The sequence below is a fragment of the Vigna unguiculata genome, chromosome 3, assembly GCF_004118075.2.
Source record: "Vigna unguiculata cultivar IT97K-499-35 chromosome 3, ASM411807v1, whole genome shotgun sequence".
Taxonomy (NCBI): domain Eukaryota; kingdom Viridiplantae; phylum Streptophyta; class Magnoliopsida; order Fabales; family Fabaceae; genus Vigna; species Vigna unguiculata.
Genome location: NC_040281.1, coordinates 11385646 through 11445254, shown reverse-complemented (window position 1 = coordinate 11445254; position 59609 = coordinate 11385646). Strand labels below are relative to the sequence as shown.

At 34.0% G+C, this 59609-nt stretch overlaps 7 protein-coding genes across 11 annotated transcripts; 6 read left to right on the top strand and 1 right to left on the bottom strand.

The window, feature by feature from the left end:
- Positions 1 to 7970: 7970 nt before the first annotated feature.
- LOC114175981 (probable sphingolipid transporter spinster homolog 2) lies at positions 7971 to 17556 on the top strand. The gene is made up of 16 exons (XM_028060854.1): positions 7971 to 8373; positions 8737 to 8865; positions 9103 to 9204; positions 10242 to 10346; positions 10458 to 10533; positions 11063 to 11137; positions 11600 to 11702; positions 11778 to 11840; positions 13913 to 13994; positions 14255 to 14352; positions 14560 to 14636; positions 14836 to 14949; positions 15545 to 15664; positions 16104 to 16232; positions 16376 to 16454; positions 17144 to 17556. Exons 1-16 carry the CDS (start codon positions 8252 to 8254, stop codon positions 17281 to 17283), a joined length of 1614 nt encoding a protein of 537 aa, XP_027916655.1. The 5' UTR covers positions 7971 to 8251; the 3' UTR covers positions 17284 to 17556.
- Positions 17557 to 18451: 895 nt separating this feature from the next.
- On the top strand, positions 18452 to 23593 carry LOC114176579. 4 transcript variants are annotated; one of them, XM_028061660.1, is made up of 3 exons: positions 18452 to 19009; positions 19362 to 19463; positions 19981 to 21287. In XM_028061660.1, the coding sequence occupies exon 3, from the start codon at positions 20671 to 20673 to the stop codon at positions 21232 to 21234; it is 564 nt and encodes a 187-aa protein (XP_027917461.1). In that variant the 5' UTR covers positions 18452 to 19009; positions 19362 to 19463; positions 19981 to 20670; the 3' UTR covers positions 21235 to 21287. The 4 variants fall into 4 exon arrangements, 3 of the variants coding, with proteins under 3 accessions (XP_027917461.1, XP_027917462.1, XP_027917463.1); XR_003603029.1 differs by lacking the exon at positions 19981 to 21287 and adding an exon at positions 23379 to 23593 and having other exon boundaries at positions 18485 to 19009; XM_028061661.1 differs by lacking the exon at positions 19362 to 19463 and having other exon boundaries at positions 18453 to 19009.
- Positions 23594 to 23604: 11 nt separating this feature from the next.
- Positions 23605 to 25213, top strand: LOC114176580. Its single transcript, XM_028061663.1, has 2 exons — positions 23605 to 24498; positions 24585 to 25213. The coding sequence occupies exons 1-2, from the start codon at positions 23980 to 23982 to the stop codon at positions 24600 to 24602; spliced, it is 537 nt and encodes a 178-aa protein (XP_027917464.1). The 5' UTR covers positions 23605 to 23979; the 3' UTR covers positions 24603 to 25213.
- On the top strand, positions 25208 to 26442 carry LOC114176578. The gene is made up of 2 exons (XM_028061659.1): positions 25208 to 25428; positions 25509 to 26442. Exon 2 carries the CDS (start codon positions 25585 to 25587, stop codon positions 26224 to 26226), a length of 642 nt encoding a protein of 213 aa, XP_027917460.1. The 5' UTR covers positions 25208 to 25428; positions 25509 to 25584; the 3' UTR covers positions 26227 to 26442.
- A 6280-nt stretch (positions 26443 to 32722) lies between these two features.
- Positions 32723 to 45731, top strand: LOC114176639 (probable protein S-acyltransferase 23). Its single transcript, XM_028061749.1, has 13 exons — positions 32723 to 33103; positions 33336 to 33476; positions 34163 to 34275; positions 34682 to 34761; positions 35414 to 35577; positions 38201 to 38339; positions 38459 to 38558; positions 43008 to 43065; positions 43499 to 43576; positions 43724 to 43822; positions 44081 to 44159; positions 44265 to 44413; positions 45143 to 45731. The coding sequence occupies exons 1-13, from the start codon at positions 32870 to 32872 to the stop codon at positions 45329 to 45331; spliced, it is 1623 nt and encodes a 540-aa protein (XP_027917550.1). The 5' UTR covers positions 32723 to 32869; the 3' UTR covers positions 45332 to 45731.
- A 1478-nt stretch (positions 45732 to 47209) lies between these two features.
- Positions 47210 to 49945, bottom strand: LOC114176640 (L-galactose dehydrogenase). The gene is made up of 5 exons (XM_028061750.1): positions 49681 to 49945; positions 49368 to 49596; positions 48963 to 49262; positions 48173 to 48301; positions 47210 to 47634 (listed from the first exon to the last, which is right to left on the bottom strand). Exons 1-5 carry the CDS (start codon positions 49839 to 49841, stop codon positions 47503 to 47505), a joined length of 951 nt encoding a protein of 316 aa, XP_027917551.1. The 5' UTR covers positions 49842 to 49945; the 3' UTR covers positions 47210 to 47502.
- A 4051-nt stretch (positions 49946 to 53996) lies between these two features.
- LOC114179595 (transcription factor bHLH25-like) lies at positions 53997 to 56993 on the top strand. Of its 2 annotated transcripts, XM_028065999.1 has the most exons (5): positions 53998 to 54852; positions 54944 to 54992; positions 55075 to 55632; positions 55945 to 56313; positions 56546 to 56993. In XM_028065999.1, exons 2-5 carry the CDS (start codon positions 54957 to 54959, stop codon positions 56618 to 56620), a joined length of 1038 nt encoding a protein of 345 aa, XP_027921800.1. In that variant the 5' UTR covers positions 53998 to 54852; positions 54944 to 54956; the 3' UTR covers positions 56621 to 56993. The 2 variants fall into 2 exon arrangements, with proteins under 2 accessions (XP_027921798.1, XP_027921800.1); XM_028065997.1 differs by having other exon boundaries at positions 53997 to 54992.
- Positions 56994 to 59609: the final 2616 nt, after the last annotated feature.

Genomic DNA, 59609 nt, shown 5'->3' with positions numbered 1-59609 from the left:
CAAAAGATATAAACATTCATATTTAGTACAGTGTTTCTCAAAACAGAAGGTGGTTTTCAAAATTTTCAAATGTATATAAGACTAATACAAAATATTTCTCTAATGTCTATGCTTATATCTATGGCGGTCCTTTGGCAACTTCAGTGATGCTCCGTATCACCTTCTACATTCCTTTCGGCTTATGTGAGTAACACTAGCATAGAGGTGAAATGAAATTAGTGATAACATTGTAGAGAATTACTAGTGATAGATGTATCATCAACATATATGAGGATGAATAATGTAACAGAAGATGTAAATTTTGTAAAAAGTGAAGGATCACTCTTAGTGGAAGAAACCAAAAGATTAGAGAGTGTGACTTAGCTTCTTGAACCATGCACGAAGGGCTTGTTTGAGGCCATAAATGGCCTTTGGGAATTTGCAAACCAAGGTTGGATCAGATAAAACAAATCTAGAAGGTTGTTGCATATAAATGTGCTCATCTAACTCATCATATAAGAAAGCATTATTGATAATGTAAAAGGAAATAAATTTTCATTGAAAATCACATGCTGTGAAATGTAAGTGCGACCTTTAGGGATAAACATAAGTACCCCGTATGGTTTGAACTGTAACCAAGAAATAAACAGAGTAGAATGAAAATCAAGTTTATGTTAGCAAAGACACTTTATCTCTGAAAATATGATTTATTTCACTTGTGTATTTCATATGAGCAAAACACTACAATTTATAGGACTTACATTTGGCTTTTCATCTACAAGTCATAATGTCTTCAATTATTATAAAAACATAACACTAATCACCATTAACATCCAAAACATAACACATAAAACTTTTGACCTTTCCTCTCCTAAAACATCACAAATGTAACCACTCATAAAGTCTGTTCAATAACTCCTAATTTAAGTTTATCCTAACAATTGTATGGTGTTAGTAAGGGACACGCACATCTAAATATTCTTAACAAATGATAATTAGATGTTCTGTTAAAAATAGTTGGATAAGGGTTTTGAAAAGAAAGAATCGACACGGGTCACATGTTGATGATGGTCACAACGATGGAGAAAGCTTCACCCAAAAATGCAAAGGAAGCAATGCAACAAGTAAGGAAAGTCAAGTCTTGGTGATATGGTGATGTTTACATTTGACTGTGCCATTTTGCTCATGCGTATGGGACAGATCAACCTGTGATGAATTCCATGCAGAAAAAGAAAAGATTTTAATGCAAGAAACTGTCTGTTTGAATATTTTTTAATGAGAACCCTGTTTATGTTTCAGAAAAGCATTAAAGGAACAAAAAATAGAAGAAATATCATATTTATTATGAAGCAAGTAGAACCATGTGTAATGTGAAAAAACATCCAAAAATGCTACAGAGTAGTGTGCCTAGTGGATAAGGGAACAATCGAAGGACCCTAAATATTAATGTAAACTAATTTTAAAAACGTAGTGTAACTATAAATGAAGCCAAATGAAAATTTAACTGATGTGATTTTTTGCGTATAGAGGGTTCACAAAAACAAAAAACATGATGTTTAAAGTGTTTGATATTGCATATATTCATTACACGATGAGTGAATTTTGAAAAGGCATGAGCAAGACAGGAATGCCACAATTGATACATATTATGAGAATATGAAGTCAAGGCAATGAGAACACTAGGTTGGCGAATGTTCTTATAAGACCAAGTCGTACTCTCCAAGACTACCTAATTGTCCTAGTATCTGGTTGTTGGCTGGTCTTTCCTTGCTCTGGTGATTCTCCGAGGAAGGCGCAGAAGTGCCTACAAAAGACACTCTGATGCTTAAGTTAGCACTGGCGATATTAGAGATTTAGAGAATATTTTAATGCATAATCAATGCATAGAACAATGTGCTATTTATACATTTTTTACTTGTGGGTCCTACCTGGAGTGGGCTTTTGGACCCAAATACCTCTTTTAGTTGTCTCTAGATCCAGTGACAATGGGTGAAATTACCAGGAGACCCCTTGATAGTTGTTGGTAAGCGGTTGTGAGTCAATAATGTCGGATACCACATACTCTATGGCGTATTCTGAGTATGCAGTATCCAGTAAGCGGTTATGTGGGTTTGAGTGGTTGGGTACTTCTTTTGCCGCTTAGTCATTTGAGTAGTCATGGTTGGATATGAGGTCGCTTACTCTATACTAAGGACTTCTTTAGTACAAAGTAGGCGGCCTAAGAGGATTATTGATGGCCGCTTACTGTGTACTAAGAGATTCCTTAGTACAGAGTAAGCGGCCTAAGAGTATTGTTGATGGTCGTATGTCGTATACTAAAGGATTCCTTAGTACATAGTAAGCGACCTAGGGGGTTGTTGATGGTCGTATAATGTATACCAAGGGATTCCTTAGTACAAAGTAAGCGGCCTAGGGGGTTGCTGATGGCCGTATACTGTATATTAAGGGATTCCTTAGTACAAAGTAAGCGGCCTAGGGGGTTGCTGATGGTCTTATTGTAAAACCCTCTTTATTTTTCTGCCATAATTTTAAAGGGATGCCCCTAATATAATGGGCCTAAGGGCTGGCCCATAGGGTGACAAGGCCCCTAAAGCAGCCAAGGCCCCTCATTCTGCACTCACTTGCCAAAACCAGTGCTCTCACTCTTCCCTTTTCTCTCCACAGAAGCTCTGCTAGGGTTTGGGTCTTACCCTTCTTTGTGTTAACTCAACCCCATTCTTCAATCCATGTAAGTCGATTCTCCACCGTGCCTTTTTCATTCCCAGCTCTGTCATCATGATTCTAACTAGGGTTCACCATGGTAACCCATTTTGAATCTATTCCATTATTTTACAGATTGTAAATCTGCTCCGTGGTAGGTAGTACTCACTTGCTTGGGTGTCGGGATATTCTACTAGCTTTTTCCAGGTAAGGGAAGCTAGGGTTTATGTATTTAAAGTTATTTTGCCGATTTTTGGTGTGTTTGTATAGCTGTGATGCTTGAATGAGGTTGTTGGTCGAATAAAGATGTATGGTGTGCGAGTATGTTTGATTGATGTGGCGCTACTCTTTTTCTGCATTGCACACTTTTCGTAAAATGAAGATTCCTACTGCGTTAACCGTTGGATCGAGCTGAAAGTTTAACAGCTGATCCTTAACACAAAATTCTTGACTTTGACCGGTCGGATCTTTAATCGAAGCTCTGTAGTAAGAGCTGTTTTTATCGCAAGGTCACTGTAGTTTGGTTGTTGACAACACTGTACTCTTTTCGTAAAATTAAATTTACTACTTCCTTAACCGTTGGATCGAACTGATATTTTAACAGCTGATCCTTAACACATAGTTTTTGACTTTGACCGGTCCGATCTTGAATCGGAGCTCTATAGTGAGAGCAGTTTTTATCACAAGATCACTGTAGTTTAGTTGTTGACAACATTGACCTTTGTTGCTTGTTTCATTTGGTTCTTGATTCAATCATATTTAATTTGAATATAAATACATAAATTTTTTTAGCTTTACACAAACTGCAGTTTATTTCTAAAATCCCTAAATCGTTTGCATAATGTGATGTTAAGTTGGATTGCTATGTTAAAGCATGATATGAGTGAATATGCATGAGTAAGAGGGTGTACGAGCTGTGAATGATGAGCTTGGATAAATCTTGGCATGTGATTTCAATAAAATGGTTGGTATCAAAATGGCATGGTATTGGTATGAGGTGAAATTCTATATTCATGGATTGGGAAGGATGAGTTGGAATGGATTCAACATGGAATATGAATGAGGATTTGGTTATAAAGGTTGGCATGAGAGTTATGTGCATGATAAATATTACTTTATTGATTGAGTATGTTTGGTCTGTGTCAGTGCGTAATTTCATGAGCCTCTAGGTGAAACCTCATGGTAGTGCTTCAGTGGTCGGGATGTAATTCCATGACCAATGTTAGTGGGAGTTCATGGTAGTGCCCCATCTATATAATTTGATAAGGATTCAAGGTAAAGTTGCATCTTGACACTCTAAAGAGTCAGTTAGTCTCACTTAGAGCGGACTGACTCTTGTGGTGAGAGTAGCAGGAGGCCTGAGACTCACTAAGGGCTAACCTTATGTGTGAGGGATTGATTCATTGTAACACTTGTAACACATAGCTCGGGGGTGAGCAGAGGTATCCACCACAAGTGCAAGCATCCGCTGAATCTGATCAGATTATATGTATCTGAATGAGTCGAGTCAAGTCGAGTCTTAGTGTATTGTTTGGAAGGTCATAACATGCTTGGATGATGTATGTATATTGGACTGTGAAAGTATATTTGATTGCATGATAAAACTAATTTTAGCTCTAGCTTACCCTTCTGTTGTTTGTTGTATGTTCTGTGGTGTGGTCTTTTCTTTTGCAATGATCATCAACTTGTTGATGTGAGCAGAGGTGAGAACTCCCCATAATCGTCAGGGTGATGGAGGTTCCGCTGCATAGTCTGCTTGGACTGAATTTAAGTTTACTTGGACTTTCCTTTAGGGTTATAGCCCGTGTACTGCTGGCCTTTAGGCTTAAAATTCTAAATGTTGTTGATTTATATTTTATACTTTGTTATGGCATCGTAGTGTGCCATTTTCTTATTCAGGTTTTCTCTTGGATAATCGTGATGAGTAGTGTCTCCAGGACTTTGTTTCTAATACTATTCCGTGTGACATTCCTTTAATTAGTGTTATTAATTAAATGGGGTGTTACACTTATACTGTATATTGTGTGCAGTTGCCCTTGGCTCGTGGTATGGTTGGGACAACGAAGATCAGTGAACACATAGAGTTTGTCCTGTCCTTAAGATGCCCATGAAGAATAATTTCCTTGGTTCCCTATTGTTTAACAAATCAGTCATTAGGGTGAAATTAAAAATAAACATTATTGTTGCGAGGGAACTTAGATACACTTAATAGATTCTTAATTCTTTGTTCTATCTTGCACTTGCAAAAGGTGACAAAGAAATATAATATGATTTTTGGAAGGAATCGTATAATATGCAAACCCAATATGAGAGATGGACAAACATGTATCATTATCTATCTTGACATTTTCTTGGCCATGATATGGTTGTTTATTCGAGAATGTATTAGTGTCATGAGTAATGTTGTTGGGTACCAAAGACGTCTTGTAAAGTGGAGGGTGGGCCTAGTGAGTAAAGAAGGTTAAGAGGCATCACAAGCAAGGTGTGAAGAGTTAGCATAAACCTACTCAATATATTTTGAACATATTTGACACTAAAGACGTTGTGACTGTTGTAAAATCTATTTATTGCAAAATATGCAGTTGCAATTTGGCCATTATAACTATAGTAGTTTCGTTTTGGTCATTATTGATACAACATTTTTTATTTGGTCATTAGAATAAATATGACCGTTGTTGAGTTGTCACAAGATATTCATTATGAGCTATAAATTTAATCGATCACCATCCCTCGTTCACACCTATAAAAAGGTGGTCTGGTGCTCTCTATAAAGGGACACAATTCAACTCACATCTTTTCTCTCTTAGGTTTCTTCTCCTTTCATTCTCTCACTCTTTTTTTTCTTTATTCGTGATTTGGGTTTATTGATATTATGTAAAGAGTGTATCTTGCTAGTTTCTGTTATACTCAAGATATATCTGAGATGTTCCTGTTGTACCATGAGAGGTTTGGACATACACTGCGAATAAATCCTTAAGGACAAACATTGGTGTGAGAAGAATGATTAGTGGTGCGATGCTTTTCGAAGCATTATTCCTGTGTTAAGCTTCAATATCTTCAACTGAGTAAGGGTCCAAGACAAGAGGTAATAGATGTGACAAAGTCATACCATGTAAAGAAATAGAGGAAAGAGAGAAAGGGTTTTAGAAAGAAAACATTCAAAGAAAAGTATTATTGCATTGTTTGCTATTATACACCTGGAGAGTTATGCAACTGCATAATTAAGTAACTGAAAAAACGATTTGGAAAGGTTATGTAACACAAAAAGTTGTATTTCTAGTTTCCCGTACCTTGTAGAATCTCGTTAGTATAGTAAAAACACTTCTTTAACTGCTCAAATTAACAAGTGAGTCTATTTTCACAATAAACTTAAGATCAATTATCCGAAAGTATTTTTAGGATCATCAACAAGTAAAGAAACCATTTGAGTAAGATTGAGTCAAATGCGACTCACTCTTACTCACATGCAACTAAAAACACCATTTGAACTATAGAGGGTACAAAAGGAACAAACACTATAGCGGTTTTGATTTTAAAATACTAATTTCTTTATTCTTCTTACATATACAAAATAATTATAAAATAAATTTCTTACAAAATTTAATTGCCACAATTTATTCCTACAATTTCTTCTCCCCTTACCTATCTTCTTATTATTCACAATTTAACTATTTTTTAGTCTAAAATAACTATCTTTAACAAAAGCATTTCTACAAAATAAATAAAATTCACTTAAAATAAGAAAATAAAGCTTATTTATATTTATTTTATAATAATAATAATAATAATAATTTTATTATCATACAAACAATAAAAACATATAACATGTTTTTTCACGGGTGATTATATAAATATATAAAGAAAATTTATGTTTTGATATCTATATTTTTTTTATTTTACCTTCAAGTGATTTTTTTTAATTTAACCATTTTTCAAATTTAATAGTTTTTAAATTAAATAAATAAAAATCATCTATAAAATAATAAAATCTATCTTTAATTAAATTATAAAAAAAATATTTATACTTATTTTATAATAATTTTATTATTTATATCAAGAAAATTTATGTTTTGATATCTATAATTTTTTTCTAATTTTACCTTCAAGTGATTTTTTTTAATTTAAGCCTTTTTCAAATTTAATTTTTCTAAATTAAATAAATAAAAATCATCTATAAAATAAATAAAATTTATCTTTAATTAAATTATAAAAATTATTTATACTTATTTTTATAATAATTGTATTAATTTTATTATTATTAAAAATTAATATGTTTAGTACGCATATTTTTTTACTAACATTTCTACTCAAAATTTAAAATAATAATAAATTATAAATTTACACCCAATTCAAAATATATTTAATGTATACATGACAAATATTATATTATGTTATAACATACACATCTTTTGTTTTTACATGCATATGTATACAACATAGAGATGTTCAAATTACTTCAAACTTAATGCTTTTAATAAAAAAAAATTATTACAAATTAAGAATATTTCAAAATCGACATCAAAATCTGAGTCTTTTTAACCTTAAAGTTTTTGAAAAAGAAATTTAAGAAAAACAAAAGTGAGTAGATAAGGATTTGGAAATTCAGAGAGAAGAATAAACACACCACCACATGTCTTCAAGTCACCAATCAAAAACGGAATCCCTACTCTCACCAATTCTGTACACTCATTCTCATTTTTGTTTTTTTTTTTTTTATATAAAAAACAACAGTACTCTCATCTGTACACTCATTCTCATTTTTGTTTTTTTTTATAAAAAACAACGGTATGACTTGTTGGTGAATACGAAACACACGAGAAGATTTCTCTTAGTGTCTACCTTTTTTTATTTTATATTTATATTTTATTTTTAATTTAATTTTTAAATGATTGTCTTTTTAAAATTCAACTATTTTTTTAAAATTAAATAAACAAAAATTATTTATTAAATAAATTAATGCTATTTTTAATTAAATTATAAAAATTATTTTTATTTTTTTTACAATTGTAGTTTTATTATTTTTATTATTATAAGAAGTGAATCGTGCATATTTTTACTTATAATTCTAATAAAAAATAATAATAAGTTTTAATTTTGCATCCTAACTTTAAAAATTTTAAAAGCTTAGATACATATTTTTTATACCGTTATCATTACTTAACTTAAAACTCAAGGCTTTAATAGAGAAAGTTATTAAAAGTTAAAAATATATAAGCAAAAATAAAAATCTCGAACTATATCAGTTAAGAGTTAAGGGCCTGTGTGCAAAAATATTGTCTTGAACCTTAAAATTCGGAAAACTTTTACGAAAAAATAACAGAAAAGAGAGAGTAAGTGACTAGGATAAGGATTCGGAATCCCTGTCCTGAACCTCTCTATGGGTTGCCAATAAAAAACCGAATCTCTACTCCTAAGTAATTCTGTTTTTTGTGATAACAAACAACAGTGTGACCTGGTCAGGTTGGACGTTGGTGAATCTTAAAACGAGGAAGAAGATATGAGAGTTTGAGTGGTGTAAAAAATAAGTACAAGGCACTGCCTTCTCTTTGACCATTGCTATCATTAAATTGGTATGGGACCCCAACCTGAACATGAAGGAAAGCCTGCGTCATCGTCTTCTTCTCAGCCTCAACCTTCTTTGGAGCCAGCGGTGGACGCCAACTCCACCTCAACTTCATGGTTTACGCCAAAGAGGTGATTTTTTCAATTTTTAGTTTTTTAGTTAATAGATCTGTGCTGAAAAAAAAAAGTGGGTAAAGGGAGAGACTTTTGAATTTTTTTATGTGGGTATGTGATAGTGAGGGAGAGTGAGTCTGGGTTTTCTTTTTTTCTTACCATTTTTTTGTTGATCAAACCAAAGGGACTTTTTTCCTTCCTTGATGAGTATTTGAGGTATTGCCACTTTTTATTAAAATGTTGGTCATGGATTTGAGTTGTTGGGTATGGTATCATGTTTGATCAATGCAGGTGTAGATTAGATTGAAATGTATTGAAATTTGAAAATTCGATGCTTTTGTGTGTTTGAAAAATTCTTGATCTCTTAATCTTGTCCTGTAGGTTGTTGGCTATATTTTGTGTGATTAACTTGTTAAACTATTTGGATCGAGGAGCAATAGCAAGCAATGGTGTTAATGGAAGTCAAGGAACTTGTAAAGATGGGATCTGCAAAGCTGGAACCGGAATACAGTAAGTGTGTAAGATATATTAGGGTCTTCGGCATAAATAGTGAAAACATTTAAACATAAACTTTGGTATTACATATAGATGGAAAATTAAATTTCTACCCAGCAAGTTAACTATTGCCTGTAACAGCTTTTCCTTTACTTTTGTGCCATGACATATTGTACTATGTATGGAGCATTAGATTTTCATAGATTAGTGGTAGTAGTAGTCTTGGCTACATCGTTTTCTCCTTCTGTGCAGGGGGGACTTTAAATTGAACAATTTTGAGGATGGAGTTCTATCCTCCGCTTTTATGGTTGGACTTCTTGTTGCTTCTCCAATATTTGCTTCTCTAGCAAAGAGGTAATGGCTGTTTGTATTGAAATAGTTGTTTCATATTTCTGCTCGATACCTTTAATACGTTTGGTCCATAGTTTGGTGGTTAAGTCTTAAAATTAATATCTCCTTATACTGGATAGACTTTTTCTTTGTCTTGTTGACGGGAAATAGGGAGAATGAAATGCAGTAAAATAATCATTTTATGATAACGGATTTGATATGTATATCTGGGATTCCCCATGTAACCATATCCCACTTATATGCCACAAAGTGAAGGGGATAGGGGGGCACAAAAAAGTGTTGTACAGCACTTTTTGTACTTCACTTCCTATTTGGCATGATGTATGTCAAGGTCCTATGGCATTTTGGGATCAAAGTAAATAATTGACTTGACACCTAGTTACTTACTTCAGTTCTTCCCACTCAATCGTCAAGCTTGGGCATATCCTACTTTAGACTCCGTGACACGAACATTCTCTGGTTTTTTCTTGTCTATATAACTACAGATTTGTTTGGGTTAAAGGATTAGCATACTAATAACCAATTTATGATGTACACATTTAAGTCAAAGAATAAAGGCGGCTAATATTTTTCTTTTAGTTTTTGTGAAATGTACATCAGCAACTACTTGTTCATTTGTTGGATTCTTTTATGTTTATTTAACTTGAATATTCAACCTTTAACGCTTCAGAAGATATTTTGCCAACTCATGACATTATGAAACCTCTGAAAACTGACGAAGCTTTTGAGCAACCACTGATTTGTTATATTGAAGCTCAGAGTGTCCCCTTAGTTTGACTTTTTATCCTATACAATTAATGACTGCAAGATGTCTATAGTGTTTTGCAGCATATATTTAGCCGCACTCGTAAAATTAAGCCACCCATGTTTCAGACCTGTTTTTCATTAAATTTAGGTTTCCTATGTTTGTTAGACATAATCATCTAATGATGAAAACTTCTTATATCTGTTGCACAAACTGACTATTGTTTATGTGATTTGTAATTGCTTTTATTGGCTTAGATAAATGTTTAATCGTTATATAATTCTACTATTTGCAGTGTAAACCCATTTAGACTTATTGGAGTTGGATTATCTGTTTGGACTCTTGCAACCTTCTGTTGTGGTTTCTCTTTCAATTTCTGGTCCATTTCAGTAAGCCGCATGTAAGTGTCTTCCATTATATTTTGAACTCCATGGCTTTTGTATACACAATATCGTACACGATGCAAGAGTAATCTTATTTTGTTTCCTTATATATTCATATTTCTCTACAGGTTAGTTGGTGTTGGTGAGGCTTCATTTATAAGTCTTGCAGCACCTTTCATTGATGACAATGCCCCAGTTTCACAGGTTTGTTTCTGTCCCTGGTAATCATCTTAGAATGTTTCTATTGTCGTCTATGCTCTTGTGTACATCTTGTAGACTTCAGTTATTGAACTCTGAAGCAATTTTATGGGATCCTGGTTCAATTATTAGCTCCATGTACAAATATGATATGAATATATGTATAAATGCCTTTCAAATCGTGAATCTACTTGCTTTGTGCAATTACATTTTGGATTCAATTATTAAAACTATACATTACAGATTTAGAATATTTGTTTAAAAAGTTGTCATTGGTTTTCATTGGTGGTCTATTTGGGGTAAGCCTGTGGAATGTTTGCTTTAATTATTCTAGAGAGTTGATCTACATTAGTTGTGTGCTTGCTTCCTTTCAACATTTTTATAGTTTATAGATATAATATCATATAAAAATGACTGATGTTTTCCCTTCACTTGTTGGTAGTTGAAATGATATATGTCATTGTGACTGTCTTATGTTTTTGTGACTGTCATGTTTTATTTATGGTGGAAACCTATCTTCATTGCTGTGTCTCAGAAAACAGTGTGGCTCGGTACATTTTACATGTGTATACCAGCAGGATATGCAGTTGGCTATATCTATGGTGGTTTGGTAAGATTTCCTTTGATTTTATTTGCCATCATCAAATTGTAGTTGTAAAACCTGTAAACTAGGTAAAGAGGAAATATTTAGTTTCAATAATATATATAGATAGATTGACAGTATAGTTATCTATAAATTTGAAAAGTAATGAAAAGTATAATGTTTTAGACAAGAAAAATCTTAAACCAGAAAGTCCTTAAAGGTAGAAAGGGTGTACAAGTAGTCCATTGATAAAAAATCTGGAATGACAACTGTCTCTCCCCACCCCACCAACCCCCCCCCCCCCCCCCCCCCCCCCGCCCTTTTCAATGACAATAGGAACCAAATTTTGGACCTGTGTGTCGGTAAAGGAAATATTGTCCTGTATCAGTACTTATACTTAACATCAATCGTGTATATCTCTTTTTTTTACTTGCTTTTAATGTGGTTTTTCTTATATTATCCTATTATCCTTTCATTGTCTATAAACAGGTTGGAAGTCATTTTAGTTGGCGATGGGCATTTTGGGTGGAAGCTGTATTAATGTTTCCGTTTGCTATTTTTGGATTTTTTATGAAGCCTTTGCAGTTGAAAGGTGCACATTTTCCTGCATATATTTCCTATAGTTCCCTAACATTGTTTCCCATCACTAAACTACTTGTGCATACAGGTTTTGCCCCTGCGGATTCAGAAAAGAAACTGAAACTTGAGACAGCTGTGTCAGAAACTCAAGGTAGCATTATGTTTTACAGTGGCACTACAAAGCCAAATAAATTTCTCCATTTTGGAAAGAGTATTTACTAGAATTGCGTCTGATACAAATTTATGTCGATGAAAATTCTAGAAAGAAAGAGTAATGTTAATATAGACTCACGCTCATGCTGAGTACTATCTATATACATGGCAGCTATCTACCATTGAACATATAATTTAAAATTTAAAACTATAAGTTTGTGCTCTATGAAATTTAATAATAGATAGATATAAACATGATGAGTCCCTAAGCACTTTGGAAACCTGCCCTCAGACCTTAGCTATTAAGGGAAAACTGTCGAACACTTCAATACTTCATTGATTATCCCATATTACTCAATGTGGGGCTTAGGTACCCCATAATAGACCTAAGTCCCGTATCATAGTACCACCTTTAAGAATCAGCATCTTGGCGGGGATTTCCCTCTAGGGTTTTCTGAGACATAGACAACTAGTTGTGATAGAATATTTGATGAGAACCCTGACACTTGGGGGACCCACTCTCAAAAGCTAGCTACTAAAGGGGAGAACCAAACACTTAAATATTCCACCAAGCTTTCCAAGTTACTCAATGTGAGACTTAGACACCCCATAATACCCAAGTCCCTAGCAATGTATACTACTAAGCATAGGAATAAATGTAAATGTTCTAGAAACAATGTACATTTTTTGGTTTCTGTTCTTCTGTCGGGTTCATTGTTCACCAAAAGCGACTCTCCGGCAAGCTTTTTCTAGCCGATGACTCCCACCACTGACATCACCTTGTCGTGTGAAAACCAACTCCATCAAACATTTTTTCTCTCTGGTAGCTGTCCAGCTCTTCTACAATTGTCATGCCCTTTAAGTATTTTTGCTTCCAACGATCGTTGCGCTCTTCAAGCATTTTTTGCTGTTTGGCCATCACCAGCCCTCCAAGTATTTTTGCTCTCTGGTAATCGCCATGACCAATTTAGTTCTCTAGTAGCCACTGCAATCTCCAAGCAGTTTTTTACTCTCCAACGCCTGTCTTGCAACACCTGTCATGCCCTCAAATCAATATGTGAAGCTTTGTTATTATATACTTTGTTACTCCATCAACTAATTGACTAACATGTTCATTTCTCAAGGAGTCTTGTGTTGATGACATTTGTAACAAGTTTGGCTTATATGATAGATGCCTGAGCTTGAGAAGGACTGTTAGAATCTTGTAGACATGTCAAAATCCTATAGATATAGTAACCGTTGATATTAGGATCAATTAGATTGATTTTATATTTGTGTTACCATCCTAATATAGAGTCAGAATATTTAGCTCCTACAAAATTGAATAGCTCCACTGTGGTCTAAGAACAGAAATTCATCATTTGTCTTCTCGGGTTTTGTCTTTTCAACAAAATTAAATGATAGATATTCTATGCCAAGTCAATTAACTCTATTCAGTTTCAGACAAAATTAATAAATTCTATTTTTTTAGCTGTAGATTCTAACCAGCTTATCTCTCGTAGGATGTGCGCATGCTAATTTCCTTCATTGCTTCTTAAAACTTATTTTTTCCCTAGTTATTTCTCCTGTACTATGAAATACCATTTCTTCTCTCTTTATTGTAGGACTCCCGACCCTTCTTTTCTATATTTCAGTGGTATTATTGTGACTTATCTAAAGAAAAGGTTAAATCTATTCCTCTCCCAAGATACCATACTTGTTGAGCAGACCTTCAGATAAACAACTATAGGTTTACATATTTTCTTCAGTTTTCTTTTGCCCTTCCTTTGAAGAGTAGTAGGGAGAAGAGGCATTTTTCTTTATAAACGACAAAGATGTAGACGTTTACTAACCAAAATTTATAACTACACTTTTTCTTGGAAGGCTCAAAATTGTCTGTGTTTGAAGTTCTTGTAACCATTCCACCGTTTCATGGTTGTTTGGAAATCAATATGCATTTTCTCTGGGACAGGCTCAACTCTGACTAAATTTTTTCGGCTCACTAAAGTTTACATTTCGGTTTTATTGGTCTGCTTCTGTTTCACAATATCTTTTGTTGAATTTAACAAAATTCACTTATTTTATGAAAAGATGTGAATGCTTCAAATGGAAAAGATGAAACGTTGTCCTTGAAGGCAGAGTTCGGAGACAAAAGCGCACATGAACCTTCCAGGTAAGAACAATAATAAATCATTCTTGGTTTATTGAGTGTTGTTTTTAGAGTATATGACCTATTGGCCATTATTGTGCCGATGGAAGCATTTTTCTCATCTTTATTAAGGATAAAATTCTCTCCCTCCATCTGAGAATGATTATCCCCACTATCCTTATTTACTAATTTCTTTTTCCCTCTTTTGATTGACTGTATGTGTCTGATATAACTCACTGAATAATGTACATAATTATATTTTTTTAATGTCTGTCTTATCTTAGGTCAAAATATGAAACCACAATATTGTGTCAGTTCTCAAGATTTCTGCAAGACATGAAAGAACTGCTTCTTGACAAGGTTTTTGTCGTCAATGTTCTAGGTACTTCGTCCTCCTGCTAATCTACTATGTGCATCTACTTGTTTTTGGTGATCTAATTTGTGTTATTAAATTTATCTTAGAACCTGCGTATACCTTACTTTTTTGGGAACTTCATATATCAATATCCTCTACCTATACTATACCATGTTCAACAATCATATTGTTTGTGTCATAATTTAATTACGTCGCATGAATGTCCATTTGCAGGGTACATAGTATACAACTTTGTAATAGGTGCTTACTCGTATTGGGGCCCCAAAGCTGGTTATAGTATATATAACATGGTGAGATTTTATTTGGTCATATGACCACAACTATACATGACATTTCATTAACACAGTTGTTCCTTCTATCGCTTATTATTTTTACTTGCTTAAAATAAGTATACTCCCAGTAATTTTAAAATTTGCAGGTGATATGCAATCCTATTGCTGTACTATTATTATATTAAATAATTGTATTAAGAACAATTTACTTTGGCAGGCTAATGCAGATATGATGTTTGGAGGAATTACAGTTGTATGTGGAATATTGGGCAGCTTAGGAGGAGGCTTTCTTCTTGATTTCGTGAATAGCACAATATCAAACGCATTTAAGGTTTGTATTTGAATTCAGGGAGTGAATTGTAGCATTTCTTTTGTACAAGTTTATGCATTACCTAAACTGCTCTGCCTGAATCATTGCCCCTAACACAACATGAAGTGACCTCGGTTTAATTGACCAAAAAGAGTGGGCTTTTGCCTCATTAAAACCTTCTGTACTATTTTGCAGTAAGAGGTTAGGAGTGTACGTTGTTGTATCTGGATAGCCAGATATGTTTTCAGTCACATTATCTGATTCTTAATTGATCAAAGTATACATCGTATATGTTTTTAACATCATGGTTTCAGTATTGAAATTATTTGCTGTGTAAAGAAGTAACTATTTCATACATAAGGGAACCCTTCTATCAAAGTCTGCTGAGTAAATTTCATTTATCAATTTTTCAAAATGTTTTCAAAGAAAGATTTCAGTGTTTATTAATAAACCCATCTAAAGTGTACATGTGCAATGATTCAAGTTGTAATGGAAAAAATTAGTTGAACTGTTAGGCCATGCATACTACTTTTATTTTGTATCTCCAAGTAACACTCCTAAAATTCTCATAGAAATTTCATTGCTCTTTCATGAACATTTTCAACTTTTTTGGCAGCTTCTATCATTAGCAACTCTTGCTGGTGGAGCATGTTGTTTTGGAGCCTTCTTACTTAGAAGCGAGTATGGCTTCCTGGCTCTTTTTGCTGTTGGTGAACTACTTGTTTTTGCCACTCAGGTACTTCCCTTCTCTTTGAGAATTTCTTCGTTTTTTGCCACTCAGGCACTTGTTTCCAGAGTAATAGTTTTTTTATCCATTTTTCTCTTTTATGTATTGGATACATTTCCTGTTTCTTTAGCATGATGCCTTAAAAGATCATTTTTTTAATGGAAATGGAATAGAGTTTCTCAAATTTAGAAAGAAGAATATTTTATTTCTTATACAGAATAATCAAGGTCATTGCACCTATATGTACACAAGCCTGTTGACAGCTATGGAAATATTAATCAGCTAATTCTAGGGAGAAAAATCCCAATAATTATCGGATTTATTCTAAACACACAATAGGTTTCTGTTACATTATTTTATGTATAAGCTATAGTTTGTGATCATTAGAACTCATGGCCCAATAGGTTCACACTTTTTTTTCTTAAATTTTGCCTTATGTTTTTTTTAGGCGCCTGTGAATTATGTGTGTCTCCATTGTGTTAAACCAAGTTTGAGGCCACTGTCTATGGCTATGTCTACCGTTGCTATTCATATCTTTGGAGATGTACCTTCCTCACCTCTTGTTGGAGTTGTCCAGGTTAGTCTTTTTTAAGTTGTATTCAATACAATTTTTAATGGAAAATAGTTATTTTACTTCTCCACAAAATGACAAGTGAGTTGTATTATATCATGATCATTTTACAATACAAAATGATTGCTTCATACACATTGATAATGCAGGACAAAATTAATAACTGGAGGACGACTGCGTTGATTCTTACAAGTATATTTTTTCCAGCAGCTGCAATATGGTTTATAGGTAAGTCATTATGCAACATCTATTGGTTTTCCACAATCATATAACATTACTAATTTCTTAATGATATCATTATTATAATTTATAAGAGCAAAATTGCATCATAAGAAAAAGGGGCTGGACCAGAGCAACATTGATGGTTGTAGAAATCATGTCCAATCCAAGTAAATGAGAACAAGTCACATCTATCATATCATGATGGATGTGCAAGATTGGTCTAGTTGGTAAGAATAAGATTCATATCTTACAAGAATGTGAACCTTCAAAGTCTTTGTTGCCATAAGACTTCTTTCAACCTTGAAATATATTATAAACCCTAGTGAACTTCTGATACCTACCTCACCTATACTTCACACCAAAAACAAATTTCCGTGGTGGATGGCCATTAGAACTGCTTAAAATATCATAGTCATGATGAACTCATAGATGTGTGATATATGGAAACATGGAAATGGAAGGGCTTTTTAAGTGGAATTTGGTTCTCAACTGGGTTTTTCTGTATTGATCTTCTAATGTGTCTTGAATACATTGATGGACACTGATTCTGATGTTTTAAAATATATTAAAAAGAAATTTAATATACCAAAACCAGTGTATATTTAATGCTCAGTAGAAGACAATATTAAAAAAACTCAGCAGTGAATCTGAAGTCTGAGTGGCATGTGTTCTGATATTATTGTGCATTATTGCAGGAATATTTTTGCACAGTGTAGATAGATATAATGAAGATAGTGAGCATGAAGGATCAAGCGTGGAAAGGACTAACACAGCACCATTGGTCGAAGAGAACACTGCTAAAACACCAATATCTGGTCAAACCCAAGAATGCTGATTTCTTTATTTTCAGTTCGCCTAGAATTTTTTCACACAGCACATTGAAATGTTAATAGGTTATTTTCTCTATTGTTTTCTCGAAATTTTGCTTTATTATTTTTTTAGTGTAAATAACTTTTTGCTTTGGGTGAAATTAATTGCTAGAGTCTACTTTGGTAGCTTTTCTTTTACCCTCTTTTCTGGTAAAGATTATTTAGAACTGTGTTGGTTAACTTGTGTTTCACTATCTTGGGCATAACCTTGTAAATATATATGATCAATTTGTCCAAAATTTACTTTGTTTTGTAGTGCAACTCATTCATTGGGTTGAATAAAAGCTTTGTTATCGTTGTACTAGCATAGTGATGATGAGACCAATTCATTGGGTTGAATAAAAGCTTTGTTTTAAGTTGCAACTCTAACTGAATTAGAGTTGAAAGGTTCTTTACTAAAATGAGTCGTCAAGTACAAAATCATGTTTCTAATGTCAAACTCACCAGTACTATTAGATTTAACACACTTTCTTTGAGCACTCACATTCTTTCTCTCAGCAAGTCTATAGTAGTTGGATAAATCTAAATTGTTCATATGTGGAAACATTTTGGATTGCATAATCTGAAAATTTATTTTGTACAATTTAAAATATGAAAATGTATTTTAAATTATTTAACTTGAAAATGTATTTTGAATTGTGTAATTTAAAAATGTATTATAGATTATATAATTTAAAATCTAAAACTGTATTTTGAATTGTTTAATACAAAAATTTGAAATATAATTTTAGATATAAAATGTTTAAATTATATAATCCAAAATGTGTTTTAACATTAGAAAATTTATTTTAGATTATACAATTTCAAATTTCAATCATGTGAGAAAGAAATAGCTTCTATCAAGTTTGTTGTCTTTTTTATCTTTTTGATTAGGCCATTTTATTAAGAACGCATTAAGATTAAAAATAAATGAGCTGAGCAAAAACTGAATTTATATGATTCTATAGTATTATATATTATATATAATTCAAGGGTAGAATAAAGTATATATATATATATATATATATATATATATATATATATATATATATATATATAATCCAGCTTCGGGAATTAAAATTTCTGGCTGGTTGGCCAGCCCGCATCAATAAAAATTTAAAATTTAGGTTTTTTGGGAATCGAGTTCTGAAAATGAACCTTGCTTGAATCCTACTACATGTGTAAACAATGGGAATTATTGTTATTGGTGGATCCTCTGTTCCTGTTTTCTTCTTCTGCCATAAAAATAAAAACCCTTTCATTGGAAATATTCCAAAACCAGTCAATGGTTTTTGATTTTCCATGGTTTTAAACCCCCAGCATTTTGCACCCTTTCCTAAACGATAAGAACCACCTACATTCGCCCACAGATCCTCTCTCGAATCACGCACTTTCTCATCTACAATTACTCTATAAATACAAACAAAGTTCATAACTTTAACCCAATTTGGCTTCATTTCAAATTTAACCATTTAAACTTTTATCTAAATCTATGGCACCTACTGCTGCAATGCTCATGCTCTCCCACAATGGAAAACCACATACCCCATCATCATCATCATCATCATTCACAACCACAACTTTTTCTATGTTGAAAGACTCTGCACTCAAATGGGTTGCCAAAAACAAACCTTTATCCAAACCAGGATCAGAGAAAAACATCATTCAAACCCAGAAGTGTTTCGTGTTTCATCCTTCTGCTGTAGAAAAGAGGTTCGAAGAAGCCCTTCAACTCTGTAGCTGCTAGTGCTATTCCTGCAACTTTTATTGCTTCTGTTGCTCTTTTATCTCTCCTTGTTTGATCTATGTAAATTCGTATCAGCTTGTAAGTATAAATCACAGAAAGAGCAACATGTAGATACAACAATATGTTATAATCATTTCTTCTTGGTTCAATTGCTTGCACAAAACCAGACAACCTTATTCTTGAAAGAATCAATTAAAAATAATACTTGGGATACCTTTTCAGACCCATTTTAATTTTTTTGACTAAAATTGGTTTGTGTTCTTCAAATATGCTGAAATCTGATTCCTTCTGTTGTTCGACTTGGAATTTATGAAGCAGGAACTTGAATTCTGTTGCTTGCTTCTGTTATTTGTGCGAATCAAATTTTGTTGTCATCCAGAATCGAGAATGTCATTCATTCTGTTCATCTTTGCGTTGTAGGTACAGTCCAAGTTTCAGGATCTTTATGACTTGAAATTATAAAGTGATCGAATTTAATTTTTTCTATTTATATTGGTAGAATTTTTTGTGGAGCACCATTATTAGTTGAAGTTGGCTCATATCAGGGAGACTATTCTTTATATATATATATATATATATATATATATATATATATATATATATATATATATATATATATATATATATATATATATATATATATATATATATATATAAAGAATTGGCATCAACTCTAGCTATTTTATGACATCCCTAATTAGAATTTTGTTTTGATGATTTTATGATTGATCTCAATTGAAAAACCCTTCAATTGAAAATAATCTAAGTTAACAGCAATTTTATTTTATTTTTTTGTTTAATTACTGTTTTAGTTCCCGAATTTGTTCTGAAATCTCAAAAAGGTCCTCTAAATATTCGGAGTCTCAATTTAGTTCTCTAATTGTCATAAGTGAATTAATTTGGTCTCAAAAATTAACACCGTTAAAAATTGTAACAGAACAATGACAAGGCTTTATGACTGTGTATGAGTTTTAGTGGCGTGGCCCATATCAATTGTTGTGTGCAAGGTTAGAAGTGTTCGAAGGTGATCGTGGAGAACGCTAAGCTAGGGTTCGATTGGGTTCGATTTTGATTGTGATTGGCACTGCATCAGATTAAATTTCGACATTGTGATCGACGACATTCAACAATCCATATGAGCTTCCAATTTTTTCGAAATCAATTTTAGGGTTTTAAGTTTTTTGCGTTGAATATGATTTTGGGGGTTTTGGGTTTGTTTTTTATTTTGATTCTCGTATATCGTTTTGTGATTGTTATTGGTTTACTGAGTTGAATGGTTTTCTGATTTCGATGGTTGTATTGTCCCACCATTGTGATTCCTTTTTTTGTAATTTGTGGTCCCCTTCGAAACGAGGTTTAGTTTTTTGTAGTTTGTGGTCCCCCTTCGAAATGGGGTTTAGTTTTATGTCGGTTTGTCGGTGGTATGTTTCGTAATAAAAGTATGTGATTTTGGGTATGTGGACATTTCACAGCTTTGATGGATGACGAGAAGTTTGAAGTGGTTATCCACCATGGAGTGCACTTCGTGAATGAGGGTGGAGTTAAATATGTTAATGGCTAACTTAGTGTTTTGTCGTGTGATGAAGATAGATGGTCCTACTTTGAGGTGTTATCAATACTACGAGAGATGGGTTATATTAATGTCAAAGATTTGTGCTATTCTATTGGAGGTTGTGCAGTGTTAGAGGAAAGGTTACAACATTTCATTGATGACGTTGGTGCACTCCATATGGTCAGCATCGCAAAGCGACATGGTTCAGTTCATATGTTTGTAATTCATTCAATTTGTGAAGCAAAGGTAGTACATATGCTAGAATATTTTCCAGTTGGGGAGAATGCCACTGTGCCTGAAATTGTAGCAGACCAAGTTGAAGCTGAATTTGGTGAGGTTGAGGTTGAGGTGCAGTGTGATGGTGCAGAACAAGTCCAGCCTGAAAGTGGTGAGGTTGAGGGAGAGGTCCATGTTCGGGGTGAGGCTGAAGTACATGTCCAAAATGAGAGTCATGAGGTTGATAATGAGGTCCAAAATGAGACACATAATGAGGGGGTGCAAGAGCAAAATGTAGAAGAAGTTGAGGTAGAGGATGGTTGCTCTAGAGATAACATAGATGAAGATAGTGATGGTTTAATTCATGTGGATATAGATTGTGACCCAAATGTTGGTGGATCATATTGGACTTCCACTATGTAAGACCTGTGAAAATTAATTAATTAAATATTTAATTAATTAATAAATGCGGGTAGAAAGCGCCTTTATGGCATTAATTATTGTTTAGTACGATGTGAAAAAGTACTAGTTCAAATGGTTGAGAGTACTTGGTTTGTGTGAGAGGACTTGGGTTTGAGTCCTATGTATGCTAATTATGTGTTGTTTTTTATTATTGATTTTAAGGATATGTATGAGTATGTGATTGCTATTGTAAACTTATGTTGATTTGTGTATATCACCAAATGTGAATTGGCATAGTGGTTGTGTTGTGGCATTGTGAGTGGAAGGTCATGGGTTCAAATCTTGTTGGGCATAAAGAAGGCTTTATTTTTGCTAATTCTAGCTTAGAGTGGAGTTGAAAGGGCAAAGGTAAAAATCAGAGGGAGGAGTAGCCAAAGGGCTGAAAAACCTTAGTGAATAAGGAATTAAAAACATAATTAAACCCATTTTTTTCGTTTTAACCTTTAAACCCTTAATTAAGACACTTATAAAAGACCATTTTAAGGGAAAAGAAGGGTTTTGGCAGTGTTGGGAATTGGCTTTTGAGAGGAGCACGAGTTCTGAGGGTGAGGGAAGAGAATGGAAGGCTGAATTGAGAGGGTATTGGAACAAAAGAGTGGGCAACAAAGGAGCATTTTCTTTTCCCAAATTGAATCAAGAAGTCCAGGTTAGGGGTGTTGAATTTATGTGTGTTTTACATGGTTTGTGTTTCTGTGTGGTGTGCTCAATTGGGATTTGTATATGGTATGCTTTTAGGGGTATTATATGCGGTTGTGATTGAGTAATTGAGAACTCTTGGTGTCGTGCAAATTCTTTGATATATCATGTAAGTTGGATGTGGGTTTGGGGTTTTTGCGTAGTTCTTTTGGGAAGTAATGAGTTGGTATTCAAATGGGATGAAAATTCAATTATTAAGCCTGATTCTTATGTACTTGTGCCACTACATTGTGTTGGTAATGTTTGGTTAGTGTTTTGGTATGATTTTGGCGAAGTGTGTGCGTGAACAGACTCGAAACCCTGCAAGTCTCGCCCAAGCAGGTCCATCTCGCCTAAGCGAGAGTTGCAGAGTCCCACGTTGAGTTCTGGTTCGTGGTTCTTGCCTAGGCGACCAAGGAGAAGTTTGAGCGACATGGTCTCTCGCTCAGGCGAGAGGCACTCGCCTAAGCGAGGTCGCGAGGAGAACCTGAGAGTTTGAGCGCGATATCTTGCCCAGGTGAGAGGTTTTGGAGTTTTGAGCGACTGACACTCTCGCCTAGGTGAGAGTGGCTCGCCTAAGCGAGTCCTCAAAGTGTTTCTTGTGTGTGTGGTTGAATACTCGTTTAGGTGAGATTTGGGTGTGGTTTTGGGCGATGGCTCGCCCAGGTGAGGGGATCTCGCCTAAGCGAGATAACATGAGGTTGTGGCTGTTTTAAGCTCGCCCAAGCGAGGTGAACTAGTCTAAGCGAAGCAGACGGTTTACCTTGGGCGAGAGGCTTTGGCTTAAGCAAGTTTATGTGAATTTCTCATGGTTGTATGATCTTGTGTGTGTGAAATGATTATTTTTCTTAAGTATAGGAAGTATATGCATGTGTTGTGGTGTTTGGGCTTGAAGGACTAAGTCCAATAAGGGTCTGGGATGTGCTCGGTGGTTGGACACATGATGGGCATGGAACTGGTTGAGTTTCCGTCGGCTACTAATGGGCGAGGAGTCCTTAGTATGGTAATTGCATGTGTCGGGCGCACGATGGGCAAGGAACTGTTATGTTTTCGTCGGTTACTATTGGGCGAGGAGTCCATAGTATGATGATTGTGTGTGTGCCAGGGTCCAAGTATGAGGCTTGGATGTTTTTACTACAGGCGAGGAATCTGTAGGACAGGACTATGAGCGGGATAGGCTCATAGGGTTGGACCACGAATGAGTTAGTTTCGTGGGAGCACAGGGAAGTCCCAAGACCTAGTTCATGCATGTGACTCATGAAGGATTATGAGGTCATGGTTGGGTGATTTGAAAAGTATGAGAATTTTAATTATGTTATTTGGGTTGGGGAAACATATTTATATTCTTGTATCAGTTTTATATATTATGCATAGCTCACCCTTTTTGTGTGTGTGTGGCGATGATCGGATAACTCGTTATCCGGGAGCAGATGATTTGACAGGTGAGCCGGGAGACGCATAGACTCGGAGCGGGGGCTAGCTTGGGATTTTTGTATATATATTTAATACTTTAGTTTTGAGATAATTATGTAATCATTTCAGGAGCCATTGAATTGTATTTCAGTTTTATGAGTATGGACTCCTGGTTTATGACAGTTATATTAAAGTTTTAAATTTTCCGTGTTTTTGGAAAATGGTTTTATTAAATGCGTTCTTTATTTTATCTTGGATTTTATTTATTAAATTTTCTTAATATTTCTTAGGAATGTTACACACTAGGTCGAGGAAAAAAATTAATCACAATAAAAAAAGTAATGAAATGAAGAAACATGCTAGAGGGTTGTCTGATAATGAATGGGAATTAGATGAGTTGGTAAGTAATGAAGGCAGTGATTCCAGCAGTGGTGATGAAGATACATATGGAAGTTTTCCCACTTTTTGTATGCCGAAAAGTATGGCTGAATATGAATGGCAAGTTGGGACATATTTCGTTAACAAGGAAGAATTTATAGAAGCCATAAGAACTTATGGGTTGCAAAGCGGGAGAAATTTAAAATTTGAGAAGAATGACAAAAAAAGAGTAAGGGTGGTATGTTGGGTGCAAGAGGAAAGTGTGTATGGATTGCTTATTGTGCTTATGTACCAATACTTAAAACCTGGCAGTTGAGAAAAATTGTTGACAAACATACTTGTTGTAAGGAGTTTAACAATCGTCTAATCAATGCAAAGTGGTTAAGTGGGAGAATAGAAAAGATAATTAGAGAGAATCCTACTGTGAAGGCCATGCATATTCGAGAAAAGGAGTTAAGGAAGTGGAACGTGTCTATATCTTGTGCTATGTCTTTTCGAGCAAGATCAATGGCTGCAAACAAGATTGATGGTTCCTTTATAGAGCAATACAAACGTATATATGATTATGCTCATGAGTTGCGTAGATCAAATCCTGGTTCAATAATTAAAATAAAGGTTGAAGATCATGATGGTTCAAAAATATTTCAGAGATTATACGTTTGTTTAAAAGCATGCAAGGACAACTTTGTATCATGTAGGTCTACAATAGGATTGGATGGATGTTGTGCCTCATGCACCTTTGTATCAGACCAGCAAAAGGTAATAATTTATTTTTCAGTCATTTAATTGGTTTTAATTATTTCATTGCAGTTTTGTTTTCATTTAAATGTTGTTATTTTGTTAAGGTCTGCTGCCAGCTTTAAATTAGCTCATTCCTGGAGTTGACCAAAGGTTCTGTATGCACCACTTGTACAAGAACTTCAGGAAGAAATTTTCAGGGAAGATTTTGAAATGTTTAATGTGGAGGGCTGCTTACTGCACACATCCACAAGCATGGGAAAAGGTTATGTTGGAGATCAAAGAAGTTAATGAGGATGCATTCAAACATTTAATAGCTATTCCTCCAAGGCAAGTATTTGGATGTTTGTTAACTTTCTGTATATTTTCATTTGGTGCACACTGATAAAGGTATTGGTGCAAAGTAATAATAGGTGTGATTAGAAACTAACTCACAACACTCTGCAACTGCAACTGATATTCTGATATGAGGTTAAAGGTTATTAGGAAAAGTACCTAGCATGGCAAATTTGGAATTAATGCATTACTGCAGTAAAAACTAGTTGCTATAGTATCTATTCCTGATTTAAACACCAAATCTGTAGCAGTTTCAACTTTCCAGTACCACTTTTTCTTTTTATGATTTGTTTCTGAGTGTGCGCATATTTTCATTTATCATTTCAATATTCTGATAATTGGTGCAAACTGATAAATGTATTGGTCAAGATCAAGGTTTAATACCACTGTCAAATGTGACACACTAGTGAACAACATGTCAGAGGCCTTCAACAGCATGCTAGTGGATGCTAGGAGTAAGCCAATAGTTGCCATGCTTGAAGAAATAAGGTTGTACATGATGAATAGATGGGCAAGTAATAGATTGAAAGTAAGTTCTTTTCAAAGTTCAATATGCTCTAAAATTCATGATAGACTAGACAAGGAGATGTAGTTAACAAAATATTGGGTTCCAAGGTACTGATTACTGTCTATTTTATTGTGAATTTTGTGATTGGACTGCTTCATGATGTACGTGACTTTTGTTATGCATGTAGTTGGTCAGCGGACAAGATTTTTGAGGTCAGACATGTTTCTACTATTGGTGACAAGTTTGTAGTTAATGTGGACAACATGGAATGCAATTGCAGAAAATGGAGTATTACTGGCATTCCGTGTTGCCACTCGCTAACTGCAATGAACTTCTTGAATCTGAATGCAAAACAATATATAGCACACTGGTTTACCAAGTCATCATATGAAGAAATTTATAACTCAATAATATATCCTGTGAACGGCCAAAATGTTTGGGAGATTACTCCATTCCCTGATGTCTTACCTCTTGTAAAGCGTAGCTTACCTGGAAGACCAAAAAAGAAAAGGAGACTTCTAACTTCTAAGCTGAATAAAGATGAAACCCAGGTTAGAAGAGGAGGGGAAAGGAAGAAATGTGTCATCTGTAAACAAGTAGGACACAATAGAAGCACATGCCCACATGCTCCACCATCTCTAGAACCATCACCTAATACAACCCAACCGTCAAGTTCTAATGTAGGTGATAATCTGCCACCAAGCATCAATTTGACTCAAGCTTCAACTTCAAATCAACCAATTCCAGCACTTGCAACAACCATTGCAGCACCTGCAACAGCCATTCCACCACTTCCAACACATCCCACTGCAACAACAAATGCACCACAACGTCCCCCATCACGTGGCATACCCAACATCAGGCAGAAACTTCCACATAGGAGGGGGCAAGTTTGGAAACCGTGAAGTACTTGATGTATTTTGGATGTAGTATTTGTTGTATTTAATGTATTTTGTGGTTTGTATGCACTTTGGATTTAGTTTTGGATGTAACACTTGATGTTATTTTGGAATTAGTTTTGGATGTACCACTTCATGTGGACCCATATGTGGGTTAAGATTGTAGGCTTTGTTCAAAACCAGTTCAATTTATTTAGACAAAGGAATATATTTTGGACTTCTTGTGGCCCCTTTCAGAATATATTTTACACTTCATGTGGCCCCTTTCATTGCTTTAGTGTTGCACACATATTAACACACATATTTTGCATTTCATGTGACCCCTTTCTTTCAATTGTATAAGCCTTTTAATATTAACAAATTTTCACATATAACAAATTCACCAATGCAGAATACACTGTGGTTTGAAACTTTATATATCACACCAAAACAAGCTATATAATTACACAACATACCAAATACAACCTTCACAACAATTTAGGGACTTTTCAACAACACTGAAACTAAGATTATATTAACGACAACAACAACACCAACAACTCCTATTAAACATTTCACCCATTTCTCATACAACTTAATACTCTTTTCTAAACTACAAATCTCCCTATTTTGGCTGAAGATAACACCATCTCTTTGGTCAATATCATCTTCTCCACACCACTTGAAATAATTACACCCAACAAATTCTTGATTTCCTCCTTGTTCATAAAACGAAGACAAAAACCAATCAACAATAATTACAATCAATAATTTTAAAAAACAAATCTGCAACAACACTCAAGCAACTAACCTTGAAATTTGGGCATCCCCAAAATTTCTTCCCAGCATTCCTAGTTGTTCTGGCAGTTCTAATCATAGCAACATCTCCACACCGACAAATTGGAGTTACACCTAACCCTTTCCATCCACCACTAGCAGAGGAGAAACCACCATTTCCATTACCTGAACACGTGCAAGAACAACAAGAGTTCACTTATGACATGCTTCAAACCACAACAAACTCGCCACCTGCAGGATTTCACACCAGCAACGAAAAAAAGGGGAATGAGGAAGAAAACCTTCTCAATTTAGGGTTTCCTTCTCAATTTAGGGTTTCATTAAGACTCATGCCACGTCAATTGCACCCCCTTTTAAAAACTGTGACACGTATCGGTTCAATTATGCCACGTGAGTACTGTGTGAACGACGTTTGTTCGATTTAAACGAAAAGGACCAAATTGAGTCACTTTTGAAAATTAAAGGACTAAATTGATACTCCAAATCTTTAGAGGACCTTTTTGAAACATTAGAACAAATTTAAGAACTAAAACAGTAATTAAACCTTTATTTTTCACAATCATCAATTAAAAATCTTGATAAGCTTTGACTTTAAAATAATAATCAAGATTAAATAGAAAATTCATCAATATTAATATTTTAAATTATTAATAATTATTTAATATTTATATGTTTTTATAATTAACATTAATCATCTAAACAAAATATTAAAAAATATATTGATTTTAAAAAAATTCAATTCAAATTTAATATATTTAAATGTCATAAAAAATAGGTATGGCAACACAAAAGCTAAAACAAATTTATTTTAGTAAATAAAATAATAAATAAATGTTAATAAAAGAATAACATGAAGACAAAATTAATCATGACTACTCTATGCCCATATCTTGGCTTTTCGAAAAAAGAACCTCGAAATTTGTAATTTTTAATTATTACATGTTTAAATTTTCGAGTTTTTGGTTTTTTATAAATTAAACATATTTTAAATTCTTCGAAAAATTGGATTTGGTTTCTATCTTAACTATTTTCATGACTAACTATAATTTTAAAGATTTATGTAACATTTACATTTAATACTATTTGTTTTTAATTTTAACTATTTTCGTGATTAACTATAATTTAAAGATTTATGTAACATTTCATTTAATATTATTTAATAATATAATTATTAAACAAAAATATTTATATGGATAATCATAAACATTGAAGTATTAATATGTAATTATTATATTACAGTTATCCAAAAATAAAAAGAAAATACAAAAAGAAAGTATGTACACTAGAATTTCAAACATCAGTTGGACAATCACATCATCATCTTTTTGAACAGATTCAGTCACAACTTTCTTTTTTTTGTCACTAATCAGGTGATCATTGCAAATAAGAATACAAAACAAAATAAAAACATAGAAAAGGATAAACTAATGTACACAAATGATTAATCATTTAAAGGATATAACTTTTTAATCATACATAATCAATCATGAATCATTATCATCCTATTCCATACAAAGACCCAAACATGATTCATTTACCTGGATTCATGCATTAATATCGAATCCTAACAAGTTGTGCACTTGTGGTGGATTCTACTGTTCTGTAGAGCCATAGCTTGTGGATTTCACCCTACCACTTGAGCAAGGTAGAGAGTCCTTAGACTAGGACCTCCTACTTTTCACTAGATACCCCATCCTTCTTTACTTGAGAATTTAATGGTTATTAGAGTATTATGATAACTTCCAACTAAATCTCTACATTAATGCATACACCACTACAAATCATAACTAATCCTTCTTGAGTAGTATCCACCATTCTCAATTTACTCTCATACACCAACCATCTCACAAGTAATACATTCACATTATCCATAAGACATTAAAATTTAACATAGAATAACTAGTAGAGTATGATACATTCGCTCAACAAAATCATCCTCTCGCTAGACGAAAAGTGCACAAATGTCCACTCATCCAAGGACTGGATGACTCTTCCAACGAGTGAATCACTGGAACTTAAGAAGAAAATTCTTCCAAAATTCGCCTAGAGAGGTGTACTCAAGATTTTATTTGTTTTGGAGATTGAATTCCAATAGATTTGAAGAAAAAAAGTAGTGAAAGTTTAGATGTTTGGATTAAGATAAAATTTGTGAAAAATGAGAAAATAAATTATGAAAATTAGTAGGTGATGTGATGGATGTGATTAAAAAAATGATTTAATTGATAAAATATAAGATTATCATTTTACATTTGTATACAAGTAATTTAAATTAAATTATAAATAGTATAAATTATATTATAATGGAATGTGAGTGATTATTTAAATTGAAAAAAATAATATTCATAAATATATTTTAAATTAAAATATGATTTTTAGAAATTAAGATGAAAAAGAATTTTGAGAATTAGTTTAAATAAAATTAAACAATAAATTGACATTATGAAATTATTTAAAACTGAGATGTGGCTGCTAAAATTAATTTAAATTAAATGGGATTAATTTTGTTAAAAAAATTATATATTAATAAAAATAATTTAAATGAAATTATCCACCTTCAAAATTGATGATAACACTTTTTATATGCTATACTAAAAAAACAAAATATTACAATAAATATAAAGTAGGTGATGATAAAGTTATTAAAAACTAAATTTAAGTTTGTTCATTGTGAAACATATTGGATTGTCATGTGTACTCACAATTAATATAATATGTTGATCGAAGAAGAATATCGCTTGAGTTTGATGTGGGTGACATGTATCCCTACATGTAATACCAACAATTTGAGTTAGGAAGGTCATCAAATCAAATAAGTTGTCTCCGAAGTTTCTTAGACCGTATCAAATCATCAGAAGGATTGGTCTAGTAGCATATGAATTTGCATTACCACCATAGTTGACAAATTTTCACAATATTTTTCATGTATCGCAGTTTAGGATGTATATCCCAGATCCCATGCATGTGCTTGAAGCGGATGATATTCATATAAGGGAAGATTTATCTTTAGATTCTAAGCCAGTGTGAATGTTGGATTACCAAACCAAAAAGCTTCGAGAAAAGGATATTCATACAACGAAGGTGCTTTGGGACAAAGGAACTTAAGAAGCAACTTGGGAGTTGGAAGACAACATGAGAAAGACCTATCCATATATCTTTCTTGGTAAATGCAATTTTCGAGGATGAAAATTTTTAGGTTGGGAAGAATGTAACACCTAGGAAAAAAAATTCACGAAGAGCGTCGGGCATAAATAAATTTCATGAAGAATGTCGGGTGTGCATAATACCTTTTAAATTAATAAATATGAATCAACATAAGAAATGAAATGTAGTACAGTGGGTTAAAGTCTTGTTTTAGGTTGAAGGTAGAATCGTCAAAATGGGTTGAAACTTGTGAGCCAACTTAGCCCACCACGGGTTCAGGCCGAGTTGGGTTAAAATTTTTTTATAAATTTTAATACGGGTTAATATTTGACCCGACCCACCTAGAACCCGTGGTGAGCCATATTTCCTCACCAACTCGCAAATAAAGGATCACAGAAGTGTTTTTTGTTAAGTTGGACTTTGCATTTGGGTCACGTTAGGTTTTTTTTTTAGCCAACACATAAATAATTTGTATTTTTATTATTTTGGTTTGTATTTGAATTGTATTAAAGTTTATTTATATTTTGATTTTAATTATAATTTAGTTTTGACTGAAAAAAAATAAATGTATTTTTTATTTAAGTGAGGTTATGAGCCAACCCGTTTAATTCACCAACTCGTGGTGAGTCGGGCCGGGTTCGATTTTTTTTGGCTCGCTAATAAGTGAGTCGGGTTGGATTGACTCACTAAGTAATAAACCCGTGGTGGGTCGAGCTAGGTCGGATCGGGTTACCCATTTTGACATCTTTAGTTGAAGGTCATGTGTTTGATTCCTACTTTGTGCATTTGTTATGAGTTGGAGGTCATGTGTTTGCATATGCATCAATTTGCAAAACACATCAAATGCACGACGTAAGAATCAAATGCACGACCTCCAACACTCAATAAGGCTCTAACCAACTATGATACATTTCACTTTTTATCTTAATTCCTAAACACGCCCAACACTCTTCATCTATGAAGCACTGATACTTCAATTTGGGTCTTCATGAAATTTTATTTATTTTTTCCAAGTCTTGCATTCTTCCCAACCCAAAAATTTTCGTCCTAAAAAATTACACTTATCAGCAAAGATGTATGGATAGGTTTTCCTCATGTTTCCTCCAACTCCAAAGTTGCTTTTTGGTTTCTTCGTCCTAAAGCACTTTCACTATATGAATATCCTTTCCTCAAAACTTATTGGTTTGGTAACCAACAATTGATATTAGAGCCAATGTTACAAGTTCAATTTCGAATGGACAATTGTTGAGGGCGAAATTGTTGCAGATGACATCAATTGTCCCATGACAGAGGCCAAGAGGGTTGAGTCACGAATCATGGCGCTTGGACTGTTACGTTCTTAAATAAAACGAATTGTGTCCTAATTAATAGATATAACTTTTGGCCTAATAATAAACACTCAATCCACCAGGAATCACATCCCATCTCAATATAAATAGACCACCATCAATCACACTCAACGAATTTAAATAAAACATTTCAAATTTAAAACCCTCTCAACGAGTTTAAATAAAGCATTCAAAAGTTAAAAACACCCACTTCTACCACGACCAATGCATGAAGCAGAGAAATTATGTTTTTTGGAATTTGATCGTGTATCTCTGCATGGCGTAGATGCATGGTATGCATGATGGAAAAGGTAAAAATAAAAATATATACACAAAGGACAAGTAAAGAAAAATGAAAAAAAAAAACATAAGGACAAAATGATAATTGTGTTGAAATTAAGTATTAAAATGATAATTATTAAATTTTTGTGGTATATTCACTATTGAAAATATTTTACATTTTTTTAATTAAAAGTTTTGTCATTTAATTTTTTTATTAACTAGATATGTTATTATTATTTTCTTTCATCACCTTACTTGATTTTTGTTATATGCTATTGTATAATTTTTCAATTTTAATATTGTATTTTTGAAATTTCATTCCAAATGCTTGATATACTTCCATTTCTCCAAATAACTAAACCCATCAATCCCTTCTCCAAATAACACCCGAAGAGAACAACACTCTCAATACCTTAGGAAGGTGAATCCAAATAACAACCAAGTGTTTGTACCAAAAATCAAAGCTTAAAGATAAAAAAAAAACAAATCCCACATAAGTTTGTTCGTAAGTTCCAACTTTACCGAATTAAATTAAGTCCAACCAAACCCTACATGGATCAATACAAAATCAAATTCAAACAAACAAAAAAAGCAAAAAATAAATTAAAATATTGGGAGCTGTTGGACACATCAAAATCACTAAACCACCCTATATAATTGTAAACGCAAACTGGAATCCTAAATAAATCTTTAAAAAAGAGGATCTTTGCTTTTTATAGGATACATGTTAAGGAGTTAAAAAGATATGACTTTTAATATTGTTGGCCAGGGAGTGTATAAAGAATTATACTCTGTATAATTGTATAACTGTAATCACATGAAAACCTAATTAATTGATTGAAGTTATAAAGAAGTATAGCTGTAATCACATGAAAACCTACATGACAACCATTAACCACATAAGAAAAAAACTTACAAAATATTATATAGGTTTTTAATTTTAAAAATAAAAATAAACGATAAAGAGACATTGTTACTGTTGAAGAATCAGGAAATTGAAAGAAAAGACGAAGAGAGGGAGGGAGGAACACGAATTGATTTCGTTCTCTCTTTCTCAATTACAACCTATTACCCATTTATTCTTCACCTTTTCCAACCCTAACAGTCAATTTCCTTCATCCATGGCTTCCTCGGAGATCGAGGTGGTATCATCATCATCATCGGTCTCCAAACCCAACGACCAGCCTCTTATCCTCGACGTCTTCACCGCCTCTACTCACGGCGACTTCAACAAACTCAGAACCTTCGTCGAACAACACGGTGCCTCCGTATCGGTTCCTGATGTTGGTGGCTATTACGCTATTCAATGGGCCTCGCTTAACAACTTTCATGACATTGCGCACTATCTCATTCAGGTACATTCGATATTGTTCCCCTTATTTTATTTGAATGGAAAATTGGGCGTTTCCTTTTTACTTTTTGAATTTAAGTTGGTCTCGGCTTCGTATGGAGCAAGTTTCGATTTTTCTTCTTTGAGTGGTTATGTGTCGTTCAAGAAATTAATATTTTTCAGAACACTCAGTGAAGCTAGTTTATGAAGTGATTTCAGTTGAGCGTGCTCTAATTTGAACTCTACTTGTTGTGAAGCATGGAGCGGATGTGAATGCTAAAGACAACATGCAACAAACAGCATTGCATTGGGCTGCAGTTCGTGGTTCAATTGCAGCTGCTGATGTACTTATGGAGAATGGTGCTCGGATTGAAGCTGCTGACTTAAATGGATACCGGGTATTGTTTTCCCTTGGTGGTGTACTCTTGCATACTTGTCACTATTTTATAAATGAGTAGTTTCAGCAGAATTTACTTGTTTTCTGTAATTTGGAGGCATGGATTGGGTATTTTAACATTTTAAATTATTGCATCCAAATTCATGTCCTAGTTTGAATTATTTACTTTTTTTCAACTCACGGTCTGTGTATTTTAATTTTTTACATTTCCATATCCAAATCTAAAGGGCTGAATAGCAACTGTATAAAGAATTTCATACTTTATTATTTCATATTCGAATTTCTAAGTAACAGCATTTCACCCAATTAATTGATTGAAGTTATACATTTTTTTAAAACATAAGCTTTGGTGTTTTGGTTATTAAACAATATATGTTAGGTAAAAAAATGAAAGACGAGTTTAGTCTATGAAACTGTGACTTATATTTTGCCAATAAGATTAAAATCAATTATTAAAAAATACTTGTAATGATTACTAAAAGCTATCTATATTTTAATTATCGTCTAATAATTGGTTTCCATAAACTCTATTGGTAGTTGGGTACATAATAGGTAAGCAAATGGGTTACCGTGTGAGATTGATTGGCACCTCTTCCTGTATAAGGAAAACCCTGGACTTATTCTGCCTACTACCTGTTTAAATGTTTCTACTGTTGCACTATTTTCATAATTAAATGGTTTCTGCAGGCAGTTCATGTTGCTGCACAATATGGTCAGACAGCTTTCTTAAATCACATTGTAGCGAAGTACCATGCCGATTTTGATGTGCCTGATAATGATGGAAGGAGTCCTCTTCACTGGTATGCCTTGAAGCTTTTTGATTGCTATGTACGATGAAGAAACCGTATTTTGACAATGACTTGGTTGTCAATGTCATGGTCCAAAATTTGCATCTTTCTTTTGCTTTTAATGCACTCATAAAATTGGTTAAAGTCAACATAATGCAGATTTTGCTTTGGGCTAAACTGTATATTTTCCTGTAAACTAATTATTTTTATGGAGTATTTTGACCAATGAAATGTTTCCTTGCACTTCGAAGAGTTTTGAAGTACTTTAGGTATGTAAAGTGTTGTGTCAAATTTGTTGAAGCTCACCCTAAATGATTTGATTTTGTTTCTAATTATTATGGTTTCATATTCAGCAAATCCATCGAAGATGTTGAGTTTTTTCCTTCGTTTATTTTTACTTCTTAATTCTCATGTCCAGGGCTGCATATCAGGGATTTGCTGACACAATAAGATTGCTTCTATTTAGAGATGCATGCCAAGGAAGACAAGATAAAGATGGTATGGCTAGTCAGCGCTTAATTTCCTATAAATTTTTTATAAGTTCTCCAATTATGTATTACTTATACCATGAGGTATCTTGTCTCTCTAGTTTTAAATATGCTAAAAAGCAGTTCAACATAGACTCTCATAAGCATAAACATAGTTGAAGTCATTGTCATTCTATCATATGCTGTATGCTGTGATTAGCCATCACTTAGGTTGGCATTGCATGTTATATGTGATTATGTTTTTGGTAATGAGTACTAGACAAGTTTGCATGAATAATACTATATTAGATTGAAAAAAACTTTAATTATTATTATTATGTGTTACTATGCATTCAATGTACACAATGATTTATTTCACGTTCTTGATGTTACTGTTTCAATGGGTTTGGATGCTGGACTAGTCTATTTGAAATCTAAGAGGCTTGAGACCTGCCTATAGTTTCAAGACTTTGTTTGGGATACATATTTTAGTTTTTATGTTGATATCTTAGACTATGTTTGACATTTGAAATAGTCATAGAAGTTGACTGTTATTTTTCATTATTAAAATAGATTAAATCTTTTTGGTAATACTTTTGAAACAGGTTGGTTTTTTCCATTTTGTTATAGTTGCGTTGATGTTTTGTCTTTTACATGATGATACTCAATAAAACTGGTTTTAGGCTGTACACCATTGCACTGGGCTGCATTAAGAGGACATTCAGAGGCATGCGCTGTGCTTGTACATGCAGGCACAAAGGAAGAATTGATGGTGAAGGACAATGCTGGACACACGCCTGTACAACTTGCATATGATAAAGGTCATCGACATGTCGCTCCTTTCCTTGTACGTAACATTATATTAATGAGGCTGTTGGTTGTGTAATATGTTAAGAACATTCTTGACGGGACTTGTAGTAATTAATAAGCTTTTTCAAATTTAGTTTTTCTAGGTGCTGGAAAGTGCTGAAATTAACAGTTTTATTTTAAAAATTATGAGGGGAAAACTAGATAACACGCTCATGATGACTTCAATACCATTTCATTTGCCAACTGTTCCAAAATCTTAAGCTGCTGTGTCAAAATACTGGAATAGTTTTTTGTAGTTAATTAACAAACCTGTTTTATGTTTTTCTAAACTCAAGTGACACCATTAATTGTTCGGAATATTTTCTATTGTGTTTTCTAAAACATTGAAAAGCAATCAAGGGCAAAAAGAAGAGGTTATTTTACATGAAGGTACATCCAAAGTTTTGAATAGTTTAATGTACAAAGAATGTGATAATTGTTTAAACTTGAATAGTAATCTCTAATATTTATGGTAATATTGAATTACTTTCCAACTAAGTATTGTTGAGACATTTTTTTTTGTTAAAAGCTCACCTAATTATTAGATATATTAGGTGGTTTTAATATTTAGGTGTCTTTGTTAGAGTTTATTTGTAATTTATTTGGATTTATCTTTTAATGAAGTGCTAGCATAAGTGTTTGAGAGGACTTATTCTTAGAATTTGGGCTTAGGATTAATTCTACAAGGCTGGTAAGCCGAGGACATCCTAGCATATGAAGGACTAATAGGCTATATTTTAGTCGATGTAGATTTTGGGATCTCGACACCCCATGCTTGAGACTGGACATCCAGAGCATGGACAAATGTGGGTTACCTAATGACAATACCCCTGCATGTGTAGGAATAGACATCTAGAGCATGTACAAATATGGAGGATTCAATGATGAATCTAGGATAGACTCTAATCTCATTTTACTATATGAATATGAATTTTAAATTTAAGTTTTTTTAATGTTGTAATATAGAAGAGGTTATTGTTTTTACATATGTTGTTTCTTTATGTATATATGTTATATATGAATATAATTAACGTAAGCTCTTACCATCTTGGTTACATGTTTTCATCCCCATCCCCATCCCTATTGTATCTTAAGTTAACAACATTGCTTCCTAGTAGGATCAGATTGGGACCATCCAGAAAACTGAAAACATGTGGGATTGGCCCTCTCCAGCTAATTTGGGACGTAAGTTCCAAGTTGGAGTTTTGCAACCTGGTTTAGAAAAAGTGTTTTTGTTGCCCCTTTCTGAGTTGCTGACCCATAACTTTGCGAGTTGACCCAAGAGGAGCAAAACCCAATTTGGTTTTCCTTTAAGCTTCAAAACTCTTTTGTCTTCATGTGACAACATTTATCTCTCATTTGTTTCCACCTTTGAAGTTTTGAACCCTTATCTCTGCATTCTCAATTTTGTTGACTTCTATTTTTTTGTTCCTTTTTCTTTGGTTGTAAGTTCTATGGTCCCTTTTCAGTCAGGATGTAAAACAGTCTTACTCAATACTTTTGTATACACTTGACTGAGAGAGTATATAACCATAGTGGCCATGGTTATCAAACTCTAGGGTTAACCCGTAAAACCATTCGAGTTTACGAGTCCAATGGTGGCTCACGAGTGAACTTGGTGTGTGGATTAGTGAACTCGGACCTGACTCGTACAAACTCGGTGGACTTGATACTAACTCATGAGTCAGAGGTTGAGTGAACGGGGTGCGGAAGAAAAGGCCTCAACGACCTGGGTCCTTCCGTCTATGCATGATTTAGGTTTCGTGTTTCATACCATAACCTTCGCCTTTCAGATCTGGTCACTGACGCCATGCCTCTCCTCTCTTGTCACCTTGGCTCACCATTCCGTTTTGCCCTCACTGGTCTCACATTCACACCTTACATTCAATCCTCGCTATTGCATAGTGTCATCTCACCTTGAGTCAGCTTGTCGTCGCCTTGCTTTGTGGTTGCCTCATCATGGTGTTCAGGCTCATGCTTGGTGCCTCTTCCTTCTTCGGTTTAGCCTTTGTTTGAAGATGGTTCTCAATTTGGGGTTTTACTTTTCAGAATGATTTTCAGGGTTTAATTTAGTTAGGGTACTCTTTTGGGCTTTTATTTTGTTTAGGGTTTTGTTTTTCGGTTTTTTTTCTTCCAGCCAATCAATTTTCTTCCTACACCCCATCAAGTCTTCCGACAAAAATATTTTCAAAATTGATTTAGTTCGTTCCAGAAAGCAAAATCTGGAAGTGATAAGGTACAAATTCATAAATGCGGAACTGGTATAAAAATAATTATTTGTCTTTATTGAACTTACGCATGAAATAGACTCTTATGAGTCTACAAGTCAGGTTTATGAGTTGAGTTTACATACCTTTCACGAGTCTATATAGACTCTCGAGTTTGATAACCTTGATAGTGACACTCGAATTTCTTTATTCATCTGAAGTTAGTTTTGTGAACGATGGGAGTATATTTTATATCTTTTAAATTGACAAATTAATTTGAGAGCAACAATGCTGTTACCTTAAACATCAAATTTTACTTCTGAAAAGTGAACCCGCACCAGTGACTTGTTGCACTTTGTTTATGCAGTTATACTCTTATTGGCTTCATAACTGATTAATGTTATACTTTTGCAGTCAAATCAACAACAGGCTCATAGCAACAACTGGAAAGGGAAAGTTTGCCGTGGGGTGGTGACAGATATTGGTTATGCTCCCATCTTATTGTTTATTATGATCTTGTCCCTGATCCTCTTCATCAACTCAGTTATCGCTGGTACTCAAAACTTGTACATCAATTTGCAATACCGCACAGCCACACATATGCACTCATTAATTGTTACTTGAGCTTTTTGTGACGACTCAACTTCAATGAATCTTTTCCATTAATGCCAGCTCCTAACCTTGGAAAGATTACTGCTTCTGTTGGACTTTGGGCATGGACTGCACTTTCCCTAGAAGCTGCTGCCCTGATTATGTTTTATAGGTGTAGTAGGTAATCTTCTTTTCATGTATTCTTTCTGTTTTGGCTTTTGATATGGTGATATAAACACATGTACTTTCTTTGTATTTGTGTCATCTCATGTTGTATGCCTTCTACTGATGCATGCCTGTCTCATCTTGTGAATACTCCAATAAAATTCTATAGGAACTCAACTAAGACATTAGGACCAAAAAATGACCAGTGTTTCATTTTCTTGTGTTCAAGTCATCTTTTGAACGCTGTTGCTGAAGAAGAATTGTAGAATAACCATTTCTGTTTGTTGGTCTGCTTATCACTATTTACCAAGAAAACTCAGATAGAACTGGACCAGACAAACTGTAAGAAAAAAAATCTGAATTTATTGATTGGAACCCTAAGTCCTGCAATCCTTGTAATATCAATCTGATTCTTGTATAATGTAGAATGAACAGACATGGATGAAGTATATACCTCAAGGACCTGAAACTCTCTCCTCCAATGAATTCCAAAAATACTTGATATCCCCACCTCTATTGGTTTCCCTCACTCCTTTTTATAACAACTGTCCCTCTAGTGGTAACTAACTGTGGTCAATGTTTTATTACATTGAGTAATGCCTTTAAGGCATTGATTCCCTGATGTTCAACAAACTCCTCTTACTATAGACCTTATTCATTTGAGGTTTTCTATCATATAATTGGTTACTTTTATTTTAACTCTTATTTTTCTGTCTGGCTATTGGTTTGTGGCTTGCATCATTTAGTGATTTTTAGGGTGACTATTGACATCTGATGACATAGCAAAGTTCTCAGTGATGTGCAATGAGTGCTGTGGGAATATAAACATGTTTACTTTCAATAGTTGAACTCAAAGCCAAACAACCAAGAAAGACATCAAACAACAAAACAGTTACATATATACAAACTCAACTTATAGTCCAAAAATATCACGCATGGAGTTGGGGTACTTGGCTTGAAGATGGTGAGGAGGGTGCTATGGCTAGAAGGGTGTGATGATCAGGAAAAGAATGCGAAGAAATGGAAGAGGAGGACAGGACTGGGTGCTATGCTGTGAGGAAGGAGTAATGATAGCCTTCCCCTCAAGCTATGTTGGGCCAAAGCATGAAGATGGTGGCTATGGTGAAGAATGGCTCGTGGAAGCAATGGAGTAATGGGTGGAAATGTGTCTCGGTTTGGAGGTTTTGGTGGTGGGATGAAGGTGGTTGATGGTGGTCTTAGAGAGGTTAACTTAGGCTAACTATAGAGAAAGGTGGCTAGAGGGATCTCTTGGGATGCTCTAGCAATGACTAAGAGACAAGTTTATGGCACAAAATAATTTTTGCAGCATAACATATACATCTCAAAGTGAAAATACATGGGGGGAGATACCTCTATAGGAGAAGGTGTCTCCAAAGTAGACCCAAAACCCTAAAAATGCTACTTTGCACCAAACCCTAAAAATCCCGTCTTGGAAAAGGAGAGCATGACATCTGACACGCTAACTTTTAGAAAACTTTCCACTCCTAGAGTGCCATGTGGAAAGCCATTTTAGTAAAAGTTTCTCCACTAAGAAAATGATACATGGCCACTACCTTTGTAAGAAAACTCTCCACTAAGGGCTTGCCATGTGGCATCATGTGTGTGGGATGCCCTTCACCAAGTTAGGTTACAAAACTAATCACCCAAGATTAACTTAAGCTAGGCGCAAACATTGCCCTACAACTTTAGCAATATTGTTCAAAAACCTTACACTACTCGGCCCTTAATACAAGGCCTAAAAGAAATCCTACACTACATGACCCTTAATACAAGGTCTAGAAATGTTTCATGATGGCTCAAGTGAATAAGAGTTTAGCTTCACCTTGCATAGATGATGCTAACTTTTCTTGAATTTGTTTGGCCATGCTCCTTGCGATTGTACCCTTGGCTAGTGATTTGCCATCAGTGGGGAAGAAGAAAGAGGAGGTGTGGTATGCTCTTGCAATGTGAGGAAGATGAAAAAGATTAGTTTAGGGTTTTCTTTTCCTAAAAGGAACATGGTACAGGCCTACAGCAAGCAACATAAAATAAAAGTAAAATTATTATAACATGGGCCAATCGATTAGTGGGCTGACCCGATCTTGGCTTGTATGGGCTATTAGGCCAAACGAGCTAGACTAAAAATGCTTTTGTCTGTTTAGGCCACCTTTTTTGAAGCCTAACCTTGCTTTATTTGTGGGTTACTTTACTTGGGTTAGGCCCATTTTGATAGCCCTGGGTGGAAGGGACATGAAGTGAATTGTTTAGTTTAATGGAAATATTTGAGTTAATGGGAGACAGAAGAGAGGATAAACAAAGCCATTAATATGCAAACCTTGACCATTTGCAATGAAAATGTGGCCTGGGCCATCAAATTGACTTAATTGATGTAAATTTTGAGGCTCACCGGTAACATGGAAAAAGGCACATGAGTTAGGGATCCATGTAGAGTTGGTGGCACCTTGTGAAGAATCATTAGCAAGCATAACGCCAGGAGTAGCTGAGTTGGCATTAGTATCGCATTTGGGTTCTTGATAATTTGCATTAGTTCTATAAAAGTAAATATTGGCAATGTTACTTCAAGCAAATTTCATTTTGGAAGTTCACAAAATGTTTTGCACAACCTTTCCAAAACCATCACAGCAACCACCATTACCGCCACCATGACTACCACCATCGTGAGTATATCCACCATTAGAGCCACCACGTTGTCCAACATCACCTGAATGGGATGAGTTAGAGAGTGCATAACCTTGATCGAAGTTGACAGAGGCATAGAACTATTTTTCCGGAACCTATTGGAATTCACACTCAACTCAACTTCAACAGCTGGAGGTGTCTTGAACTGGCTTTCAATAACTTAAATTACTAGTACATAATCTTGCACTAGTCCTTCCATAATAAAATCAACATGTTTTTCGTTTGACACTAATTTCCTACACTAGTGAGCTCGTTAACAATGTTCTTGAATTGAGACAAGAACGCACACATTGTTTTCCTGCTAGAGGTAACACGAAGATGAGTGAGAAGTTGACAAGCACACACCTTTGTAGACATATGAGGGTACTCATGTATTTTATTCTATACTTGATACGAGGGAATTGAGGCAATGACTTGAGAGGACCGATTTTGACAATGTTGACTGAAGCCAGGTTAGCAACATTTCATTTTGGACTTCCCAAGCTTCATACGCGGGATTAGCATTATCAGCATCTTGATCTTGATTAGTGTGGTATTGAGGAGGAATCAATGGGTTAACAACGAACCTTTAAATCTTGTGCGATTTGATGATGGGTTTTATTTGTTATCAACAGTGAAGATAATTTGAGTCATCAATTTCGAGCTGTGGAATTGGGAAAAGGTTGAGGCCATGAAGGGATGAGATTTGAGTTTATGAGAGAAGAAGAATTAGATTGCAAGAAAGGTTAGGGTTTACTGCACGGATCATTGGCTTTGGATACTATAATTTTAGAGAGAAAGAATTAAACTAAGAATTGAGTTTTTCATTTCATTCTTCCCACTGAACAAAACAAAGAGAAGCATTTATACAAAGGTTGATAATAGACTAACAAACATTTATAGCTGGCAAAACAAACTAAGAATATTCTATTTTTATGAATTATAACAAAAATGAAAAATGTAATATGTTTTCATATTATATTTTAACGCATACTAAAATTGCTGAATAAAGAGACTCAAACCATAGATCGACGAAGAGATAAAAAAAAGAGATACAAATGAAAGGAATAGAGAGAAACAAAAAGTTAGAGAAATAGAAGGAAAAGTAGAAAGTGACTCATGAACAGAGCTTATATAACCAAATCAGTATTTTTGTGACAGCAGAGGAGTTCAGTCAACTGAATCTCCATTGTTGGGTTTGAGAAGACTTGAGGCTACATGTTTAGATAGAATTTCAGTGTACAATAGTTGAATATCTGTTGACGGTCTCCATGTGGAGTTTTTAAATTTTTTTAAACAGAGCAGCTGCTTCCTTTTCGTCCATAGCTTCTATAGCAAAAGTGACCATCCTGCAATGCGTACCCTGTAATGGCAGTTTATTGGAAATCTTGTATGTTGGGACCGGAACTGCCATTTAACATTGAAATGATGGAAATTAGGAGTCAGTATGGAAAAAAAATGAACATAAGAATATGAAAATTCTATTGAATGCAAAATTGCTAAATGTTCGTTGGTAGTATAAATTCTTTTATAACTTTGCCCGGGTCTGAATTTCAGAAATGTTTCTCCAGTTTTGTTGTCATATATTGTGTTATTTTTTTATCTTGTATTTGCTGTCCATATTCATGATACCAAAATATATGTTTGCTATATGTATTATTAAACATGATGTATTATTAAACACGATAACGTGTCCTGACCACTGAATTCTCAATAAGATTTTGGAGTTAAATTCTAAAGTTTCATTCAACATTACTTTATTTAATGTTACTTCAATCTCATGCAGCAAAGATCCTGGTTATATAAAACGGCTGGGAGACTTGGGTACTCAAAGTGATACTGAGGTATGCCGCCCATTTGTAGCTGTTGTTTTATTGAATATTGCTTTTGAGTGATGATTGTTTTGAGGAAAAGACTTGTTCCCGCAGAACAGATTGTATAAATGGAAACTATCATTTCATGGGTCCTCCTTTTTTATTAATGGCATCGTGGTAGTAAGTGGGGGACATAAACATATGCATATTGCTATTATACTACATTTATTGTAACTTTTATATCAAGTGTTTCATAGAAATTACTTGGTTTTGTTTCAGTAGACAATGTATGTGTCACTTGAATTGTGTGTTGCATGTGAGGGAACACACACGACTTCATGCAACTCCCTTAGATTTCACTAGAGCACTGGCTAGAAAAATATGATTATTATATGTTTAATATGAGTCGTGCCTTACTTTAATATAGGCTCATTTACTTTTCTTTATGTTTTATATTTTGCAGGATCCTTTATTGAATATTGATCTGAATAGTTCCTCTGTTTGGACAGGAAATTGGTCTCAACTTTGCCCTACCTGCAAGGTTTACGTGATATTCTTTGTAGTATATTTTTTTCTTTGTAGTATTTAAAGTGTCTAATTTTGACATTTCACATACATTTATGTTTTACTTTATTATATTCTCAGAATAAGTTATCACTTATCAGGTTTTCTCAAATTGTATCATCAGATAATAAGACCTGTCCGATCTAAGCATTGCCCTACTTGTAAGCGATGTGTGGAACAGTTCGACCACCATTGTCCATGGATATCTAACTGTGTTGGGAAGGTAGGGGGTTTTGTGCTATCTGAATTGTTACCCACGAAATCAAAAGTGCATTCTTATTTTGAATTTCTTTTATTTTCAGTTCTAATCACAATATATTGCACTGTGATAAATCTACAAGATTCTTTCATTCCTCAATATATTTGATTTGGAAATAAGATGTCCTTCTTGACTTTCTGGTCAAATCAAGAGCTGTTTTTCTTCTTTTTCTCAGTCTATATTCTTCAAGCCTTATTTTCATACTTGGTATGCATCTTGCAGAGGAACAAAAGGGATTTCTTTATTTTTATCTGCCTTGGAACTTTGACTTCTTCCGTTTCTGGTGCCGTTGCAGTTCAAAGTATGTCTTGAAGACTCTCCTGCACCATTCTGTATTCTACATATTGAAAACTGCATAACTTATATTTTCAATTGAAATATATAACAGCCTTGTTTTCTATGACAGGAATTTGGACATCTACACCAACATTACTGGCAGGAGAAACATGGATCCATTATATGTTAGTACAACATCCAGGTTTAGTTGTGTTTTTGGTGATGGACGCAATTGTTTTCATTGCAGCTTCAACATTAACAATAACGCAGACTTCCATGGTGATTGCTTATTCCCTCTCCGCAAATAATAATTTAGATCTGTATGGGCAAATATATTGGGGAAAATTACTGGGAAGAATTATTTATGAATATATATTAATAAACATCTTCCAAGAAGGCAAAATAACCTCCTTTTGTTAGAATGACTATACTTTCTGATCAAACCTGGTAGCTTACCACAAATAATAGGGAAAACCTCCACAGGCCCAATTCTCCCACAAACGACTATATTTTTCTTCCTCTCAGCTTCTTTGATTATTATTTATTGCCAACATGCCTTGTTTCTGTTAAACTAGGGAAGAGAGAAACATTGAGCTGAAACAATCTGTTTTTGACATAGCATGGGTGCTTTGTTTATATTGAGTAAAAGGAATCAATATAATAAATAGAGGAGATTTGATATCCTCTAATATTATATATGATACGGGAATAAATGAAAAAAAGTTCCTAATAAATACATATATAATATATATATTGCTTGATTATATAGGATCAACTCCTTAGTTCTATTATTGTGACACTCCTCAATCTAGAGCATAAAGGATATACGCTAATGGTATTTTTTCTTATTAGTTTTCGTCATTCCTTCAGTTGAGCAACGTATCTCATACTCCATATCATAATTGTTGTGTACAAGCATCTCTAACATTCAACTTCTTACTTTCTGTTACTCTAACACCTATAAGATAGTAACTGGAAAGTTTTTCGTGTTTGTATATTGTAATGCAGATTGCTCGAAATGTAACCACAAATGAACTAGCAAATTCTTCTCGCTATGACTATCTTCGTGGACCTGATGGGCGATTCAGAAACCCATATGACCATGGTTGTTGGAAGAATTGTGCTGACTTCCTTTCTCTGGGATATACAAATGATGATGAAATTGCTTGGCCTCGATTACAGCAGGTGGCAACTTGAACGCTCTCCCATGCCGTGTCTATGCATCCTTTGTTATATTGTCACATAGTTTTAATTCGTAGATATGTAGATGATAGTAATTTTCGGCTAGGGTGTTCATTCACTGACACATGTACATTTTGTTAGAGAGCACAAAGAAATAAAACATTTTTTCTTTTGGGATATCAGAAGATAACATTATTTGATACCCTCAAGTGGCAGTTGTGCTATTGTTTGGTGGGATATCCACTACTTCAGAGGGAGTGCATTTAAAGGACTGAAACAAATGTCTTTTAACTCTAACTCTGCTTTGGCATGGATGAAAAATTGGTTGGTGTAAGATGTAGAAATGACACTGAATTTTTACAGTGCTGGTCTTCAGCATTGGACTTTTAACAACACTATTTACCGTTTCCTTTGACAGGTGGGATTTATTTTAGAGGTAAGCGATGGGGACTTATCTACTGAGAAGTTTCGTCCCTTGTCTCTGCTATGACCAAAATTTCATACTAATATATATATATATATATATATATATATATATATATATATATATATATTTCAAAAGGGAATATTATCCTTCTTTAAAAGAAAACGTTTCACGTGTGACTTATTATTTTTCAAACGAAGCATGTATTAGATGTACCTATTTTTGTGCTAATGACGGACACTTTGTTTTAGTTTATTGGTATGAAAATGACAAAGGAAAAGGTATACATATTCTTATGAAATTTCTCAATTGGTTGAATGAAAACAACAAAGGCGAGCCACTAATTTTTGATATCAAACAAGAGTGAGTAAAGAGCAGTTTCAGAAATTATATTGTTTTCTATGTTTCGAAAGTATACTACTTCGGTATTATTCGCTTCTGTGAAATATAAGAATTCAATTAAACAATTATCTTATTGAAAATTATGACAATTTCCATGATGTGTACCCAAATAACTAAAATTAGGCTCACATCTGTTTTAGGGTACTTTAAATTTAGGTTGAGCTACACTTATTAATTTTTTTTTATCTATCAGGTGTGAAGGATCCTCTATCTTGCTTACATTAATATAAAATAATATTTTAACACCTTCAATTGCACAGGGTATTTTTTATATGCGATCGTTAAATTTTGTAAATTGAAACTATTGAATCAATTCACATTTTATCACTAAATTATCATTAGTTTTACGAATTTTATTAAGTTTGTTTTCTTCATATATTGTCATCTAGTTCTTCAGTTTTTGCACATTATACCTTTATAGATTTTTTATACATTTAACCGATGTATACATAACAAAATGACCGTTTGTTTTACAGAAAAATGGTAATAAATTGAAGTCATATTTTAGAAAAACGTTTACGTTTTGTTTCACAATTAACATTTTGATAAAATGTGTAAAATCTAAAAAAATTGTAAATGTCAGAAAGAAAGACTTATGATAAATTTTGTAAAATGATGATAATGGAGAAAAGATCTGAAATAAAGTAAAAATTATTTTATTGTGATTATTAATGAATCAAATTAATATAAAAATAACATTTAATTCATTTTAAATTAAAAGATAATAGTATAATTATAACTTAGTTTCTAGCATAAAGGAAGATGTACTTTTAAATAAAAATAGAACGATTAAAATTGTCACAACCCAAATTATCCAATCTTGTCGGACAAGTAAACACTAACTAACACAAGATAATATTTGTCTTCCACTTTTATTAATGGTCATACAATCAAATGAAAATGATGGTGTTGGAATTTTGTAAGAGTTAAATAATAAACAATATACTAAACTCGTCTGAGGCCATTTCTTCTTGCCCTCCAATAATTTCAATCCCATAGGAGTGATAATGTGTCAACAAGACAATGCAAAATTGTTCAAAAAAATTCTGCATTGTGAACACAATTTCTAAATTAAAAAGATAAATAAGGAGAACAAAATACTGCCTTTCTTTTCATTGTACTTTTACAAACCAGTTCAATCAGGGACTCTTAACTTTCCAACCAAGGATGAAGAGCATTAAATAACGACGTAGTGAGATATGTATTATTGGACACACTCTAGACTTAAAAACAAAAGTTATCTAGATAGTGGATCTTATTAGCTGTCAAAGCAATTTCTCTTATTGAATTGGATTATAGCAGTAAAGTAAACAGCAGGAGTGGATGTCTCCATAAGCAATACTAGGCAGTAGAAAAAACATCAGCTCTGCTGGATTCCACTAGGCCATGACTGATTTTTAACAGGCTTCAGAATAGCTTCAACTTCTGATAGAGCCTCTTCATCAATTCCAGAAATTGCAAGTTCTCTTGCAGCAGCAACATTTTCCTCCACCTATTTTGTTATATTGTCCCAGTTAGAACAAGCTTGGATAGCTTAGCAAGACAGTAACATCAACTCTAATAAGGCATTCTTTGAATTCCATCAATACACCAAGATAAAAGATGTATTATACCACAAAAGATGTATTATCAAATAACAAACCGCGACAGTTTGCAGTACTGCAATCAATTAGAGCCAGGAAATTTCCTTAGTATGTACTTTACTAATGCAATACTGTCCATTAACTTGCAGTATCAGATAATAAGACATTGCATTAGCATATACCTTTATGCTCAATATTGCTTTTTTATGTATTATTTAGTTGGTGGATGTGAAAAGGACAGGTGAAAAAGCCGTAGTTATTTTACAGAGGAAGATTCTCACATGTTTCAATGAACACAATAAGGAAAGGTAAGTACTTGATAGACTAGGCCATACAAAAGCTCTAGAGCAAGCAGCTTTCATGGATTATACACATAATTCAATAGATTTTGACAGTAAAGATATATATAATTAAACATGGTAATTCAGGAAGACTGTGAAACCGAACCTGTTCAACGGATTTCATGCCTACAAGCACGGATGAGATTTCCTTATTCAACAAGCTGTACTGCAACGCTAACTTTGAAATGTTTTTTCCCTTTTCTTTACAATGAGCGGCAGCAGCTTGGCATGCAGACTGCAAAGTTCAAAATTAAAATATAAATATGGCAATAGAAAGACCATAGTAATAAAATACAGAGCGATAGTAGCCTATGGTTGGATCCGTTCATAAAGATATTGCGAAAGAATGACGCAAGTCAAGATTTTTCTTCCAACATGATGACCACTTCGTCTTCCTTCTTTTTATGTTGTTTTTTCTTCTCTCTCAATTTCTAATGCTTTATTTCTTTTCAGCCGAACTGGGTCACTTTCTTTAACAAGAAATTCAATCACAAAAACGAACTTTAGGCAAACGATGGGAAGGGAACAAATACTATGCAGTTTGGTAATCAAACTCAACAAGGACTTGGTTTAAGAGAACATTGGGTCATGATCACTTGCTCATTTATTTCCTCTCCTCTCTCATTTAAGGTTCTTCCGTAACTGAAAATAGTATTAACATTTCATTTTCACCCCTTTTCATTTCTACATGTCAACAAATGCGTCTATATAAGCTAATTTAACATCAGTGAAAAACAGGAGTATAATTGAAAAGGAAACCATTAACACAGTCTTTCGAACTTTGAAAAGGAGAATTACATTGAAACAAAAGGAGATGGAGAAGGGTGTGATGTGAATTGAATTTGGGTTGAATGAGCATTTGAGAGTGAGAAAACATGCATAATGAAAGTGCAGACCTTGAGTTCAGGCGAAGCTGGATGCCATGGAGGTGGGCCAGCATGAGTGAGAAGGCCCATGGAGAGCGGAGAAGCATTGATGATTCCAACCCCTTTGGACTTCAAATAGGGTATCAAATCCCCCAAGCTGGAGTCGTTCACAGAGTAATGGCAATACGAAAGAACCACATCAAGCGTCCCAGGCGGAACCTTATCGAGCACGTAACTGAAAATCCCCAGAGGAAGCCCCGTTATCCCGATCAAACGCGTCTTCCCCGCCTCCTTCAATTTCACCAGCGCCGGAATCGTCTCATTCACGATCTACCAAACAACAACAACAACAACCAATCAATGAATCAATCACTCTTCCGCTTCCATGAAACGCAAGAAGCTGAACGAGAAACGACGGATGAAGAGGTAATTAACCTGGTCTAGGGAACCGAACTCGATGTCGTGGCACTGGAGAATGTCGACGTAGTCAAGCTGCAACCTCTCCAAGCTCTCTTCCACGCTCCTCGTCACTCTCTCCGCGCTGAAATCAAAACCCTCCTTGTACCGTCCGCACTTCGTCGCCACAACGTAGGAGCTCCGAGGAGCTTCGAGAGCCTTCAGTGCCTTCCCCAGCACTTTCTCCGACAGTGTCCCTCCGTAATACCTTCAAATTTTCAGAGAAAATGAATATATAAATGTATGTATGCATGGATGGGAGAATGTAATAGAAGCGTGTGTGGGGGCTTACGGAGAAGTGTCGAAGAAGTTGATGCCGGATTGAAAGGCGAGGCGAACGGCAGCGTTGGCCTGTTCCTCGGAAACTGTGCCGAAGACATTGCCCAGTGGAGAAGCTCCGAACCCGACGGAGCTCACTTTCACTCCGGTTCTACCAAGCTCACGTAACTCCATTCTCTCACTCTTTCAAACACACACTCTTCTTTCTTTCTTGCATCAGAGAGTAGAGTAATGGATGATTACCATAAATTTGAAAGAAACTTGTGAAGTGGACCCACCCAGCCACTATTTTATTCTGAGTGGAGTGGATTATTTCCTGTTAAATAAATACGGGATTCTATGTAATAATTCAAAATCTTAGTATTTTTAATTAAATTTTTATTTTTTTATATACTGAATATTTATAATGTTTTATATCGTTATATGGATGACTTTATCATTTACAATGATAATAGAATATTTGTTTAGTTGTAGATGATGACATGATGTCATTAAGAATAATGGTAAATTTTTTAATTAAAAATTAAGAATCTTTATCCTGCAATGAATTAACATTTTATACTAAGTATACATTTACTAAAATTTTGCTAATTTTTTTTTTTTAATTTTCGAAATATTTAATATCATTGAACACATATCTCTTTTATCAATAAGCTATGTAATAGTTACTAAACTAATTTAATTATTAACAAAATTTTGGACCGATTTAATTTTCATATTTAAAAATAAGTGAATTTAGTTATTTTAATTAATTTTTTGTTAAATTTAGTTGACATTTTAAATACAATTAAAGGATTAAAAACATATTTAACTCAATCTAAACACACATAAAAAAAGGGTTCTTATGTTTGTTTTGCAAGCATTCAAATGTTGTAAACTATAATGCACATATACGATATGTGTATCGGATACGACATGTATCTGATATGTTAATACGTTTGTTTTGAAAATAATATGATACGATACGTGATATGTAAATATTAAGAAATGTACAATAATTCTTAAAAACATAATAAATATATGATTGTTATTGTGTGAATCCAAATTAAAACTATATATACTAAAGTTGTCAACATAAAAAAATAAATTATAGTCATCATAAAAGTACCACTACAACAAAAACTCTTAATAATGACAAATTTTAGTAACCAAAAATATGTTAGAGAACAATTTTCTAATTAGAAACCAATTTAGAGACCAATTATTTTGGTAGCCAAAACCTTTGTAGCTAATATTAGTGATCAATTTAGAAACCAATTATTTTGGTAGTCAAAATCTTGGTAACTAATGTTAGTGATCAATTTAGAAACCAATTCATAATAGAAACTATTTTAATTATCAATTTAGAAACCAATTATAATTTTTTAAAACTATTTTAGTTGCCAAAAATTTTTAGTTTTTGAATCGATACCTAAATCGATATCGTGGATGCGCATCATCTTCCATTGTCATTCACTTTTCACGCTCCTGTTCCTAATTCTATTATTTTCATATGATTTGTAGTCTATCTGTTATGTATTATTAATATGTTATATATATATATATATATATATATATATATATATATATGTGTGTGTGTGTGTGTGTGTGTGTGTGTGTGTGGTTTATTATTTGCTTAAATATCTGTTTCATTTTCTTATAGTGTGAGTTAGCCTTAGTTTTCTGTTTGAGATTCAATACGAAAATTATGTATTGTCCCCGAGTTTTCATTTTGAAGAAGCTACATTTTTTTTAAATTAATATAAGGGGATACAATACTTACTTAAGTTAATGTCTTATTTTGCAGACATTCAAGAGTCATGTGCCAATTCCTGCGAAGTCTATAAAGTTTGGTAGGATAGTATGTGCAAAATTTATAATTCAGATGTATAATAGTAATGATTAGGATATGTATTTGGATTGTAGATGATTTCCAATTGTCTTTTAAATGTATTTGAATTGTGGATGTTTCATAAAATATTATGTTATATTCTATGCTGGTTTCTCAAAAAAATATGCAGGTTTAAATGTGGGAATAATCATAAAACAGAAAATGTATTTAAAAAAAATAGTATATTAGGCATCGGTTCTTACCATAACTGAGACAAAAAATGGTCTATGGTCTTGGTTTAGACCACAATCGAGGCCAAAAGGTCTTCGAATTTTTAATTTAATTAATTTTTTTTACTGAATGGCTTCGGTTTGAACCAGAACCAAGGCAGAAAAGTGCCCTTCTCTTTTTTTTCGTTTTGTATATTTTTTGTTACAATTTGGGTTATTGTTTTGTGTTTCGTTGATGTTTTTGGTTGATTTTTGCGTTGTTTTTTCTGCTATTTTTATGGTCTCTTATGTATTTTATTGTCTCTTGTAGCTCTTGAAAATGTAAGTACTGTGGGTGCGCATCATCTTCCATTGTCATTCACTTTTCACGCTCCCAGGTTCCTAATTCTATTATTTTCCTATGATTTTGTAGTCTGTTATGTATTAGTAATATGTTATGTATATGTGGTTTATTATTTGCTTAAATGTCTGTTTGATTTCCTTATAGTGCGAGTTAGTAATTAGTTTTCGGTTTGAGATTCAATACGAAAATTATATATTGTCCCCGAATTTTTATTTTGAAGAAGCTACATTTTTTGTTAAAATTAATATAAGGGGATACAATACTAACTTAAGTTAATGTCTTATTTTGCAGATATTCAAGAGTCTTGTGCCAATTCCTGCGAAGTCTATAAAGTTTGGTAGGATATCATGTGCAAAATTTATAATTTAGATGTACAATAGTATTGATTAAGATATGTATTTGGATTGTGGATCCAATTGTCTTTTAAATGTATTTGGATTGTGGATGTTTCATAAAATATTTTGTTCTGGTCTATGCTGGTTTCTAAAAAAAATATACAGGTTTAAATGTGGGTATAACCATAAAACAGAAAACATATTTAAAAAAAAAACAGTATATTAGGCATTGGTTCTTACCATAACCGAGACAAAAAATGGGTATATGGCCTTGATTTAGACCACAACTGAGGCCAAAAGGTCTTCGAATTTTTAATTTAATTAAAATTTTTTTGACTGTATGGCTTTGGTTCGAACCAGAACCGAGGCAAAAAAGTGTCCCCTATAGCTTCGAGTCCTCAGAGAACTGAGGCAGAAAGGTGTGTTTTGGCTTCAGTTCACACTCAAGACTAAAAGCTACCTCTTTTTGCCTCATCCCAATATATCTGGATTCTGAAACTGGAACAAAATATAAAAAACAACCGAGACCAAAAGTTGCACCGGTGATGTATGACTTGATACTAATAAAATTCATTTCACGAGTTATATTTACATAAGGTTAAAAATAGTTCGTAACAAAAGTATTTAAAGTGCATATGCACTTTAGGACAATGCTACAAACTATTTTCGCATAGTCAAAATTTTAAATGAGAGAAGCTCCAAACATAACCACCTTTAAAATTGTCTCAATATGAAGTGATGAATGTTTTTTTGATCAGTTAGTTGTTAGTGGCAGTATGAAGTGATGAAGGTGAAGTTCACAATTTTTGAAGTTGAAGTCTCTTGTAGATGGATTGGCATTTTTTAACCTAAATATTCTTTCTCCGTGAAACATTGTTGTTATTGTTATATTTTTTTTCCCTGATTTTATTTATATGTCATATTTATGTTTCTGGGATAATATATATGAAATATTGTTGACTTCATTGAGTACTTCCAAATTGATTAATTATCATTTTAAAGACTAACTTACCTGATCCTTCAATGAGGAAAGTTAAATATATGTTTGGTTTCAGTTCTAACTTTGTTATGCCATCTCTCAAGGTGTTCAAAACAAGCTTGTGTTATCTCTATTGTAAAAGTAGATTTGTCCATTGCCACTGATCACCATTATTAACAATAAAATTCTTACAATATTGTAAAGTTTGTAGTAATATTTGCCTAATTATTCTTTATATAGAGTAATAATAGTATTTTATGCTCTCGTCATTATCAAATTTCTTGTCATTACTTGTAAAATCACACTTTCTTCCTTATTTTTATGTTTGAATTATTTGTTTTCAAAAACATAAATCCTCAAGCAAATACACTTTGTTAAACGTAAGTAAAATATAATGGAATGTTTTTAGAATTTTTAACTATGTTCGACGATACACTTCTATATTCTCCACAAATTAACGACTCAAATTTGTGGATAAAGATAGTCCTTAGATAATTCACACGTATAACATAATGTAGTTACAAAAAAATATAATTTCTTAAAGTATAAAGATGAATTTATTAACAGATTTTTCATATACTACATGTTTTCCAAACATATGAATCGATAGCTATTACCAAACCCTAACCACTTATCTAAAGGGACATTACATTACTATAGTATATATAATATTGTTGGTGTCAGTTGTTTAACGTCACTTTTCTTTCTTCCTTTCGAACGACAAAGTATAACCATTTCAACACCGTTTGATTGATTTGCCCGTTCCAATGGGCCACACTGTAGACAAGTTTTTCACCGCCACACATGCCATTAAGGAATTGGCTAAAACCTTCTAAAGTCAATGGAAACTGTTGCATTTCACAAAAAATGGGAAACTGTGCTGTATGAATCATCAGGCTTAGAAATCACATTTGAAAATTGAAATCAACGAAATGCTTATTATTCATGATCAACATCTAAACACGTTATCACATAGGCTTTCGTTATTTTGTTAATTAATAGTCGATGATGGTGTCACTGCCCTGTGCAAATGATCTTTGACCAAGAAAATGAGAGACTCTGAAAGAGCCAGAACGAAACAAAGCAAATAAACACGTACCTTGAGGCTTTGGACACGATGACAGGGACCACATGATGATTCTTGTTTTTAAGCTCTTGATCAGGATTTCAATGACTAGTTGGTGAAGAACACCCCAAAGTCCACAAAACAACACAAGTTGGGACACTGATTTGTCATTTTGAAGGCAACATCTCAATATAAAATGAGTTGTATCTATGTTCCTTGATTGAAAATGTTAGCTTCCATGGTTGTCCAAGACAATTTCACCCCATAAAACCCGTGAGTATGATAGTGCAACTGTTCTATAAGTTGGGATACAGTAACGTCAAGTAGGACAAAGGTTATCACAATAACCAAATATATAAGCTGCTGTTTCTGGGGCATAGTACCCTCACATTATAACAAGAACCTGCAATATCTGTTTATGAGTAAGTTTTTTATCTTCAACAATGTACATGTACATGTACCAAAGAATCATGGAGTGTTTATGATTCTTACTTCTTGCTCTTTTGATTGCAGAATTGGCTTTCTTATGGAGATCTCATCCATCAGAGAATTACCTGATATGGTAAGAATTATGAATAGCCCTTGTTGAAATGTCTTTCATGAAAGGCTTTTTTGGTATATATATATGATGTTTTCTGATCTAGAAGGAGCAGGAAATAATGGAGGACCCTAATTTTCTCCGTCAGTGGCACCTGAGTTCTATTGAGGACCCTAACTTACTGCCAATAGCTGCTGCTTTTGGAGAGACTTTTCAACATCATGCATTTACATATCCAGACTTCAATCCCAAAGCTTCCATGGAAACTACACTTATGGACATTGAAAGACCAACAAAACATCATAGAAACATCAGCTGGAATCCTATCAAAGGTTCTGCTCAGACATCAGATACACAATTTGTATCTTTCCCAAATCTTCTTTCGTTTATGGATTCCAATCACATAAGTCCACTGGGATTAGTGAAGGCCAATGAGATGGCTTGTCCTATAACCAATAATAGCACAACTTCTCTGGACACTTTTTCTCAAGGAATCTTGGGGAATCATAACTATCTCTTTAAGGCATGCCAAGAGACCAAAAAGATTGGAAGACGCTCAAAAATTTCTCATCCTCAAGACCACATCATAGCTGAAAGAAAGCGAAGAGAGAAGCTCAGCCAGAGGTTCATTGCTTTATCTGCACTTGTTCCTGGACTACAGAAGGTATAGAATATATCAATGTAAATGCTTTTCTGTGGTTTAGTCCTTCAAATTATGTAACTGTTGTTATCATTTTAGATAAGTTTAGTCCATAAAATTTGAAAAGACTAACTTGATAGAAAATTTAAAGATCAATTAGTGCACATAAATTGAAAGATTAAACTACAAGTGGAAGATAATTTTAAGGATTAAACTGTTGATTAATTAACTCTTACTAGCTGTGTAATTGTTAAACAAGTAGGCATTCCTAGGGTTACTATTTCTGTGTCCATTCTTGTGCTTCTATCACATGCATTGGTCCCATTTTTCAATCAGACGGACAAAGCTTCTATTCTTGGAGATGCTATCAGCTACTTGAAGCAATTGCAAGAGAAAGTAAAGGCTCTTGAGGAAGCACAAAACATGAAGAAAACTGTGGAGTCTGTGGTGATTGTGAGGAAATCTCAACTGTCCAATGATGTTAACAATTCTTCGGAATATGTTGGTCCGTTATTTGACGAAACAGTTCCCGAAATTGAAGCAAGATTTTGTGAGAGAAATGTCCTCATAAGAGTTCACTGTGAGAAGACCAAAGGTGTGGTGGAAAAAACAATCCATGAAATTGAGAACCTCCATCTGAAGGTCACCAACAGCAATGCCATGGCATTTGGGAGATGTGCCATTGATATGACAATCATTGCTCAGGTATAATCTTTGTACAACAATAAGATATATTGAATTAAGTTCCATATATAGCAGTAACATCTGAAGTAATAATGAAGCTTTTTGTTGACACAGCAGAATAGGTGTAAATGGTTTTCTGAATGAAACAATAAACATGTGTAGTTGATATCTATGCATCATTTTTCATAATTATTTCAACTAAACTGTAATTTTCTTTCGATATATTGGTGAATTATATTTCTGCTGCATACAGATGGATATGGAATTTTGCATGGGAGTGAAGGATGTAGTGAGAAATCTGCGATCAGCTTTTACATCTTTCATGTGAGGACGTTCTTAGTTCACATCAATCAAACCAACTTCAAAAGCATAAGAAGAATAGAAGTTATACGGTCAACTATGTATCAGTTTAAACTTTAAGTTCTTGGTAATATTTGTTCACGGTCTTGTGCAATGTCTGTGATCTACTTCACCATATTCTCCTTTTTGCATGGTCAACTCGTTGACCATGTTAATGTTACCCACCTGTTTCAAGTTTCAACTGTTACTATACAGCTGGTTAGCCATTTTTTTTTGGCAGGAGGTTGAAAAGTTCAACCTGTCTGTTTTATGTACCCAAATCTGATATTTCTTTTGGTTTTAAACAAAATGTAATTGGTGAAGATGTGAAGAGTTTGGATATGGTTTTGCAGGTTACATATTGGATGAAAAGAAATTAGTTTCATGGTTACCATAAGAAACAAATGCCCTACTGGTTACATGTACCTACACTCTTACCATAAAAGAATATACTTGTAAATATATATATATATATATATATATATATATATATATATATATATATATATATAATTGAGACTGGTTTAAAAAAAATATGTATAGTAGAGAAGTACATAATTTATATTTAATCATATTTATGCATTTTATGGAGAAGTTATTGTTAAAAGATATAAAAGTGTTTAATTACAAATGACACAATTACAGGTGTATCTATTTTATATGATAGTATAAATAAATATTTTATAATTACTATATAAGAAAAATTATCTTACTTTATACTCAGATAGTTCATACTTACGTTTTATATGTAAGGCCCATTAAAATTTGCTTTATTATTTTCTGCCATAAAATAAAGGGTTGTCCCTTGTAATTGGGCCTAGTGTTGGCCCAAGTGATAAAACCAAACCCTAATCTGACCTAACCTACTCACTCTCACTATTTCATAGAACCAGCCGTCATCCCTTTTTGCTCTCAGAGAACACTCTGCTAGGGTTTTGCCCTAAGCCTTCTCGAACTGACTCGGAAACAGTTCCTACTCCACGTAAGTGCCCTTTCTAGATTTTATGGGTTCCATTGTTATTCCTTCGTAGTTCACAACTAGAGTTTCGTAACAATTCGCCTTTTGTTCCGTTTACCATTCTGTTTTCAGCTCGTCAGTTCGTTCCTAGAGCTGCAGTGCTCACGGTCGTACCGTCAAAGTTCTGTTAACCTTTTTTCAGGGTACGGGAAGTTAGGGTTCGAGTTTAAGTTGTTTATTTTCTGTCTGTTCTTGAGCTTGCGAAATGTTTGTATGGGTTAGTCATTGTTCTTGATGCGTGGAATGCTTTGTGTGATTTGTTGGGTTGAAAGATACATATGCTGCAGGTGAGACCAGGGCGAGAACTAGTAATCTCGCTCAGGCGAGTCGGACTCGCCTAAGCGAGTCTGGCGGAGGCTAGCGCAAACCTTTTTCGCGAAAGGTTGCCCAGGCGACTAACTCATCATTTTGAGTGAGCGAACAACTCGCCCAGGCGAGAGGGGTCTTGCCTAAGCGAGATCCCGCGTTGGTTCCTGTTTTTTTTTTCGAGCCCTCGCCTAGGCGAAGGGGGCTCGCCTGAGCGAGACCCTTCAGCCTGAGCAAGGGGCTGGGCGAGGCAGTGCATTGTTTGGATGCTTGCTTGTTCTTGGATGATTGGTAATTGTTTGGGTATGAATGTTATGATGAGAAACATGTATATAATGGAGTGTTATGTATGCGTGGCATGATTCATGGATTTTAGATGATGGGTTTGGTGTGAAATTTGCATATGAACTAAATGAGATGGTTATTACTAAAGTGGCATGATAATGAGATGAGTTGAAATCCTATGTGCATGGATGGGTTATAATGAGTTGTACCTGGAAACATGAAAGGTATTGGCTTTAAAGGTTGACAAAATGAATATATCCTTGTATGGCGAATACTATTTGACTGCGTGATCATGTTCTGTATGTGTCAGTGCATAATTCCTTGGGGTTTCTAGGTGGGACTTTTAGGGTCGCGCTTCAGTGGTCGGGACGTAATTCCATGGCCCCTGTTAGTGGGTGTCCACGGTGGTGCCCCATCTGTATAACTAGGTAAGGATTCAAGGTAAGGTTGCATCCTGACACTCTAAGGAGTCAGTTAGTCTCACCTAGAGCGAACTGACTCCTGTGGTGAGAGTAGCAGGAGGCCTGAAATTCTCTAAGGGCTAACCTTGTGGTGAGGGAAACTGATTCATTGTAACATTGTAACACATAGCTTGAGGGTGAGCAGCTCGGGATGAGCAGAGGTATCCACCACAAGTGCAAGCATCTGATGAATCCGACCAAGTTATACGTATCCGAATGAGTCGAGTCGTGTCGTAGTGTATTATCTGAGAAGTCATAACATGCTTGGTTGATATGAGTGTATGATTGTGCAAATATAGCTGAATGTATGGATGAAATCTTTTGTGCTCTTGCTTACCCTACTTTCGTTGTTGTGTGTTCTGCTGTGTGGTACTCTATTTTGCAATGATCATCAACTTGTTGGTGTGAGTAGAGGCGAGGAACACCCGTGGACAACAGGGAGGTGATAGCTTCGCCGCATAGTCCGCATAGGCTGGACCTTATTTCTTGATGGGTCTTTCCTTAGGGCTACGGCCCATGTATTGCTTCATGTTTCGTTTACTGTACTCGTCTGTTAGACTTTTATCTAGTTTTTTTTTGGGCATCGTGGTGTGCCTTGGATTGTGAGGAGTTGAGTTTTAAACTCCAAGACTGCGCCATTATGTTATCCTTTTGTAAAACTTCCTTTAATTTCGTACATTAAATTAAATGGGGTGTTACATTATCCTTAATTATATTTTTATAATTTAAATAATACAATTATATCTTTATGATACAACAAAATAACAGTAAATATAAATTGTTCATTCATTAAGAAATACTGCGTACTATATCCATAATATAATTATATTTTTCTTTCTTTCACGAAAGTTTATAACTTATACATGCATTGTTTACAATGTAATTATTAATAATATATTTTTTCCTGC

Excerpts from the sequence above, each read along its gene's own strand:
- LOC114176639 (XM_028061749.1), top strand. The coding sequence starts at position 32,870 with ATGGCTTCCTCGGAGATCGAGGTGGTATCATCATCATCATCGGTCTCC. Across the intron at positions 34,762-35,413 it reads AGGAAGACAAGATAAAGATG|GCTGTACACCATTGCACTGG; the intron begins GTATGGCTAGTC and ends AACTGGTTTTAG. Across the intron at positions 38,340-38,458 it reads CATCAACTCAGTTATCGCTG|CTCCTAACCTTGGAAAGATT; the intron begins GTACTCAAAACT and ends CATTAATGCCAG.
- LOC114176579 (XM_028061660.1), top strand. The coding sequence starts at position 20,671 with ATGGGTTATATTAATGTCAAAGATTTGTGCTATTCTATTGGAGGTTGT.
- LOC114176640 (XM_028061750.1), bottom strand. The coding sequence starts at position 49,841 with ATGGAGTTACGTGAGCTTGGTAGAACCGGAGTGAAAGTGAGCTCCGTC. Across the intron at positions 49,597-49,680 it reads AACTTCTTCGACACTTCTCC|GTATTACGGAGGGACACTGT; the intron begins GTAAGCCCCCAC and ends GAAAATTTGAAG. Across the intron at positions 49,263-49,367 it reads AGTTCGGTTCCCTAGACCAG|ATCGTGAATGAGACGATTCC; the intron begins GTTAATTACCTC and ends GTTGTTTGGTAG.
- LOC114175981 (XM_028060854.1), top strand. The coding sequence starts at position 8,252 with ATGGGACCCCAACCTGAACATGAAGGAAAGCCTGCGTCATCGTCTTCT. Across the intron at positions 9,205-10,241 it reads TTTGCTTCTCTAGCAAAGAG|TGTAAACCCATTTAGACTTA; the intron begins GTAATGGCTGTT and ends TACTATTTGCAG. Across the intron at positions 14,950-15,544 it reads CAATATCAAACGCATTTAAG|CTTCTATCATTAGCAACTCT; the intron begins GTTTGTATTTGA and ends CTTTTTTGGCAG.
- LOC114176578 (XM_028061659.1), top strand. The coding sequence starts at position 25,585 with ATGGAATGCAATTGCAGAAAATGGAGTATTACTGGCATTCCGTGTTGC.
- LOC114176580 (XM_028061663.1), top strand. The coding sequence starts at position 23,980 with ATGTTGGGTGCAAGAGGAAAGTGTGTATGGATTGCTTATTGTGCTTAT.
- LOC114179595 (XM_028065997.1), top strand. The coding sequence starts at position 54,849 with ATGAGTAAGTTTTTTATCTTCAACAATGTACATGTACATGTACCAAAG. Across the intron at positions 54,993-55,074 it reads TCAGAGAATTACCTGATATG|AAGGAGCAGGAAATAATGGA; the intron begins GTAAGAATTATG and ends TTTCTGATCTAG. Across the intron at positions 55,633-55,944 it reads TTGTTCCTGGACTACAGAAG|ACGGACAAAGCTTCTATTCT; the intron begins GTATAGAATATA and ends TTTTTCAATCAG.